This window comes from Phaethon aethereus (assembly GCF_964289735.1).
Source record: "Phaethon aethereus genome assembly, chromosome: 5".
NCBI classification, from domain to species: Eukaryota; Metazoa; Chordata; class Aves; order Phaethontiformes; family Phaethontidae; genus Phaethon; species Phaethon aethereus.
In genome coordinates, this window is record NC_138579.1 from 45,187,123 (window position 1) to 45,248,021 (window position 60,899).

Here is a 60,899-nt window from a genome sequence, read left to right on the forward strand (position 1 = left end):
CATTGGTTCCTTCTTGCATCATCCCTGCACCCGATGTCCATGGTCACTGTGCTTGGAGCTCAGTGTCTTCCTTCATGGGAGCCCTGGGACCCTGTCCTTTAATCTTCTTTTTGATTGCTCACTGCAGCTGGACCTTTCTCCTGTAGTTCAAGGACTGAAATTGGAAAAGGGCCAAGCCTTTAAAAAAAACATAGTTTTTCCTGCTAGTTTCTTCTGATCCCACTCACTCATGGAGTCAGGTGTGAGTATGGGGAGGGGATGCTTCATGAGGGAGGGGGGACAAGGGCAGCACAGCCCTTTTCAGCTGCAGTGAGCTCTTAGATTGGTTCCAACACCTTGAATTTTGTCTTGATAATATCAGGCCCCTTTCTATCTGGCTGTTACTTAATGCTTTGCTATCTTTATCACTTTCTTATCTTATAGGTAACTACAAACTGATCATTTAACTTGATCAAGAATCTTTCAGAGGATTGAAGTTACTGGTCTGTAACTTCTTAAGTCTTCTCCCACCTTTTTTTTTCTTTTTATAAAGGTAGGTGAGGCATGATGCTTCTCCAGCCTTCTGTGGCCTTCCCATATTCCTGTAAACTTTCAAAGATGGTCACTAATGCTTCAGGGATCACTGGTTTCTTACATGCTTTCAGGTGAATGCCATTATTCCCTCTCAATCTACAGCTGGTTTGTGAACATTTGTTAAGCCATTCTTTTCTAACCTGCTCTTTTCTCCCATTTCCAAATTAATTTTGCTTGTTACATTACTTTTTCTTCTGGAGACTAAAGGAGTATTTGTACTTCAGCTTTTGCATCATTTGCTTTCCTTTCCTGTTTGCCAATACGAGTGTAATTATCTTTATTTTTCTAACATGCCACCTTCTCTCCAGTTTTCTTGTGATTGAAGAGTTCTTAGTAACAGCTGTGCTGATTTTGACTAAGAAACCATCTAACCCAGTATCCTTCTAGGAAAAAGTAAAAATAGGACAAGTGTATATGATATTTTCTAACTACTTTTCCAGCCTCCATCTCCTTTCAGATAAGGGGATTTGCTGAGTCTAATGTGAGCTGTCTAACCATGAACAATCAATAGATTTGTCTTTCTAGTACTTGTCCTGTCTTTGTTGAATCCATGTAAAATTTTTCATTATTTTTGGAGAAGTACTCCCACGTAAGTTACCTGCTGGTGAAGAGTCACATTTGTTTGCTTTGTTTTGAAGCTGACCCTCACTGGCTTCATGTGGTGGCTATTAGCACTTACCTATGAAGAGATGGTCAATAATCTACCCCTGTTCACCATCTTTACACCACTCATGATTTTATGGACCTCCGTTATGTTGCCTGTCTTGTATCCTAATTTGTTACATGGATGCTGGTCCACAGCAAAGAGAAGACTTACCTGGACAGCATCTCTGGTCAATACCTTTCTGTGAAGCCTTGGGGCATTGAAAGGCAAGGACAAGGGTACTTGGAGTCCTTGTCCAGTCCACCTGAGGGGAGATGCTGAAAGCCAGACTCCTTCACAAGATGTCTCATGTGCAGTTTCATACACCTGATGATAAACAGCCTCTATGTCCTTCAGTGCTGTATTGAAACCAGGAAAAGTTTCAGATGTTCCTTACGGGGACACATACTTGTGCTAAGATGCTGAGGGAGGACCGAGGCCTTTCCTCTGGGATGGTGGGAGGGAGTCTTGGGCATCCTCTCAGAGCTGCTCTCCCCTGCTTTTTTCAGAGATCGGCCAGCCTGGCTGAGACCACTTAGCGATGACAAAACAAAAGCTTCTGCTTGATGGGACGCTGTCCTTGTTTCTGATCGTGGCCTGTGAAGCTCAGCAGCTCCCGAGGAGTCATGCTGCTGCTAGTTCTGGTCCTCTGTGCGAGAAGGAGGTAGAGTCCTGGGGAAACCTTTTCAGCAGTGAGCGGCTGGATGCCTGGATCTGTTCCCTCATCGGTTCATTCATGGTGGGGCTGAGTGGGGTCTTCCCCTTGCTGGTGATCCCACTTGAGACAGGAGCTGCTCTGCGGTCAGAAGGTAAGATAGGGAGTCCTCAGACAAGTGCAAGCCCTGGATGGAGCTTGTACAAAGAGTATTGTTTGTTCTGCACCCTCTTAGGTCCGGGACCCTCCCAAACTGCTATCCCAGCCAAGTGGTGCAGGGGCTTTTTCTTGCACTGCAGCTATTTGTTTTGTGCTCTCTCCTTTGAAAGCTTGCTTTGCAGATGCTTCCAATTTAGGTCTCTTTGTGCAAAATCTCAGCTGGAGATGTTTTGGCTCCCAGCTGAGTTGTGATCAGATTTTGTTTCTTTTTTTTTTTCAGCTGGATCACACCGTTTGAAGCAGTTGTTGAGTTTTGCAATTGGTGGACTACTGGGGAATGTGTTTCTGCACCTGCTGCCCGAAGCCTGGGCCTACACATGCAGTGCAACAACAGGTATGAAAGCTTTATGTGCCTAGAAGTAGTTCGTGCTATGCCTACTGCTACATTTTTTGAGTACGTTCCATCTTGAAAACACCAGACCAGCCAGGCTGAGTCAGCCCAAAAACTGGTCTAGGCTGGTATTCTCTTCCAAACAATGTGTAAAAGCAAATGCCTAGGGAAGTATATAGGAATAATAAAAACACATGTAATACTTCATCTTTGCACTCTGCAGTCCTCCAAAGATTTTGAGATTGGAGGCTTCCTGAGTTGGCCAAACTTTCTTTATGTTTAGTAACTTGCAATGGATTTCTTATCTATCAGCTTTTCCTATCTTGCCTTGGACTCCTGTAAATCTCTGTTCATTTTCCTTTGTCCTTTCTGTAAGGAAAGGGAATGCTTCTTTAACCTGATGGGAAGTTATGAATGTGTGTGTGGTCTAGTACATGAACATGTGCACCATCTCAGGTGGATATTCTGCCACATCAGGTGCATCTTGTCTATAAATCTGACCCTATAAGAGTGTTATTCCTAGAACTTCTTTCCTGGGACTAGCTGGGGCCCCTCCGCTGGCTACTTCGATCTGTGGGAGCCCAAATATGTTGCCCTCTCGATCTTTGCTCAAGGAGAAGTCATGGAAAATCATCCATAGAGCCACGACTAAGATGGGACAGGGGGAGAAAAAGGAGATGCAGGAAACCTGTGTTCGCCAGTGAACTAAATACTGTTTGGGCTGGGATAGAGCTTGTGCTATCGGTGTATCTCCTTCACCTCTCTGATAGCCAGGGTTGTTGAAACCTGTAGTGGTTGTATCTCTCTGCTTCAGCAAACCGATAGCATAGACGGTAAGTGCTGCTGCATCCCAGCTGTTGAGAAACCAAGAAACCATTTCCCCACTGCAAATGTGAGAGTGGTGGAAAAGGGTGTCCTAAGTTTTGAAAGCCCTGGGATTTCAAATCCACTGGGCCTTTGGTCCTCTTCTCCCTCATGGCTCTGGCACTGCCAGCAGAACCTGTTGTCCCTTTTTTCCCCTTTCTACAGTGGTTCACAGATGACTCTGTCTTCCTGCTCTAGCTTGTTTGCTTCTGCCAGACTGTCCTGAAGCATAAAGGTTTCCTTGACCCATGTAAGACCCATTACAGAGTCATTCTGTTCTTCCACTGCAATGCAATCACCATTCCTGCAGCCAGGCTGAAGAGGATTATCTCACAAGCTTGTCTGTAATTGAAAAGAAAGTTTATAGCTTTGGGCTTAATAACTTGCCCAGGTGTGGCAGAAAGGGGAAGGTGAGTCTGCAGCTTCACGAATGGCAGATTTCATGTCAGGGCTTGCTGCTCAGTAGATGCAGCTGCAGGATTTTTGATAATGTAATCTTCACTTGCCTATGGAGCTCAGGGAAATTCCCTGTGTTGTCAGGAAATATTTTGGATTGCACTATTGAAGGAAAAGGGGTGGAGGCTCTCAGTCTGAGTATCCTGAGATGAGGATATCTCTTAGATCAGGAATGAGCAAGTTAAACTAATTTGCTGTGAGATGTTTGCTCTTTATTCATCGCAAGAGGTGTTTTCGTTGCGGTTTCTTGTTTTGGAATTGCTGGTTAAACTGTCTGGGGTGGGTTCATTTGTGGGAAATACAGTTTACTTGATAGTGACATGAGGATTTCTCTCTTGTCCCTCAGGAGAAGGGCAGAGCTTTCACCAGCAGAAGCTTCTGGGTCTGTGGGTGATCATTGGTTTCCTGACCTTTCTGGTACTAGAGAAGATCTTCCTAGAGAAAGAAGAGGAGGAGTGCCCTGGTGTGGTAAGTTAGCAGCCAGAGGGGAGGGAGTGCTGTTATGTTTGGAGCACTGTTACTAAACACCTCATCTGCCCTATCTGACAGGCTCAGCAAATGATCCTGGAGCTGTGAGTAGCTTGTCAATGCCCCTTGGGAGCTTTTTGCCACTTCTTTGACACTGGGCTCTAGAAAAAGGTGTTTCATCTCCAGGCTTTGGTTTTGTGGTTTTAGCTGAGATTTCTCACCTCTGGGCTGGTTTTGTTCTTGATGTGATATATGTAAAAGAGAGCTCCCCTTTTATGGGCAGCGGGAGCTGGGGCACTCTGCAGATGACACTTTTGCTCAAGTAAGCTTTGAGGGATGACAGCTTGCTGATGCATGTTCCACTGAGCCATGGTGACTCACTCCTCTTCTGGGTCCTCAGTCAGGACAAAGACCAGCCCATTCTTCTTGGGTGTGGCCGGGACCAGCCATTTGTTTGGGTAACTTTGTGTGGTAGCAGGGGTTTTTGGTTGGCCAAGATAATACTAAGTAATGGTTCAGAGGAGAGTCAGCCAGCTGCAAAGGGGCAACGTAGGCAGAGGTACCAGGAGGTAGTTCTAAGACAGAGGAGAGCAGCTAGTCCTCAGACATCTGCACAACTTCTAGCAGCAACTCCTATACACTGTTCAGTCCTTGCTGTGCCATGACTTTTGAGAGGTGAAACTGCAGGTCAGGCAGTGTGTAAGAGTGATTAGGTGTTACTTTGACTCAACGGGAGACTTTAAAGTCTGAAAGGAACTTAATCTTCTCATTTACTGAGAGACTGAAGTCTGAGACGAACATTTTGTTGTTTGGAAGCTGACAGTCCCAGCTATAGAATAATTCTCTAGACTTAGTTATTCTGATGCACTGAGGAGAGCAAGACTCTTTTTTCCCCCATCCCCTGCCCAGATGGAGTTGTATTTCTCTGGGCAGCAGCTACCAGCAAGAGTGGCAGGCTCAGTCCCTCGTCTTTCTAGTGGAACCTGGCTCATGCCAACGGGGCATGACTCCAGTTCTTCCTCTCTCTTTCTGCTTTCCTTCTCTTGGTGATTGGGGAGGTCTTTGCTCTTGTTGTCTCAGAGTGCAGATGTCACAATGCTCTCTGAAATCCATTTCATTTCTGGCAGTTGTCATTATTACACTGGGGTACCAGAGCTGCTGATTTGCATTGTAAGTACAAAAGGATTAACGATGAAGGTTTGATTTCTGACCCTGATTCATGCTCATTCATCACTGACAAAAAGGCAGTGACAAGTTGTTTTCCCCTAATTTAGGGCTGTGATTCCAAACCACCAGCTGGAAAGATTCCCAATGGAGGTAGCTACCCCCTGCCAAAGGTGGCAGGCCAATCCCAAAGAGCAGGAACAGATTCAACTCGGTGTAATGGCTCCTCTCTCCAGTCTTGTCCAACAGACAAAAGAATCAAGGTAAGAGACCCACAAACTGACCTTTCTGTCTTATGTTTTCGGGGCACGTATTTTAAAAGTCAGTCAGGAGGATTTGTCAGTGGAAAGAATTGTGCCCGAGTGGGAAACTCAGTGTTTGAGTGAGGTGTGCTTAATTTTGCTCTGTCAAAGTGTCTGCCCAGGTCACAGGAGGGAGGAAATAGCAGACTTGGAGAAAATCTGCACTGCAGCTTAAGCGAAAGAGGCAAAGTCACTATTATGAAGGCATAAGTCTGATGATGTGTGTTTTGGCTGAATCCTGAGACCGAAGTACAGTACTTTCACATTTTGTTACTCTATATCTTATAGTCATTATATCTTTATTTCCTTAAATTTTTGTGCCATGATTTCTCTGTTCCCTGGTACCTGCATTGTACCTATTGTGAGCTGCACGTTTCCTTTGAAGGCACCTTTTGGAAGCATTTTGACAGTTGAAGCTCTCCACTGTAAAACTTAGAAAGTTCAGTTTCTCAGATTAGCAGTTTATCTGCTGCCAAAAAGGGCTTCTTGTCCAATTCTGCCTCCAAACTTGTTTTTCCCATCACCTCCTTTGCACTGGACCTCATCTGACCCCACAGTGAGCCTATTCAGGGAGCTAAAGAGGCAAAGAATTTTCCTTTTCTTTTTCTGTCTCTCTTCTTCTATTTTTTTTTTCTCCTTCCCCCACCCCCCATAGGTTTATTTGTCTCCTAACTTAACTTCTTGAATCAGCTTGGCATGACAGGCAGCCTGCAGTGCTGGGATAAGGGAGATCAGCAACCCTGTAAGATTGGAGGTGGAGGAGGGAAAAGGAGTACTGTACCATTGGGCAGTGGCTAACCTTTAGATTGGCCTTGCTTTCAGTTTTATGCTACTATCTTTGTACTGTGGAAACACTTGTCTGGGTGAATATTATGAGCAAGAGAGTAAACAACTGCTTTGGTGGAGGACCTATAGTTTGAGTTTGAAAGCCCATAAAAACGTGCAAGATCGTAGGAGAGTAACTATGAACAGAAAGTGTGGTTGCATGAACTAGCCCAAACCTGTATATGTGGTCAGTCAGAGGCTTTTCAGTCTTTCTATTTTAAATCTGTTTTGCTGTAACCTTAATAGCCCTTACTACACAATGTGAAAGATATGTTGAGGTCACTGGGTGTTTTTGATATGTCGCATTCACGTGATCTGTACAGAACACTGCGCAAACTGCAAGGTGCCACCTTAATGTTTCTAGAGGTGGTAGTGGTGAAGAAACCAATATTACTGGGTTATGAAATGTTGTGCCATTATCTTAGAAAGATTTATGTAAGGAACTACAGAATTAGAGGATGGTTAGTCTACCACTGATTTCAGGTAGAAGTGAAACACTGATGGGGGACACAATTGCTCAGAGCCTGGTCCTAATGTAAAAAATAATGATTAATGCTAATTGATACAATCTTATGGAAGATAAATTCTTGTGAACCAGACATTTGTTCCCTGCCTTTTATTCAGTCACAAGATTGTTTGATGAAGGTAATGACACTGACAAATGTATATAAAACACAACTTTCTCCCTCATTCTAATAAAACTAGTACTGCATGAAATGAACCTTGCTAATGTTAGCTATATTAAAAATCACTTACTCTAGATTATCAACAGGGACTGGATTAATGCAGCTCTTCTCAAATCTCTTCACTGGTGGTTGATGATTTTTCTAAGTGACTATTTATAAAACCAGTATATCTTCACATTTGCACATACTACTGTAATACTTAAATGGCACATTGTGACTGCATGAGTTCAGTGATATTGGCTAACCTGAGTAACTTCCTCAAAAGAGGTGAATTTTTAACATTTTTTGATACATGCAAATATTAAGGAATAGATTAAGAAAAAATGCAGATCATCTTCATCAGTGACATACAGTGGGATTGAGTGCACCCTCAGCAACTTTGCAGATGACACCAAGCCGAGTGGTGTGGTTGACATGCCTGAGGGACGAGATGCTATCCAGGAGGACCTGGACAAGCTCAAGAAATGGGCCCCTGTGAACCTCATGAGATTCAACAAGGCCAAGTGCAGGGTCCTGCATCTGGGTTGGGGTGACCCCCAGTATCAATACAGGCTGGGAGATGAAGGCTTCGAGAGCAGCCCCATGGAGAAAGACCTGGGGGTGCTGGTGGATGAAAAGTTGGACATGAGCCGGCAATGTGCCCTCACAGCCCAGAAGGCTAGCTGTATCCTGGGCCACATCAAAAGCAGCGTGGCCAGCAGGTCGAGGAAGGTGATTCTGCTCCTCTACTCTGCTTTGATGAGACCCCACCTGGAGTCCTGCGTCCAGCTTTGGAGCCCTCAGCACGGGAGAGACATGGACCTGTTGGAGCGGGTCCAGAGGGGGGTTACGAAAATGATCAGAGGGATGGAGCACCTCTCCTCTGAGTACAGGCTGAGGGAGTTGGGGTTGTTCAGCCTGGAGAAGAGAAGGCTGTGGGGACACCTTATTGCAGCCTTCCAGTACTTAAAGGGGACCTATCAGAAAGATGGGGACAGAAATTTTAGCAGGGCCTGTAGTGATAGGACAAGGGGTAATGGTTTTAAACTAAAAGAGGATAGATTTAGGCTAGATTTAAGGAAGAAATTTTTGACAGTGAGGGCGGTGAACCACTGGCACAGGTTGCCCAGAGAGATGGTAGATGCCTCATCCCTGGAAACATTCCAGGTCAGGTTGGACGGGGTTCTGAGCAACCTGGTCTAGTTGAAGATGTCCCTGCTCATTGCAGGGGGGTTGGACTAGATGGCCTTTAAAGGTCCCTTCCAACCTAAACTATCCTATGATTCTATGATATTTACAAGATAGAGACAGTTTATAGGAAGTCAATGCCTTGGAAAAAGGTATGAGAATCACAGTAGGAAATTGTTTAAACACATTCTTCCATTATGATGCTACAGCCAGGAGGATGGGTGAGTAGGAAATAGTATATGAGAGGCAAGTGTTCCTCTTTCTGTGTAGCTGTAATGAAACAGCTATCTTGCTTTTTCCAATAGTGTTATTCACAATGTCCAAAATACTACTGATAATTTGTAAAGGCATCAAGAGCTGAAATAATTATTTTAGGTTTGCAGTACATGATAAGAGGTGGTTTTCTTCAGTCTTTAGCTCTGTAGATGTGGCAGATTGGGAGTGACTTAAAGTATCCAAATACCCATGTAAGAGGCATGACTAAATTTGAATAGTTAAAGCTATACCAAACAGTAGCAGACAAGAAATCAAAGACAACTCTGTAACCGAAGGTAACTTGCCAGTGGACCAACTTACCTTAGAGACATACTAGATTTTGTCACTTGTGGGCTTTAAGCTGTGATTTAAGCCGCTTTCTACAATACACTATATCTTAAGAAACAATGAGCTTCATGCAGAAATTGAATGAGATTCTTTCAGTTGTGTTATGTAGAAGGTCTAGACAACTATGGAGAGCCCTTCTAGCTTTAAAATCCTACCATGTCTTTTCAGTCTTAGAGACTGTTGTCAATATACATGAAATAAAACTACACACGTTAACTCATTAGTTTCTAACTTTCTACCTTCTAAGCATATAATCTGAATATTTTAATAGTCTTTCTGGTAGGGAGGAAATTACCAAAACTACCAAGATATTCCTGCGTTGTTAGCCTGTTTCTGTAGGCAACAACATAAGCAGTCATTCCATCTGTCTGTCCATCTGTTCTGCCCTTCATTTTCAATAACTTTTGAACCTGTAATTAATTTTACTCGAGTTCAAGAGAGGATAGAAGTCTTGAGGGTAATCAATTTTCTGCAAGTTCCATAAAAATCAGCATGGTGGTAGAGGAGGAATGCAACCTAATGCCCTATGGAAAAACTGTGGTGGAGCTGAGGTGCTCGGCAGGTCCGCCTGGTTGGCAGATCAGCAGGTAAGTCTCACTGCCCCTGTCTGGGGGGAAGTGGCTGTCATGCAGTGCAGGGTGGGGAAGGGACATGCAGGGAAAGAGTGTTGCCAGAAGTGAGCAAAGTGGGTGCTTGCTAAGAAAAGAGAGAAAGCCATAGCAAGCCAGACTTCTTTGGTTCTACTATTCACTCAGTAACGCACTTTTTTTTCAGAAAACAAAAAGGGAAAGATACTATTTAAATAAAGTCACCTTTCAGGGCTTAATGATTAGTAAGCTGTAATCAGTCATCCTTTGTCCATATATATTAAAACTTCTGCTCTTTAGCTGCTGCTGTAGTAATTTGTCCTATCTTGAAAACTGCAGGTGGGCAGTTTCCTTTGCACCCAAATGTCTGTCCTGCATTGCAGCCTTTATTCCCTCAACAAGTGAAAACATTGTAGAGTAATTTTGTCTTGCTGCTTCTTTCTTTTTCCCTGTGACATATGGGGTCCTTGCTGATTTGTAGAAGTATGTTTTATTGCACAGTGACATTAATTCTGAAGCATGAACATAAACATTTCATCTGGCTGTGCTCTTTATGAGCAACGAGAACATCCTATTAGGAATTCGCAGAATGTAAATGTCAGAGGCTCATAACTGTCAAATCAACCTAATTTATTTCTGAGCACTCCAAGGCTTTGCTTCTTTCAGTGACAGCTTTTTCCCAAGCCAGTGACAAGAAAAAGTCATAATGTTTTAATCATGAAGTCTATTTTTTCCCCTATATGGTGGTATGGGAGAGCATTTTTGTGTAAAACTTATGTGAATAATTATTACTAGCCTGTGGGGAAAATGCAATCACATAAAATCCCAACATGAAAAGGAGAAATTTTACAGTCATATTTGACTGAAAATGAGGAATGAGAAGTAAAACTACTGTGTTCATGGGTCTGCCTGCATGCATCCCTTTGTATTCCTCTTCTTACAAAAACATGCAGGGACCTTCTGCATCCACTGTGGAGATGTTACTTAGATTATTACTTAAACGTGATCTGTAGTTAGGCTTTGCTTAATTCTTTATTTTCATATTCAATAATCAATGCACTTTTAAAAGTTTAAAGCCTATAAAGATGTCCTCAGAGTGTGCAGTAGAAGTGCCCTGCAGGAAGGTGGTGCTTTGGAGAGAGAGACTGAACAGAAAGCCCCACCTGGGCTGTGGCATATAGATGACATGAAGAAAAGATGCCCCAAGCAGGGCTTGATAGAAATAGGGAAGAGCAGAAGACCAAAAAGGTCTCATGAAACCCATCAGCACTTGTGTTTTTCCAGCTGAGCTTTGGCATGTGACACTATGGTGAAGTAAGAGTAATGCCTCACAGGTTCTAGACAGTGTCTGGATGCTGCCCTGTGTCTGGAGTTAATGTATGCCAGCTTAGTTCTTGCAGTCCAGAGGCAGCCTGATATATTGGCTAACACCTAGTTTGATAGTAATTTACACTGCAGTGCCATATAGTGAACTGCAGTGTCTCAGGACCCACGTGCAGTAGTTTTTGTTAAATCTGATGGGGAAAAAAGCAAAAACCTGTGAGCAAAAGAGCTGGGGTGGTACCCTCATAAATCACTTCAGGTCAAATACTCAGAATTTGTCTGGAGATGACCATAGTTAGTCTAGTGTGAAGATGGATTCGTGAGGAAGGAAGCCACTTTGTGCTTATAATTTTAAGAAATATGTTTATATGCAAATGTATATACATGCTATCCAGCCTTCTAGTAGGTGTTTTTTTTGTGACTGTCATCGCTATCTTCTCTTTTTATTCTTTGTTAAGGGAAAGCAAACCCACAAGCACAAGCTTTTTTAGTACAATGTTTGAAGATTTATTTAGTTATAAAAAGCAATTTCAGCAGCATTTGTTCTGTTGCATTGTTCTTGCCAGCTTTTGAAGAGGAGATATTTAACAGTTGGATATTAAAGTATGTAACTAGAAAACAAGGTCAGGTCATATTTGAAGCCAGTCACCTGTGTAAATTAGTCAGGTTTGATTGGTTCGATTTAGAACCAGATACATTCTTGCATTTTGCCTTTCTTCTTTTTCCTTTCTCTTTTTCTGTTTCTAGAACTCTTTGTCGTTTGCATAAGATGATCCTAATCTCAGACAATATTTGCCTACCCTAAAACTTAGTTTACTCTAAAACTGAACATAACATGAGTGAGCTCACCAGGGGAGGTGCCCTGCTTGACCTGCTCTTTACAAACAGAGAAGGACTGGTGGGAGATGTGGTGGTCGGAGGCCGTCTTGGGCTTAGTGACCATGACATGATAGAATTCTCAATTGTGAGCGAAGTAAGGAGCGGGGTCAGCAAAACTGCTATCATGGACTTCCAGAGGGCAGACTTTGGCCTGTTCAGGTCACTGGTTGAGAGAGTCCCTTGGGAGACAGTTCTGAAGGACAAAGGGGTCCAGGAAGGCTGGACAGTCTTCAAGAAGGAAATCTTAAAGGCGCAGGAGCAGGCGGTCCCCATGTGCCGTAAGAAGAGCTGGCGGGGAAGGCGACCAGCCTGGCTGAACAGGGAGATTTTGCTGGACTCAGGGAAAAGAGGAGAGTTTATCATCTCTGGAAGAAGTGTCAGGCAACTCACGAAGAGTACAAGGATCTCGTTAGGTCAAGCAGGGACAAAATTAGAAAGGCAAAAGCCCAGCTAGAGCTCAGTCTGGCCACAGTTGTAAAGGATAATAAAAAATGCTTCTAGAAATATATTAACAACAAAAAGAGAGGCAAGGAGAATTTCCATCCCTTACTGGATATGGCGGGGAACATTGTCTCCAAGGACGAGGACAAGGTTGAGGTACTTAATGCCGCCTTTGCCTCAGTCTTTAATGGCCAGTCCAGGTATCCTCAGGGTATTCAGCCCCCTGAGCTGGAAGACGGGGATGGAGAGCACAATAACTCGCCCATAATCCAGGAGGAAGCAGTTAAGGACCTGTTAAGCCACCTGGACACTCACAAGTCTGTGGGGCCTGATGGGATCCACCCGAGAGTACTGAGAGAGCTGGCGGAGCAGCTTACCAAGCCACTCTCCATCATTTATCAGCAGTCCTGATTAACAAGGGAGGTCCCAGAAGACTGGAGGCTTGCCAATGTGACGCCCATCTACAAGGAAGGCTGGAAGGAGGATCCTGGGAACTACAGGCCTGTCAGCCTGACCTCTGTACCGGGGAAGATCATGGAGCGGTTGGTCTTGAGAGTGCTCACAGGGCATGTGCAGGACAACCAAGGGATCAGGCCCAGCCAGCATGGGTTCATGAAAGGCAGGTCCTGCTTGACCAACCTGATCTCCTTCTATGATCAGGTGACCTGCCTAGTGGATGAGAGAAAGACTGTGGACGTTGTCTACCTGGACTTTAGTAAAGCCTTTGACAGCGTCTCCCACAGTATTCTCCTGGAGAAACTGGTGGCTCGTGCCTTGGACAGGTTTACTCTTCGCTGGGTAAACAACTGGATGCATGGCTGAGCCCAGAGAGTTGTAGTGAACGGCGTTAAATCCGGCTGGCGGCCGGTCACAAGCAGTGTTCCCCAGGGCTCGGTTCTGGGGCCGGTCTTATTCAATATCTTTATTGATGATCTGGATGAGGGGATCGAGTGCTCCCTCAGTAAGTTTGCAGATGACACCAAGCTGGGTGGGAGTGTTGATCTGCTGGAGGGTAGGAGGGCTCTGCAGAGGGATCTGGACAGACTGGATTGATGGGCCGAGGTCAACTGTATGAGGTTTAATAAGGCCAAGTGCCGGGTCCTGCACTTCGGCCACAACAACCCCATGCAACGCTACAGGCTTGGGGAGGAGTGGCTGGAGAGCTGCCCGGCGGAAAGGGACCTGGGGGTGCTGGTTGACAGCCGGCTGAGCATGAGCCAGCAGTGTGCCCAGGTGGCCAAGAAGGCCAACAGCGTCCTGGCCTGTATCAGGAATAGTGTGGCCAGCAGGAGTAGGGAAGTGATGGTGCCCCTGTACTCGGCACTGGTGAGGCCGCACCTCGAATACTGTGTTCAGTTTTGGGCCCCTCACCACAAGAAGGATACTGAGATGCTAGAGCGTGTCCAAAGAAGGGCAAGGAAGCTGGTGAGGGGTCTGGAGCACAAGTCTTAAGAGGAGCGGCTGAGGGAACTGAGGTTGTTTAGTCTGGAGAAGAGGAGGCTGAGGGGAGACCTTATCGCTCTCTACAACTACCTGAAAGGAAGTTGCGGTGAGGTGGGTGTTGGTCTCTTCTCCCAAGTAACCAGCAATAGGATGAGAGGAAATGGCCTCAAGTTGCACCAGGGAAGGTTTAGATTGGATATTAGGAAAAATTTCTTCACCGAAAAGGTGGTCAAGCATTGAAACAGGCTGCCCAGGGAGGTGGTGGAGTCGCCATCTCTGGAAGTCTTCAAAAAACCTGTGGATGTGGCGCTTCGGGACATGGTGGTGCTGGATTAATGGTTGGACTTGATGATCGTGAAGGTCCCTTCCAACCTTAGTGATTCTGTGATTCTGTGATTTAATTTGTACTGCAGCACCGACGTAGTTTAAGGTCTTCACCAGAAGTGCCAGTCCTGACCTTTCCCATCTCATCATGACTCTGTATAACCTGTGTCTAAGCCACGTACTTTCTTTTATCTTGTTATGTCTCTTCCTTTATCAGGGGCTCTTTCTTCTCTTTGCAGATTAGTGGATACCTCAACCTGCTGGCCAACACCATTGATAACTTTACACATGGCCTGGCGGTAGCAGCCAGCTTCCTGGTTAGCAGAAAGGTAAGGTTTCTGTCACCAGCTGTGCACTGAACTGGAGAGGCCTGTTCTCAAGTGTGATGCAACATGTGAAAAAAAAATCAAAGATGTGAGGAGTTTCTGAGAAAATGGAGACTACAGTAAAAAGCAACCCTATCCTGTTACTCTGATGCAGAGCTTCGTCAGCCTTGGGACATGTTAGTCATTTGTACTGGCATTAGGGGAAGGGTTAGCTCATCTACCCTCGTGTTGAATAGTTCTAAACTCTGAGTAACAAGTTTTAACTTGGAGAAAGGGGCCTTGACCTGCTGACAAAAGTCTCATCTCAGAGTTGGGGGACTGTTTCCTAATCACCTTGTCTCCTCTGTTACAGGTTGGGTTCCTAACCACAATGGCCATTCTGCTGCACGAAATCCCACATGAGGTGAGAGGGCTTTGTATCCTGCCATCATGAGGTATTACAAGGGTGCTTCATCTACTCAGAGGAGGGTTGGGTCTGGTTAACATTTTCTTGTCTCTTTGAAAGCTGCTCCCTCTGGGAGACTGGCTACATGGAAAAGTAGAAAAAGTCATGAAGCACTGGTTTTGTCATGGATAGCCTTTGTGACTGAGAGTGTTCCTATTCATTAACTGGCAGTTAATTGGTTTTCTTAGGTTGGAGACTTTGCAATCCTACTTCGGGCTGGCTTTGACCGCTGGAGTGCAGCCAAAATGCAGCTTTCCACAGCTCTGGGGGGGATTCTAGGAGCCTGCTTTGCAATATGTGCTCAGTCACCAAAAGGAGCAGGTAAGGCTCCCTAGGACCTCTGTAGGAATAGGAGGGAGGCCTATCGTCCCCATGTGTGTATCTTCTTTCCCTTCCCTATTCTCTCCCATGGCTTTGTCTCAGTAATAACAAAAGCTTTCTGTATTTGTGCAGGTGAAACAGTAGCCTGGATCCTCCCTTTCACTTCTGGAGGATTTCTGTATATTGCCTTGGTAAATGTTGTGCCTGATCTCTTGGAGGAAAAGAATCCGTGGTAAGTGCTCCTTCCTGTTGTGCTGCAGCAATTCCTGCTGCCAAGGAGCAGGGATATCACTCTTCCCTGTGCCTGTTCTGGGAGCACATGAATGACAGCTTTCCAAATCCCCTGGGCAAGGCTGGATAGACTGCTGCTATTGCATTTATGGGACTACAAAGACAGTATAAAACATGAGAACCTCCAACTGGGTCAGTCCCAAAGATTGTGCTAGCACAGTATGCAGCATGACCAGCTGGAGCAGGTTGCTCAGAAACATGTCCAGCAAGGTGACCCACTCCCTAGTCTGTCTTGTCAGCTTCTGGCATGTACTGGTTTAGGGACTGTCTGAATGAGGGCTCCACAGAGGTGTGTGTGTCTGATAATCATGCGTGAACCTATCCTTCACATGCTTCTCTCATCCCTTTTTGACACTGTCCATTACTTTGGGCTTCTGCGATCTCCCTTTGGCAGCAGGTTTGTATGGTTTGACTGCACTGTGTTAAATGATGCTTCTTATTGTTTGTTTTTTAGCCTCTTGCTTATTAATTTTGATTAGGTGTTGCCATGTGAGTAGAAAATAATAGTTTTCTTCTCTTTGCAATTCAGCATTTCATAGTCTGTTGCTGTCTCCCACCTCAGTCATCTCTTTTCTACACTGGTATATATATTCTGGTATATTTGGCCTCTCCTCATCTCTATTATTCTAGTTTCTTGCAGTTTGATTAAGGCTGTAGCAGGTCCAAACCCAGCTGTACCACAGTAAAGGCCCTCTCAAATCTGCTGGCAGAGCTGCCCCTGAATGTTCCCTCCTATTTCAGCTGTAATGAGACAAGTAACTTCAGTAGCTTAAGTAAGAGGCCTTGGCTCACCTAGTTAATTTTGACTGAAACAGTTGAGGAAGTGCTCAAAAAACAGCTCCACAGTTTATATCTGAGGAGGATATGTCTTAGGAGGAACTTCTGGTGGAGAAATGTTAATGATCAATTGGGAGCTTGCTTTTGGGTTGGTAACCTCTTGTGCTGGCAGAGCTGTTGGCAGAGTATGCAGAGGTGGTAGGTACATACTCACTTCAATCCAGTGTAAACGTGAGATGGTGCTGAAAAGAAGGCAAAAGTCATCAGCTTTTTTTTATTTTCATAACTGTAGTTGTTAGCTGGATTAGGTCCCTGAAGTATCCTTGAACACGCTGCAGAAGTGTTGGTTCTCTTATGAGAGAAAGGACAGGAATATATACTCGGGTAGCTGCATGACTGAATCAGCTTAAAATGATTTCGAAACCTGAAGTTGGGTCTTGCAGCTGAGTGGAACAAACACATGCCAGTTTATAGACAACTTCTTTGCTTGGGGTGCTGGGAAAGAGTCTTCTCAGCTGTGTTAGTGACTTCATACAGCTGTTGTGTTCTCCTTGTAGATTTGGAAGGGCAAAGAATAAAACATTTGTGAGCCTCTACACTGCTGCCTATTGGGATTGGTCCATGGCTCCTCCTAATTTTGCTGTTTCGTCCCCAGGAACTCCCTGCAGCAAATTCTGCTCCTGTGTACAGGCATTACAGTCATGGTGCTACTCTCCTTCACAACTGAGTGACCTCTGCGCAGACCTCATGATGCCTCCCAGAGCCACCACAGTGACTCTGAGCTGTTACAAAGCAATAAGGAACACTAATGTTACTTCCTATGTGTGTGTGTGCAGATCTGGCTGCTAGTATGAGAAGCAGGTGAGAAAGAGGTCTGGGTGTACAGGACTTCATTCCCTGGCTCTCCTATCCCTGTTCTGCTAAAATCCACACATCAGGGCTTCCGTGTTTTGTTTTGTTTTGTTTTTAATGGAGCAAAAGATACAGTGAGCAGAAATGAACTGAACAACTGCTCTACAGTGAATGGGCAATGTTTCGTTTGGTTCATTCTGATGGAACTGCACCTCCTAAGCTCTTGTGTGAAAACCCAGGTGATTCCTGTAGCTGATGAAGAGAAAGAACTTTTCCTACCACTCTAAGGGCTGGAGGCAGAACAGGGATGGCATAGCAACAATAAACTAACAGCTTTAGCCAGAACTCCCTACCCATGAGAAGTTAACGGTGCTATGAGATAAGACAGGAAAGGACCCTTTCCATTTTTTTCACTGACATCACTTGTTCCTAAAGGTAGTGTTAGCCTCAGCAGTACACTTCTTTGGTCTGTTTTGTATTTGTTTATGTTGAAATTGAGCCAAAAGCTTGAGGCACTTTAGGATATGTCACAACAATTAAATGGCTCAACTTGGAGATTACTTGCTGCAGCCCTAACCACTCCAATAGCCAGCACAGCCTAACTGTTAGTCTGAAAAATGGTCAGTAAATGTTTCTTCTATTGCCATACTACCAGCTCACCTACATCTGGAAGGAAAGCCTTGTAGCTGTTGCGACTGAGCTCCCTCTCCTCATAACCATTAGCTGAACGTGGCTCTGAGCCTGCTCTTGAGACCCGAATCACCCACCATCTGCCCCACACCATGTTTCAGAGCTCTCTTGAGGTGTAGCATGTTAGCCCTGCCTGGCATGCTACAGCAGCCCTAGACTGTCACGGCAGAGGTCTGGGCAGTTTGGACAGTAGTTGAACACTACAGCCTGGTCAGCAGCCGATAACGCCTGGTTAGCTTTTCCTCTGCTCAGTGTAGACTATTTAAGAGCATGCTATAACCAAAAATACAGATGGTAGCCTATTTCTGGCCTTCTTACCTCACAGTGGAGTTAGTGTCTTGGGGATAAATGGGTAAGAAATAATATTGACAGCCTTTAAAGGAGAGGGCACAACAGCAACGAATACTGGAAGGAAGGTAAAATGGGAAGGATGAAACTGCTGGTGAAAAGACTTTAAAAAAATGGGTCTAGAAACACTGTGTGCTAAGTAAGGAAAGAAAGGGATATAAAGGGTGACAATAAGTATGCTTGAGGAGGAGTTTTCTGTTCTGTGATGCTTGGGATAAAATTTCTGGCAATTTGAGACCAATAAAAATAAATTACATTTCTAGTGCTTTCCCACATCCCAGCTCACAGGGCTGACCAGGCCATCTTTCCACTGGGATGTTTTGTTGCCACAGAGATGTGCACAATTACTAGACCAACCCTTCCACAGAGCTTACCCTTGCTTTGCTTAAATCTCTTTAAAAACAGGTCTAATTGAACTAGCAGAGTCATTGGACACAAAATAGGTGCCACAATGTAAATTGAACCAACTCAGCTCTTTCTTTAAACAGCTTTTGTGAATCTACAGCTCTTTGGTCTGCACAGGGCCTTTATCAAGAGGGCTTGTCCCTTGAGAGGGCGATTTGGGTCAGAGCAATGAGGCAGGCGTGCTGTGCCCACAGCAGAGGTATTTACTTCCCTAGGAGATTCCTGAACTGTTGACACAGTTTTTATGACAGCTCCTGTCCTACTTTTCAGAGAGTGCTGGAGAGCTCATGCTTGCAGTTCTCTCTGCCCAGGAACTGCTGTCTAAAATTTTTTCATCTTTCCTCACCCCAGGCTTACATCAGTAACTAGTTTCACTGTAACAAGAAGTGCAATTTTTTTATTCCTCTTTACAAAGTTGCCTTCCTTTGCTAACTACTCCCTCTATCATTCAGTTGTCACAAAGTCTGAAGGTTGCATCCGCTTCCTGCTTTCCTGGAAGGAGGATTAATCTGATTAGCCTGCAGGGACTGGGGGAGTATGCTAACCCTCTAGTTCTGGCTTTGGGGGTTCTCCCTCTGCCCAGTGACTGCAGCTAAGTGGACCCTGTAGTAGGGCTCTGGAGGAAGCAATGCCTGCTGTTTCCCGAAGTGTCTTTCTGACAATGAGGCTGGCATTTAAGTTGAGGCATTGCCAGGTGAGTGCCCCTGAGTTGGTGGTGTTGCATCAGCACTGAGCCTTGCCAAGACTGAAAACCAGTCAGGAGTTTGTGCTCAGCGTTCAGGAATGTGAAGTGGATGACACTGAAGAAAGAATTTCTGAGTTGTTTTTCTTGGCTGCTACCACAGGCCTGGACGGTCTGCGGTTCTTGGGAAGATACCCTGGTAGGAGGTAGCATGGGGCTTGTGGGAGGGAGGGGTTCGTTATTTTTCCACTACATCAGCCCTGAGGCTGAGGATGGAGAGCCTTGGGAGGAAATGTAGCATCACTCCACCACATTTGTCACTTTTGGAAATGCAGAGAGAATCGTATTTTCTAGCTCTATTTTTTCAGCTGCTCTTATGCATTTTCCCCCTTCATCTGTATTGGTCTGCTCTGCATGGAGACAATAGAGATGAAATAAATAGTTTTCCATGTGGGTTTGGTTGGTTGTTTTTTGTTGGTTTTTTTTTTTCCCTTGAAGCTGTTACTTTTCTTTGAATTACAAATTCAATTCAAATTTCATTTGAATTACAGAGCAGTATCTCCGGGTTAGTCTAGAGAAGTCTGGGCTCTGTCTTGCCCTCCTTTCTACTCCTCAGACTTTTACAATTGAAAGAGAAGGTTCTAATCCAGTTTCCTGTTCCTGCAGCTGTGGCACTGTGGATCACCAGTGGTGTGATCTGATCATCATTCTTGGCTGCTGCTCTGGGTTCCCTTTAAAGCACCACCAAGTGAGTTGCTCCCCTTTGAGGGGGAGAGCTTGCATGGTAACTGGCTATCCAGCATCTTGCAACCATACTTCATTGTGGTCAATTATTTTTTTTTGATCTCAAAAACTCAAGGCCTATCCGGTATCAATTAACACTAAGCTGGTTACTTGCCATGTTGGACAAAGGTCCACTCATCAAACGTTGTTGTGCAGGAATTTCTCAGAAAAGACTAAAGGGATTTTCTCTACCCTTTAAAACCATGGGTTCAGAGCTTGTCTTAATCCCACTTGTCATTTGAAAGATTTTCAGTCTATAATACTTCAGTTGGAAATCTTCTTTAAGAAGAAGGAAAACCATAACCCAAGAGGTTGGAAGAAGATGGAGGCGGGTAGGTGATCAAGGGCATGATTTCACAATCAGGGGTCTTTGCCAGCAATATGCATTTTGGAATCTCTGTCCCTAGTTTCACCGTGCCACAGTCTTTGTCTGTGCTGTGAACCTCCCTCCCCATCCCTTTTTCCTTCTCAAAAGTAATCAAAAATAGCATGGATTAAATCAGCTGCCTGGTTCAGAGTCTCTACAAAGAGTGGCTCTGACACAACTGCAGTACCCCAGAGGGGAGAACAATTGGAAGGAGTCTTACGAGACTTTCTCAGGTGATAAAGGTGACTTCTTGCTGAAGCTCCTGTCCTCTGAAACTATAGCCTGAGGAACTGATGTAGAGACTGGAGTGACATAATAGGATTGCAGATTTAGGAAACGTGAATATTCAGATCTTTTCAGGAAAGAGCTGTTGCAATTGAAGTATTTTTCCTTGTTATCTAGAGCAGTGATTGTATTTAAAAATTATTTTTCATTCTTGATGTGGAAGACAATTTAGCTGGTATGTGTAATAAAATTCTTTTGACAGCAGCTCTTTCAATTTGTCTGCCTTGACGGCACTAATGTGCAGCTGCATGGATGGCAAGCCCATCTGTCCGGTGCAAACTGCTGAAGAGGATCATTTTGAAATGTGGTTAAAACAAGCTTTATCTGTGGTTGCTGCACGTTTCCACCAGGAATAGTGCTCAGGGGAGAGAAGTAGTGTTCTGTTCTGGGCAGGGGGCCTGTGAGAAGTGCTGGGGAGGTCATTTAGATTGGGCTTGGTATGGCTGAGAGAGCAAGAAGGGGTGGGCAGGGCGGAAAGGATCTGGATCTCCTACAGTCAAACAGTTGCTCCTGGGAAACAGTTTAAAGTACTTTCAACAAACAAGGCTAATGATTTTAAAACTGGACATTAAATTTGTAATTTAGACTTATCTGGAGGCAAGAACTGAAAATTGGCTTTGGGGATTGATAGCGTTGCAGCTGAAGTGTAAGTCCCATAGAACAAGCAGGATCAAAAGGGATTTTGTGCCCTTGGCAATGCTGCATTTAACTGATGGCTTGGATTTAGCTTGTTTCTCATTGCATGAAATAGATTGGCATTTTTCCAGCTCTTCAGGCCTTATTTTCTATTAACTGATAATGAAGGGTTGGAGAGAAACCAAAATGCCAACGAAGGCTGCTGCTAGTGGTGGTTGTATTTCATCCACGTTTTAAAAACTGCTTGGTCCTGTGGCACCTCAGTGGTAGCAGGACTGATCTCTGCCCTTCTGCCCGGCGAGCGGTTCTGGGGTTGGAGGGGCGAGTGCGAGGCGAGAGGAGGCCGCGGAAACGGTCGGGGACCCCGCTCACCCCTTTCCCCCCGGTCATCCCTGGTCGCCGCCGCTCCCGGCTGCCCGACGGCCGGCTCGCGGGAACCCCCGCACCCGCCTCGGGGCGAGAGTCGGACCGCCCCCAAGGCCGTTGCGCTGCGCGCGGCCGGGCCGTTGCTGGCCGTTAGCGCGGGCCATGAGGGACCTGGTGCCGCTGAGCAGCAGCCGGGGCTGGGCCCCCTCGCCGGGCGCTGGGGCGGCGGGAGGCGGCGAGCGGCCCCGGGACCTCCTTGAGACTGGGCCTGGAGTGCTCTGGCGGCTGCAGGACCGAGCTCGGACCGGGTCCCGAGCGGTGCCTGCTGCTGCCCCGTGTCGGGGAGCGGGGGGCGCTGGCCCCGTTTCCCTTCCGGGGGCGGCGCGGCGGGCGGAGGCCCCCAGCCGGGCTGCAGGGGAAGCGCCCGCCCCTGCCGCCCCCGGCGCGGTAAGATGGCGGCCGCGGCTCAGGCACTGAGCGGCTCTGGGCTGCTCCTGGCTGCCGCTGCCCTCGCCCTCCTGGCCGTGGCCATCGGCACCGACTCCTGGTACGAGACGGACGCGCGGCGGCACCGTGAGCGCTGCCGCGGCTTCGGCCACAAGCGCAGCGACCCGCCCGGCTCCATGTCTGCGCCCAGCTCGCACCTGCCGCTCCGCGCCCGGTCCCCGCGGGCCCTGCTGCCGGGGCGGCCCCCGGCCCCCGCCCCGGCCGCCGCCGCCGCCGCCGCTCTGGACTCTCACTGCGGCCGCCGCTTCAACTCCACCGTCTCGGGGCTCTGGAGGCGCTGCCACCGCGCGGGCTACGAGCCGGACAGCGAGGAGCTCATCCGGAAAGGTGCGGAGACCGGGAGGGTGGGGGCGGCCCCGGCGCCAGCCCCGGCCCGGCAGGCAGGCGGTGGGGGGCCGCCGCTGTCCGTGGTGCTGAGCGCGGCTGCCAGCGCGGCCCGGGGTCTGCGGGCGGGGCCGCGGCTGCCGCTGCTGCGGTGTGAACAGGCCGGCGGGAGGGCGCGGATGCAGTCCCGCACGGCCCCCGGGGCTCCAGGTGTCCCTGGCGTGCGGGAAGCGGTGAGCGTGGCCCTGATCCCATCTCGGGGTCTTGTATACCTCCCTGTCTGCTTAAAATGCTGCAGTGCTGGGTGGGACCGTGTCCTCGGAGAGCCCTTTCAGTGACCCAGTGCAGGGCCTGACACTCAAGCAAGGTCTCGGGGGGCATTCTCCTTGACCCTGATACCGTCTTGTTATTGAGCGCTGAGAAATGTACAGTACTGTTTATAGCTTGTGATGTTTGTAGCAAGGGGAAAGGGACCTGTTGTTCCTTTTCTAGCATGGGGAGGGTGGGAGTTCTCATTGCTGCAGTGGATTGCCAGGCCTTCATGGTGGCAGGTGTCACTCAGGGCTCCAGGGGTGACAGGAGAGAAAGCTGTGGATCTTCTACCGCTGAGGTACGTGGTACAAAGCCAAGCAGTTCACGAAGCATGAATAAAATTCCTGGACTGGATGGCACAAATAATGTAGAGGGCTGACCCATTAAATCAAAATCAATTACATATAAAACAAGCTTAGGATAAGAAATGTTGTGTATGGTTAATGATGAATAACAGGACTTATTGTTCCAGCAGGTACATATTAGCACAGGGAGAGTAGGAGTTGGAAGAAGTGCTTCCTTTGAGGCACAAGATGGAAATGCTATCTTAAGAAAGTGGGAGCAGTTCTTTAGCGTGGCTTCCAACTGTGACGCCAGTCCTGCACAGCAGAGGATGGATAGACTGGCACTGTGAAGCTCAGCTCATCTTTGTCTGTTCTTTCCAATGCACAGCAGTGGTGACTCTTACTTTTAGAAACTCTAGTGCTGTGTGATTAGCTGCTTTCTCTAATCTCCTAGGATCCATTTTATGCGTTTTCATTTTTATTTCCATGTTGATCTCATTTCACTAAAAGGCAGCTCATTAATTTCTTTCTATTAATTGTGCTTGTCATGTAAAATATTTATCTTTTTTTGCTTCACATCAAGCCAAATGCTTTCTGATCCTATTGAGATTAGCAAAGGTTGGGGGAAGGGATGGGGAAGAATAGTAGTTTGGTCCTCAATGCTTCTGTTTCTGAGGTATTTTTCCAACACTACAATAGTCAGACAGAGAGGCTAGAGTCTGTATTCTGCATGGATGAGGGCGTTAGAGGGTGGATGATCTTCCTCAGGGTCTGATGTGTAAAACTGGAGGGACTCTAAATCCAAAGGTTTTCCTTCTACTTTCTTTTTTTCTTCATCTGTTCTAATAAAAGACCTTGCCTTTCCCTACAAGCCTTGCTTCCCTCATATTCTTTGCCTATTACATCTGCAGTTGCTACTGTAAAGATTTATGTGTTATCTTATAGAGGGAAATTATTAATAATAGTTCTTATAGAGTTAGATCTTTAAATAGATATGACTCTTCTTATCTCCTGACCTGCTTTACTAGCAGCCTTTCCTCGTTCCCTCTGTGACTATCTTTTCTCTGACAGCTGTGATTAAGCAACCTTTTCCAGCTGATGCTCAGGTGTGGCTGTGGCTGAGCTGTTCTCTCAAGCATGATACTAGATCTGGGGCTCCCAAAGAGAAAAAAATGTGCATTTTTTTTCTAGTGTGACCTTAAGATCACTACTGTGCCCCTCTGCAAGTCCTACTTTCTCCTCGATTTGCAATAAGTTTTCAGTGAGCTCTTTTTAGTCTTGTGTGATGCCTTCTTATATTCCTAATATTTCTTAAACTAGAGATTTTTATAGGTTTTTAGTGACAGAGGAGTAAATTTTTTATTTCTTTTTTGTGGTAGTCCTGTGGTAATTTTGATTTGGGTTTATACTCTCCATTTTTCTACTACCTCTGGAAAAAGGTTTCTTTCCTTTCTGGGTCTTTCTTGAATTCTAAGCCAATGAGTCCATAAGTACACATCCATTTAGAAAATTCCATGGATTTCTTGTCCTGTATTTATCTACTGCTCTTAATACAAAGCAGTTCTGTGGAAACTTTCATACTTGAGCATTTTAGCTGATGATGCATATACATGCATGCATTTATATATCTAATATACATATATTTAAAAATGTAAAATATAGTCACTTCATATATTTAAAAGGAAAAAGCAGGAGTCAAAAAATGTAGCATAAAACTGAGAGGTGGGAAATGTTTAAATGCAAGAAGGGAATGATGTGTGGGATTTTTCTTAAAATGCAAAATTGCTGTTTTGGAACTGTGAAAAAATAGATAGATTAATTTAAAAAATACAATTAAGAAAGCAAAAGAAGAAATAATGTACAAACCAAATGGGGAAAATGGAGCTTTGCAATCAGTAAAAGATAGCAGCCAAAGAACTGAAAGACTTCATGGGGAAACTAAGAGGATCTGTGTGTGTGTAGGGAGGGACTCTGTGAGTATAAGAAGTTGAGCACTCTACATCGTCTTGTAGAGCCTGTGCTATGTGGATTACACAGTGGATAACTGATGCTGCAACAAAAACCTTTTGCATGGCGAATTCTTAAGTAGTGAGGTCCTGCAGGGATTTATTATGTGCTGTTTAGTGGAATGGTGACAGTAGAAAATGATTAGGAAAGATCCATTCTAACAGGGTGCTTTGGATAACTTGGTGGGTTCATTTGAACAACATACATTTTAACACCAGTAAATTGAAGGAATTAAAAAAGAAAAGGTTCATTACTGTTCACAAACTGGGGATTTTATTGCTTTTTAAGCTTGCTCTGAAAAGACTCTGGGGTAGGACTGGTACATCTCGCATATACTGGGCAGCAATGACTTCTTAGTACTATGATGTAGCTGAGAAAGTTAGAAGAACCACTGGATGCTTAGGCAGAGGAACACAACAGTTTGTGGCAGTAATGAGGCCCTTGAGAGAAAACTGCTCAGTCCTGGTGTCCGTACATCCCATCCTTTCCAACTGATGATAAATTGGAAGAGTTACAGGAATGACTGTGAGGTCTGTAGAGCATCTATTATAGTGGCCTATTTAATAGGCTCAATCCATTTGGTTACGGCTGCTGGTAAGTATGATCTGTCAGTAAATACAATCTGTAAGAGTTATCATGGTGTTTTAAAGGAGGATTGATTTACCAGATCTAGTGGCCTTTGGGTGGTGATGTAGACAGAGTGATCCCATCGCTGTGATACTCTCCACAATCCTGGGCAGAAATGGTAGGAATAGGCCAGAGGGCATCAGTGGCTGCTTGGTCCTGGGGCACGAGGGAGGGGAGGGCCAGACCCCACGTGGTAGCTCAGTGTTAACTGCCCAGGGCTGCTCCATGGCCTTGCTGATGGTGAGGAGAGGGTCTCTCCCAGTTGTGTGGGAGCCAAATTGCTCTAAGATAGGACTGGGCCAGGTAGCAGAACTAAAAATGAGAACCCCTCCATTTCCTCCTCATAACACTGGCACATAAGCAGTGTAGGGAAGAAAATCAGCATGTTTCAAAGTCAGAGACAAAAACTAAACTGAGAGGAAGTCAGGGTGTGCTGAGCCAAGATTACAAATTGAATGTGTCACAGCAGGCCTGGGCCTGGGTTTCCAGGTGTCTGTCAGCCCAGAGACAAGGAGCCTGTGCTCTGCCTGAGTATCTGGAGGTCCAGAAATTCTTTCTAGCCAGCATCCGCTGATCTTCCCCAACCTTCGTGCTCAGTCAGGAGAAAGGACTCGTCCAGGGACACTCACACGTAGTGTACCAAGCATTATCATAGGAATGTTTCCAGTGATGGGGCATCTACCACCTGTTCCAGTGTTTCACCACCCTCATTGTGAAATATTTCTTCCTTAGATCTAGTCTAAATCTGCCCTTTTTTAATTTAAAATCATTACCCCTTGTTCTATCGCTACAAGCCGTGCTAAAAAGTCTGTCCCTTTAAGTACTGGAAGGCTGCAATAAGGTCTCCCCACAGCCTTCTCTCCTCCAGGCTAAACAGCCCCAACTCCCTCAGCCTGTCCTCCTAGGGAGAGGTGTTCCATCCCTTTGATCATTTTTGTGGCCTCCTCTGGACCCTCTCCAACAGGTCCATGTCTTTCCTATGCTGGTTGTTAGAGGGTATGGGAGGGGAAGCTGTCTGCAGTTGCAATCCTGAGAAAAAAAACAAACATGTTGAGCACAAGGTGTGAGAAACAATGCTGGCCGTGGGAGGACACAGGCATGTAGCTCAGCCATAAAATGTCAATGTGACACTGCTGACCACAGTTTGTTGCTTCATATGTTTATTTTTTAATCAAGAAAATTGCACATGCAGTGCAACTTTCATAGTGCACTTTCCTAAAAAATGCTAGGATCAGGTTGTGTGTGTAACCTTTTTCTTGTACATGTGCTTTATGGTAAGCTAACGACATGAGCACCTGCCCCCTTCTGTCCTGTATTCTCAACTTACTCATGTGCCAAAAAAGACAACACTCACTTGTTCATCACATGACTCCATTCTACTCAAGCCCTTGCCTGAAGGCAAAGTTTTTAATTTTGGCAGGCTTCTTACGGTGCTTGTCTGAGTGTGTTATAAACAAAAGCAAAAACACTTTGCTAGCAGGTTTCTGAAGTGGAGGGCCTGATGCTGTCCCTATTTTATAGACAGCAATTTAAGGTATGTAAGGGCTTAGGACAAAGGACTTATTGGAGTACCTTTAAAATACCTTTGACTTCGTGATAACTTTGAGACTGCAAACCTGATTTTGAATTTTTTTTTCTTTTTTCTTGAGTACTTAGAGAACAAGGTGTTATATTACTGTAAATGCAGCACTGTGGAGTGCCTGGCTATATTTGAGGGCATAGCGTCTCTGCAAATCAGACTTAGAGATTCACTCAGAAAATGGGAAGCATGAGCTAGTGACTGCAGATGCAAAATCTGGCTACCGAGGATTGCCTGGGTGCAGGTTATAATTTTCTGGGAGAAAGCAGGTAGGTATTCAGCTGAGAGATCACCCTCACTGCTTCACTGATCCCCTGACTCTTTTGACTACCTGTTTCAGCTTTTCTAGCAGACCTACAGAGAGAGGCCTCCCTTGTTTTGCCTATGGTGGCTGTCATGGTTTAACCCCAGCCAGCAACCAAGCACCACACAGCCGCTCACTCACTCCCCCCAGGTGGGGTGGTGGAGAGAATCAGAAGAGTAAAAGTGAGAATACTCATGGGTTGAGATAAAGACAGTTTAATAGGTAAAGCAAAAGCCACATGCACAAGCAAAGAAAAACAAGGAATTCATTCACCACTTCCCACCGGCAGGCAGATGTTTAGCCATCTCCAGGAAAGCAGAGCTCCATCACATGTAACACTTGAGAAGACAAAACGCCATAACTCCCAACATACCTCACCCTGCCGCCTTCTTCCCCCCAGCTTTATATGCTGAGCATGATGTTGTATGGTATGGAATATCCCTTTGGTCAGTTGGAGTCAGCTGTCCTGGCTGTGTCCCCTCCCAGCTTCCCATGCACACCCAGCCTTCTTGCTGGCAGGCCAGAGCATGAGAAGCTGAACAGTCCTTGACTGCTTAGCAACTACTGAAGCAGTATGCTATCAAAATTATTTTCTTCCCAAATCCAAAACATAGCCTCATAGTAGCTTCTAGGAAGAAAATTAACTCTATCCTAGCCAAAACCAGCACATTCTCCACCCCTTACTCCGTATCACTTACATCATGCTCAGGTCCCACAGTATCCAATACAACCTCATTAACCACCCATCCCTTCCCATCCTTTGATATAATACACAGATATCATTCCCTTAGTCTGTGGACCACCTCTGTAAAATGTCTGTAGAATGCCCACAAAAGTCCACTGAGTTCATTTAGTCCATGACTTTGGGCTCCATCTGTTATGGTGATCACTCAGAACAGGAGAGGTGCTGTGTGGCGTGGAGTTACAAGGCACCAAAACCAGCTCAGGTCGGGTCACTGCTGCCCTTGCACTGCTTCTTGTAAGACTTCTCCTCCATTGGTTCAGGTGGTTCCTGCTATAGTATTTCCTATAACATGCAACTCAAGTTATGGGTTACAACAATTTAAAGGTATTTCCATTATACCAGAGCAGGTCCAGCCTGCGCTCTAAGAGAAATGGGAATTTTATTAGAAAAAAGGCTTGTGATAGTGTAATCAGAGGCTGTCACCAAGCCCATGGACTGAGCATACACCCTAAAATTTGGTAACTCCTGAGCTCTTTGTTTTGCAAATTTGCTGTTTTAATATAATTTTATGTGCTACCTACATAAAATTAGCACTTTGAATTCTGGGGAAGAAAGGATTAGAAGTAAAGTTTTTAAACAAGAGGCAGAATGAATTGGTATTTGAAAACTTCTAAATAACCATATTTGTATAAGAAAGTGGAGGTTTTACTTTTAGTCTATGTGTAAACTCTTGTAATAATACAGAGCAAAGATTCTCTCCGTGACATTTTAGCTGAGGATTCCATAGCTTTGATCGTAAGGGATGTACATCTCTAGACTTTGCTTTTTCTTTAATGAGCTATAAAAGTAGTAATCCTTGCTCTTATATAAAATATTGCTTCATATATAGTACTTTTATAATCATAATATGTAAGTGCATAGATCTCACTTTTAATGAATCCAGTGCATTGCAATCTAAAATCTGATGTCATTAGTTTGTACCACAGGCATATTTCTCAACAACACATGTAAATCATGCCAATATTGAAATTGAACTCAATCAACAGTTATAGGTGAAATTTAGTAAGATACTGTGATGTGCTGTATATGGCTTAAGTTCTTAATTCAGATGTTTACAGAGCTTTTGCAAATGAACTGGGATCCTCTGTTACTGGGTTGTCTTGCTGATCCATTTGCTCAGGCAGCACTGCAGACTTGTTCTGCAATAACCGCAGAGAGGGTGCACTGCTCCACAGGGTGAGGGCGAACGGCTGAAGGTGAAGGGCAGCAACTCTATGCGGTGTATCGGTGTACCGCAGCCAGCGCCCTGCGGTGTCGGGTTAGGTGGCAGGGAACCACAGCAGGGGAAGGGGGTGGTGGGAAGTACAGCCAAGGATGGGGGCCCACTTGAAATGCTTTGCTGCTCAGAGGCTTTTGGAACTCTAGCTTTGAGTTTTTCCCCTTTTGGTGGCATGTTCTTAATGTTTCTGCTTGTTCCACTCTAATAAATGTCACTGTCTTGTTAACGTGGGGAAATTCAGATCACCTTTCCCTCCCTGGCCTGATGGCTGGAATTGGCTGGGCCTCTTGTGTGCAACTCCCAATTTTGTGAAGTGGGGGCTTCCTTTTTGCAGGTCACTGAAGGAGCCAGGTCAGTACAGTCCCAGAGAATGTTGTTAGAGAACAAAATCATGCTTCCCATTGCTGGGGGAGCAGCACAAAGCCCATTTCTTCTCCTGGATTTTCTAGTGTCTTTTGCAAAGCTGATCACTGAGTCTGCAGCTCCCTGCTAGTGATTGCTCGCCACCTTAATTAGCTCACTGGCCAGCTGATTGTTTCTGAATGGTTCTTCTGCCCCAGCATTCAAATAGCAGTAATGACCCTGTAGCCATTGTTTAAGGGGAACTTTTTGTACTATTTAGCTCTTTTACTTTTCTGGCTGTTCTTTTCCACCCCACCATCCACATTTATTCTGCTCCCCAGCACCAGCTTTATTTATAACAGGGAGGGCAAGGCACCTTCCTCTCCCTCCACCCCCTAATAGCTTCTCTGTTACCAGTTGTTTTCTAAACCAAAAATCCCTTTCAAGAAGAGCGTACATGTAGGTTCACATTTGCACCTGGGGTACGCTTTTTCTTTAAGCTATAATGGAAACAAGCCTACTTGGGTACTATTGTTCATCAAAAGTAAAACAAAGAGCCAATGACTACTGGAGTGAATTAAAACTTTTCTCCCATGCAGTTCAGTTCCCAGCATTCATTCAAAATTTTCAAAAAGATTCAACTCTTGTCTTCTTAATAGACAAAGCAGTCCTGTTGGTAGTCGGCCATGCTCTTCTCTCCTCAGCAATCCCAAACAGATCATACCAGTTCCTCTAGGAAGTTTCTGGAGCTGTTTTTGGTGACTCTTGTTACTGTTTGCCTTCAGCTTTTCCTTCCTGGAGGCTGCCTGTGTCAGCACCTTGCTCCCTTTTTGCTGGTGTTTGTAGCAAGGCTCCCTCCCCTCCTAATCCCCAAAGCCTTTGAAGCAAAGAGGTCTTTTTTGCTTACATTTGCTCTGTTACTGAACTGAGGGTTCCCCTGTGTGAGCCCTGCTGGACCAGCCAACTCAGCAGCAAGTACAAGCACACGGGTTTCATTCTGTTTCATACTGATGTCTCTTTTACAGGAGTTATTCAGCGTTGCACTGCTGTGAAGTACCACTACACCTCCAGCTCTCTGCCTCGCAACTTACCCATCAACATCACAAACACCATCCGGCAGGATGAGTGGCATGCTCTCCGTAAGTAACCCAAAGCAGCGTACAAGACTGTATTACTTGAATGCCTTAATGCAATGCTGAGTGAGGGCTCTGAACCAGCTAAGCATAAATACATATTTGTTTGTGAGGAAGGGCAAGCAGCCGACAATATAATTGGCAGGGGACATGATATTTGGAAGGGCTTAAGTGGTGAATTCAGGAAGACAGGTATGTGTGTAGTGTATTGCAAGGTGTAATCATATTCTAGATCTGGGGACAAACAATTCTTATCTGGCTTACAGCAAAGGTGCTGCATCACCATATAGTCTGTATAGATCTTGTTGCATTTTTCTGTGTGCACACCAGTGACCTGGTGCAGCTCCCTGGCAACCAGCTCTTTTAGGGAACATCTCAGTTTGTCTTTGCAACCTCCTGTTACGAGCTCCTGGCCCACAAGCTGCCTCATGCCCAAGTCCTTCCCTCACAGATGACTGACCTGTCGCTGAGAATGAGTTAATCAGTTTTTTCTGCTCCTGCTTCTCCCTTTGTTTGTTTTCTGGTTCTGTTGCCTCACGTAATTCTGCCTAGCCCCTGTCATGTGAGGCCTCAGTACTGAGGAAATCCAGATAGAGACTGAACTAGGAGGAGACAAGAACAACACTCGTATTATGGATGAGAGAGTGCTCTTCATATCACTGGTGCCCAAGGTTTTTTTTTAGAGCTTGTTACTGGAGTTGTTCCCGTCATACGGTATTGATCTGCTTGTCTGCTTCTGTCCTCCCACTACTCCTTTTTTCAGTTCACACTGTCTGCCTTCCATGCACTAGTCCTTTACTTCTCTTCAGTGTCCCCTCTCTCTTCTTTTATTTCTTTTTTCAGCAGACACCCATCCAGCAAACTCCATCCCAAAGAAACACACCACACGCACACAAAAAAAAAGCCCTTGCAGTACTAACATTTACAAATCATTGCTGAATTCATAACGCATTCCTCCTGTCCCATGTTGGGGAATGTTTGGCCAGTATTCCTCTTGATCAGGACAGAAACGCTCTCTATTTGTACAGTGCCCAGCAGAAGGGAGTCAAGTTAGCTGGGTTCCCTTCATTTCAGTGTAATGGGCAAACTATCTACCTCAAAGAAGCTACAGGAGGAGTCATCCATGGATGAAGTATAAAATTTAGAACCAGCAAATCTAAATCTGTCTGGACTCTCCCCTGGCTGTCCTGTCTGGGTGCCGCCATCTTCATGTCTTCTTTCTTGCTTTTCTCCTTTCTCTTTCCTCAGATCTGCGGAGGATGACAGCTGGCTTCATTGGCATGGCCGTCTCCATCATCCTGTTTGGGTGGATCATTGGTGTTCTGGGCTGCTGCAAACAGCAGGAGCTCATGCAGTATGTGGCTGGGCTGCTCTTCCTAATGGGAGGTGAGGGCCTTTCACTTCTACTCCTGAAGTCACCACAGTCAGTGTTGCTGGCTGGGGAGGTGCTCTTAAAACTAAAGTCAGCCCACAGCAAACACATGAAGCAGTTCTTTAGTGCAGCAAACTATGAGCACAACACAGAGTTAGCACTTCCAGCACTGGGCAAGACCTGTGCTTGCATGGGTATTTGCATGTTTCTGAGTAGACACGGCTGTATGTACAAGAGCCTTCTGCTCTGGAGAGCTGGTGTGTAGCCACAGGGACCATGTCCATGAGCACAGTCCACTTGCCTGTTCTGGGTGTGTGGAGACTGTGGCTCCTGTCAGACAGCTCAGCTCAGTTTTCCCTAGGGAGTCTTAGCAAACAAAAAGAAAATCAATGTAATGTAGAACACCTTTCTGCTGCTCAAAAATGCTCACATCTTTGGGTAATAATGAAGTCCAAACCCAGCCAAGCCTGGAGAACATTGTCCCAGTGGTAAGAACAGGAGCTCAGGGCTTGCCAGGGGTGTTACATCCTGTTCCTCCTGGCTGGGAGCAGACTTTCTGCATGGCTAAAGGTTTTTCTGAACTTTGATTGTTCAGCTCAAAAACGGGCAGTGTTTCGTCTTTATCTGAAAGGAAGGGGCATAGTTGCAACAATTGCACCAAAAGGGTGAGCTACTGAGATGCTCCAAGGGTGTGGACTCTTAAATTGCAAGCAGTGAATAGGCAACTTGCAAGTATGAAAAATGAGGCTCTACTTAAAAGCCAGAGCTGCTACCTTAGAGGCCCCGGGTCAGCATCTATAATGGCTGCAAGCAAGGAACTTGGTGATATAACAGCATCTATATCAATTAAACAAGTAGGTGTGACACTGGTTTGGAGCCATTTTTGGTGTGTGGGGGAAGAATCTTCCCTTGCCATAAGCGAGCCTTCTCAAGGAGTGTTTTTGGGGAACTGCACAGAAAACCACCCTGCTGACATGGCATGATGCTAGAAAGGCTGGAAGTTAGGCTTGTGCTGTCCTTGATCATCTTACGTGCTGCTTAACTGCTGTTTCCTTTGGGAACATATTCATTTCTTTATTGCACAGCAGTGAGAAAATATTGTAAGTGGAACAGGTAGACTGGGTCCCCTTTGTGCGTCTGCACTTACTGTGATGGGCATGCTGTCAGCAATAAGAGTTTTCATTGGTATTTAGACATAGATGCAGAGCCAGAGAGAATAAAATGATCACCTCGACCTTGAGTCTAGTGTACTGGTGTATATTAGAAATACTAGAGTGCCTTGTTAGAAGTTTCTTCAGCTTTTATGCTCCCCTATATAGGTGCTTAGTGAATGTGTAGCAGATGACAAAAACCTGGGCACTTTCTCTGGGCCTAGGCTACAGCTGGGAGGAGCCCGGATGTTCCTAGTAGAAACCAAGCAGTGCTGCACTTTGCAGCCCTGGTCTTCAGCTATCTACCTTCCATAGGAGAGGCTGCCCAAGTACTGTCTGGAATCTGATGATATTTGTCATCAGAAATAAATACTCAGGAGAATCAAAGAATGGCTGAATTTGAAATAGCGACAGAGGGAGCTAAGGCAATATTGGTTATTGTGAAGTGAGGTATCCTGTAGTCCTACATATGTTGCCTTTTTTTTTTTACCTTTGTAAGAAGAGTGACTGGTGGGACTTGACTTAAAAAAAAAAAAAAAAAAAAGAGGAAATTCTTGATTTTGAAAATACCTAGGGAAAAAAAACCAGATCGTAATTAACCTGTCTTGAGGGCAGTGTAGAACCCTCTTGCTTTTCTCCTGCAGGTACATGCTGTATCATCTCACTCTGCACATGTGTAGCTGGAATCAATTTTGAGTTATCTCGCTATCCTCGCTACGTCTATGGGCTGCCAGAGGACATCAGTCATGGCTATGGCTGGTCCATGTTCTGTGCCTGGGGAGGCCTGGGCCTCACCCTGCTGGCTGGGTTCCTCTGCACATTGGCCCCGTCACTCAACACTTCTCGGGCATCTGTACAAAAACCCAGACAAGAAAATGGGGCCGTGTGACCTCAGAGGGATTGAGGAGAGACTCTGGAAAGCGCAGCCTGGGCAGAGCTGTGGGTTAACACCAGGAACAGGTGGCATGTCACCGTGGGGAGAGCAGCACCAGAGCTGTGGAAATACCAGCCCGTGGGATGCTGCAACAGCCTCCAGTCGTGGACAGAGACATTGCAAGTAACTCCAGGTTTGAATTATTGGCGATTGCTCATCGATGGTTTAAGGGGGACAGTTCTTTTGATTTGTTTTTCTTCTGTTTGCAAAGGATTAAGAGTCCAAGGCTGTGTCTTTTTTTGTGCTGTTTTTTGAACTGTACCTCCATGGTCCTGTTATTGTCCAGTTGTAAGGGATGTTTACGCACCAACTCTATTGCTGCAGGTCTGTGTAATTCAGACCCAAATTAGGGCAAGGAGCTACGTGAAGTTGGCTTGAACACTTTTGCAACAGGCGTGTCTAGTGTTGGCTCAGGCCATCATTTCCCAAAAGAACCTTGATCTAAGCTGAGGTTTAGGCCAAAGAAATTAGCCCATTTTTAGTATTAATTAATTTAAATCTGAAATCTGTGCTATTCCATGCTGTGGTTATCAGCTATTTACTCATTCCTAAAGCCGCTTCCAAAATGAGCCGGCTGTAACTGAGCAGCAAGACTCTAAAAAACCCTTTTACTGGCTTTAGGAAAGGAGGGGAAGGTTTTCCTCAGCTTCTTACACAGGTAAGGTTACTCATTTGGCTAACTAACATACCCTTGTTTTAATGGAGAGAGGTATGCAACATGCAGCTTAGAACTATTCCGCTAGAGGCCAGGGTGTATTTCAGAAAGGATGTCATAGTTTGAGCTGCCAGGATCAACTTTCACCCCCAAGCTAACTCCTGTGAAAGGAGATGAGTAATTCTCCCTGAGCTCCAAGAGCAGTACTGCTAGAAGAACACACAATGTACAGCCCTCTCTAATATTAATGTCCAAAGGAACCGCAGTGTATTTTCCTCAGGAACGCGTGGCTTCTGCTCACTTCACCACTCACCCACTTCTGATGTCAAATGCCCCCTGAGCACAGCGCATCAAGAACACGCATGCTCCGCTGGAACAAGCGCCCTCTCCAAAATGAGCAGTAAGGACCTGGAACTAGTGCAAGTACTAGGGCTAACTCAGGAACATCAGCCAAAGTACCCTGGGGTGCATTTTTTTTTTTTCATTCATCTATTCTTTCTTCCTTCACATCCCTGCCCTTCTCCCAAGTGTCCAAAAACTGCACAGGTAAAGATGAGATGGCCAGCATTTGGAGATGTTTACATTGTATTTAAAATACAATACAGTGGCATGTAAGATACTTAATTCTAAAGTCAGTGTATTTATGAAAAGTGTAATTTTTAAATGGAAGTTGTAATTCTCAACTGGCATTAAAAGTGCTAAAAGACTTGCTCAGTGGATGAAACCTTGAATTCTTTCTGACTAATTACTGGACTGATTCACTGGAGAGCTCACATACATATCAGCAATGGTGTTAAAGCTTCCAGAGTTAAGTTTAAATGACAAAGTTAAAATGTCATTCATGTGTGAATTGTGTTCACTCCTCCTTTGCAAAATAACTCTCTGAGTCAAAAGTTTCAAAGACTCTAGCACAGCTGTACAGTCTGTTCACTGGCCACACAGGTGAAGAGGGGATGCTGTCTGAGCTGCAGGTCATCAATTTCAGAGTACACTTACTGCAGTATAACCTGCTAGTCCTCATCCAGAAGTAGCAGAGCAGGATTTAATCCAGTTCTAGCAGGAGGAGGCTCCAAAGGCAGCATGATGGCCACTGTGGACAGGAGGTTCTCACCTTCCCTTTTGTAGATGTAGAACCACCAAACAAGGGTGACAGCCTCAACACATCACGGATTTGGTTTTAGAGGGAAAAAATGCTTTATTTTTTCCAGACAGAAAGTTAAGTGGTACAGTCCAGTCTGTCCTGTGCCAAGGCCACAACCTTGACTGGGCAGAGATCAGGCATAGTACTGCAGGTTGGCTTTTTTCTTTGCTTGAACCTCGAGAATTCCTTCCATGTAGTCCTCGTGGGTGAGCTCTGTAGCTCCACGGCGGAGGGCAATCATCCCCTGCCCAATGAGACAGTACTTAGAGAGGGCATGTGAGCACCACATCAGTTCAAAGTCATTACTCCATGCTAGCTTTCACATTTCCCTCCTATCAGTGCCAGGTGCTGTAGAGGAATACTTACCGCTTCAACGCACACAGCCTTGCACTGGGCTCCGTTGAAATCATCTGTGCAGCGAGCCAGTTCCTCGTAGTTCACGTCAGGGCTGGTATGAGCAGGAGAGGGGACAAAAATTGTCTGAGAACATGTACCAAATAGAAAAAGCAAGGTATGGAGCTTCCTTAAAACCCAACCGTAAGCTCTCAACAAAAGAGAGCGCCTACCACTCCACAGCCCTGAGGTACCATCATGAGTGACAAACACAGCCTCAGAAGGCCATGCCTCTTCCATACCTGACATTCATTTTGCGTGAATGGATCTGCATAATTCTGGCTCTGGCCTCCTCATTAGGCATTGGGAACTCAATTTTGCGATCTAATCGTCCAGAGCGGAGCAGAGCTGGGTCCAAGATATCAACCCGGTTGGTTGCAGCAATCACCTAAGTAGAAGTAGGGTCATCAGTCTGAGGCACCTGGAGGACAGGCCTCTCCTCCCCAAGGATCCACCAAGCTTCTTCCCTGGACATTGTTTTCCATCCCCTGCTAGAGAGCCCTGGACCTCAGTAGCACTCTACTACATCCCAACCTTGACTTGTGTGTTGGGCTGGAAACCATCAAGTTGATTAAGCAGCTCCAGCATGGTCCTCTGCACCTCCCGATCACCAGCCTTCTCACTATCAAACCTGAGGAGAAAAGGGTAAAACTATCAAGTGTGAACCTGACCACCCTGCCCTTATGTTTTTAATCACACAAAAGGACATCACACAAAAAGACAGAAAGACTGCAGTTCACACTCCTTGGCCAAGGTCTTCCAAATTCCTCCTTGAAACGACAGGAAGCCCTACCTTGACAAGGACTACAGCTAGAGTAACTGTCAGCAGCAGCTAAGTCTTATGTCCTTAGAACAGAATGGGGCTAATGTTGTCCAGGCCCAAGTAGTAAACGAGGGTGAACATCTCCGTGTGCCTGATGCAGTTATCAGAAAACAGTGTCATACAGCAGGAGACCATCAGATAGATCCCAAGTCTCATAACTTCGCTCGTGAGCCTAAGGCTTGTGGCAGCTGCCATCTGTCTGTGATTGGCTTTACACTCTGTTTCTGAATAGGCCATGCCTTAACCTAGGCTTCCCTCAGGAACACAGGCAAAGGGGGCTGCCAGGCAGCTCCCAAGAGCTTTACAACATGGCCTACACCTCACCTTTTAGTGCCAATGGCATCCAGTTCGTCAATAAAGATGATGGAAGGAGCTTTTTCCTTGGCTAGAGCGAAAGCATCACGTACCAGCTTAGCTCCATCGCCAATGAACATCTGCACAAGTTGTGGACCCGCAAGCTTCAGGAACGTAGCCTGGGAAGTCAAAGAGAATCCTGTGCCTCGTTTCTCAATGGGGTCAGTTCAGAGTACTACAAGAGGCCCTTAATTAAAACAACGAAGCAAGCAAACAAGAAAATCCCAGCCTTTGTAACACCAGTTTGTATGCATGACCCCTCTCCCCTTGGAGGCATTCTTACCCTTTTTCAGGTACTATTATACAGCACCACATGCTTCCAAAGGTTCCTTTTACCTTGGTCTGGGCAGCACATGCTCGAGCTAAAAGTGTCTTTCCTGTTCCTGGAGGCCCGTACATAAGGACTCCTTTGGGCGGCTGTATGCCCAAGTTTTCAAATTTCTCCTTGTGATTCATTGGCAGGACAATAGCCTCCACGAGCTACAGCAAAACAAAAATATTAAACCATCTCCACAGATCCAGGCTGCCTGCTTTGAGCTGAAGTTCAATGACCGTTTTCCTCAGTCACACCAGAAACTACACATAAAGTATCACCTCTTGGATTTGTTTATCCAGCCCCCCGATGTCACTGTACTGCTCTGTGGGCCTCTCATCCACCTCCATGGCTTTCACCCGTGAATCATATTCAGTAGGTAGAGTCTCCAGGATCAAGTAAGAGTCTTTGTTCACACCCTGCAAATACAGGTCCTTTGCTTTTATCAGGCCCTTCAGACAGCAATTCGTAAATATGCAATCAAAATGACTCACTAGAGATCAAGGATGCAGGAATAACCAGCTTTGATATTGGCACTCATCAAATCACCACAGCTTGGCACAGGGGACAATGCCACAGCTAACCTAGCACATTTTAAAAGAGGGGTCCAATTTACTTACGATACAAAAGACTGGTTTTATGAAGCTTACCAGGTGATATCTAAATTTTCAGCACCTTAATTGTATGTGTAAAGAACACACACTCCAAACTACTTTTCTATACTACAAATAAGACTAAACCCATAATATCTTTTTGTTAAAATTTTAGTACAGAAATGGTCTTGGGAGGAATCTGGACAGATTTGTCTCCTATCTAAAGGGCAAGACATAGACAATTTTCTGGCCAACATTGTATCTAACAGTCAACAGTCCGTCAACAGTCAACATATCAACAGCATCACTCACCACTAGATCTCCAGGCTTCAACTTCTCAGCATCAACCAACCCAATAACAGGCAGGAAATATGTCTGTAGGAAAGAAATCAAAGGAAGCAAAACCAGCCGTACTAGGAGAAGGTCCTTTTCAGCATCCCTCACACCTACCTGGGCACATGGGTCTTACCTGGCGCGTAGAGGTCTTGATCACAGCGCACTTGCCCTTTCTCTGGGAATCCAGGTCAATGTTTGCTCCATCCTCCTCCTGGTCATTGGGGTCAACATCCAGCAGCTGAAAACCAGAGCAAGAGATTTCATGACAATGTAGCTGGGCTAGCAGGATGACCCCAGCATTAATGCTTCTGAATTACATGCAGGAGGAGAAATAAAGCTTCCCATCATCTATCAGCAGTAGAATCCTGAAAGCATTAAAGCCCTCCTGTAAAAATCCATTTCTTCCTTTCCTCATGAAGCAGCACACAACAGTGCATAGAAAGACACTATAAAGCTCAGAACAAAGTAGTAGCTAAATGGCACCAATTTCTCCTCCCACCACAGCAGCTCACGTTAAGCCTTAAGTTCATGAAGTTTTAAAACATTAGTACAAACCAACCCGCTTTTTTAAAAAATAGACGACTATCAGCATTTTTTTGGCTGATGAGCAAAATTACTGAATTCCAAAAAGAATGCGCACTGCTTTTCATTTGCCATGTCACCAGTTTCAGAAAGCATGAACCAAATTTCACATGCCCAAGTCTACACTAAGCGAGGCTGTGCCACCCTCCAATGGCTGTGTCATGTACAAAAGAACAGCTGCCAGCACCTAAGGAATGACCCAGACAAGAAGTGGGCAAGCTATGTGCACTTCCAGGTCACAAACAAAACCAGCAGAAAAAACTGAATGTCCTGGCTCCGGGAGTGTCAGCAGTTTGAGAATAGGGTGTGTCTCAAATTACTAATGAGTTCCCCTGCTCTTCTCCCTCCAGATATATATTGCGCACACTTCTCACATTGCTGCAGAAGAGCGCACCGCTCTCACCTCAATAACGTTAGAGACAAGGTACGGCAGGGTTTTGTTCACTTTGATCTTCTCACTGTTCTCTTTGATCTTGTCTTTCATGGCCTGAAGCTCATGGGTCACTCTCAACACTTCACTCTTCATGATCTGGAATCAGTATGCAGAAGAAAGAGATAGGAATAATAGCATAAGACTAAGACAAGGTAAAGTTAATACATTATTCCAAAAGTAAAACAGTTATAAAAACCTAAGTCTGAGAAAACAGCGGGTATAAAGGGAAACGTAATATAAAAAGAGGAAAAGCCAGCAAATTAGCCAAAATTGGTTAGGAATCAAGGCTACGCAGTCATGCTGCTCTCTAACTAATCAATATCCCTAAGTATTTTCTTCCCAGTGCCACTGGATAACCTTAGCCTCATCAGCTTACAGGGTTGCAATATGACCTAGATAAAGATATGATCTAGACAAGGCAACTGTGATTTGGTTTGGTGTGGTGCAGTTGACATGCCTGAAGGATGGGATGCCATCCAGAGGGACCTAGACACGCTCAAGGAATGGGCCCCTGTGAACCTCATGAGATTCAACAAGGCCAAGTGCAGGGTCCTGTACATGGGTCAGGGCAACCCCCAGTATTGATACAGGCTCGAGGATGAAGGGATTGAGAGCAGCCCCACGGAGAACGACCGGGGGGTACTGGTGGATGAAAAGCTGGACGCGAGCTGGCAATGTGTGCTTGTAGCCCAGGCAGCCACCTGTATCCTGGGCCACATCAAAAGCAGCATGGCCAGCAGGTCGAGGGAGGGGATTCTGCCTCTCTACTCCACTCTGGTGAGACCCCAGCTGGCGTCCTGCGTCCAGCTCTGGAGCCCTCAGCACAGGAAAGACATGGACCTGTTGGAGAGGGTCCAGAGGAGGGCCACAGAAATGTCCAGAAGGATGGAGCACCTCTGCTATGAGGACAGGCTGAGAGAGTTGGGGTTGTTCAGCCTGGAGGAGAGAAGGCTCCAGGGAGACCTTATTGCAGCCTTCCAGTGCTTAAAGGGGACTTGTAAGATAGATAGGGACAGACTTTTTAGCAGGGCCTGTTGCAACACGACAAGGGGTAATGGTTTTAAACTAAAAGAGGGCAGGTTTTGACTGGATCTAAGGAGAAATATTTCACAATGAGGGTGGTGAAGTCCTGTCACAGGGAGATGGCAGATGCCCTATCCCTGGAAACATGCCAGGTCAGGTTGGACGGGGGTCTGAGCAACCCGGTCTAGTTGAAGATGTCCCTGCTCATGGCAGTGGGGTTGAACTAGATGGCCTTTAAAGGTCTCTTCCAACCCAAACTATTCCATGTTTCTACTAACTGTACGGGAAAACACCTGTAAGAAAAGAAGTTCTGTACTCACCATCCAACAGTAACTACATTTCTAACCCAGACTAAGGCACCCAATACGGGTGTTTCTCAGCACTGTCTGTCTGGTGCCCACACACGCTTTCCTCCCTTTCCTGGTTAGTCACACAGCTTGAAAACAGTCTGTGATCCCCACTGAAGCGAATGTAGCACCAAACGGTCTCAGGAGAACTGAATACACCTGAATTGGCATACGTGATTCTGCTTAATGGGGAAATTCACTCTTCTCTAAAAAGCTACTGTTTTAAAACTCCTGATGCCTAAGCATAATTTGTGCTTATTAACACATATTTATTCACAGGACAGAACTATTACAAGTGCCAATACAGAATCTATTACATAAAAATGCAAAAAATTTAGGAATTTTATTTACTAAACACAGTCTGAGAAACAGTCAAGGAAAACTGCATGAAGGGAAGGTGTCAATAAACATTGCTCAATTATGATATTGGTACTATAAAATAGAGAAGGCTGCTTTTACTCCTTACCGTATTCTGCAATTTAAAAATAAGACACACATTTATCTTTGCTGTCTTTAAAGATTAAGAAAGTATGTTAATAAGTCAGAATTATTTGTGTGGAGCCTGAAGCAGGAGGATCAAGTTACTTTGAATGAAATCATGTACCTCAATATTGCTAACATCAGGCAGTAGAGACAAGCTTATACTAAGGTTATTATGTGCTCATTTATGTGAAACGGGTCTATCTTGGGCCAGGTCTACCCAGGTCTGTCCTATTTAACAGCTTTATGAATGACCTAGACCAGAGGATGGAATGCATTCTCATCACGTTTGCAGATGACACCAAACTGGGGGCACTGCTCTGTGATCCAGGGCAGGGCTGCCACTCAGAAAAGACCTTGTGAGACTGGAGGAATAGACATACAGAAATGTTACAAAATTTCAGGACAAATGCAAAGTCCCGCAGCTGGGAAGGAAAAGCACCTTGCAATGACACAGGCTGGTGACTGGTTGGCTGGAGACCTCGGGGTCTCCATGGACAATAAACTGAACAGAAGTCAGCGATGTGCCCTGGCAGAAAGGGTGGCAAACAGCATCCTGGGCTGCACTGACAGAAGCGTAGCCAGTAGGTGGAGAAAAGTGATCAGCCCCCTTCACTCAACTCTTGTTAGATCCCATCTAGAGCACTCTGTCCAGTGCAAATACATTGATAAAATGGACTGAGTTCAGCACAGAGCCACCAAGATGGCCAGGGGGCTGGAGTACAGGCCCTGTGAGAAGCAGCTGAGGGAAGTGGGATTGTTCAGCTGGAGAAGAGAACTACTGGGGAAGGTATCAAGAAGACAGAACCTGACACTTCACAGCACTGCACGGTGAGTGGATGAGACAACAAAGACTGAAACAAGAGAGGTCCAGGCTATACGTAAAGCAAGTTTTTGTCTTCACGAGGACAGTCAAGCAGTGGCACAGAATGCTCAGAGAAGTGATGCAATCTCTGTCTTTAGAGGCTTTCAAGATCCAACCAGATAGAGCCCCGAGCAGCCTGGGTTACGGCTGACCCTGCTTTGAGCAGGAGGCTGAACTAGAGGTATTCTCAAGTCCCTTCCAATCTGAATTACCGGGTGACCCTACCTGACCCATGCCTGCAAGAGCTGGGAGGACTGTTGTACCTTTAGCTAAGGCATCCAAGGCTCCGTAGACCAACCGACCCCTCAGCTTCCTCGGACCCTTGCTCTTCAAGTATTTCTCCCCTACCTTCGAGGCTTGCTATTCCTCATCTCCCGCTCTCGGTCTTGTTAACTGCATCTTATTTTTCACCGCCCTTGTCTCTGCCTCCATGGCTGTGCGAAGCCCGTCCGCCCCCCCGGCAGTGCAGGGCTCCCAAGGGGCGGCCCCGCCGCAGGCAGACGGCCCGGTCCGGCCCCGCTCCGGGCCGATACCTTGATCTCGCTGTCGAGGAGGCGCGTGCGCTGCACGATCTCCTCCGTGGACATCTTCAGCACCTCCTCGCCGACGCCATCCTGCGGGGGCACAACGGTAGCGTCACCCTCGGCCCGGCCCGCGCCTGTCCCCAGCCCCGCTCCCCCCCGCCCCGGCCCGCGGCCCCGGGCCCCTCACCTCGGACTCATCCCACACCGACGCCATCTTTCAGCCAGCCACCGAGCGAGCGCAGAGCGCGGCGGATTCCGGGCGGCAGATTCCGCGCTCCTCGCCCCGGGAGCAGGGCGGGAGGCAGCAGGACAGGCGGCTTGGGGTCACCGCGCCCCGTCTTCTCCCTCGGTGCCCCGCCGCGGCCCCTCAGGCCCCGCCGCCCAGACACCGGCCCGACGGCTCTGCCAACTCTGCCGAATCTGCCGGTGGGGGAAACGGCCGCGCAAGTCACGTGCCGCCGGCCAAATCTGCTGAGTGATGGCCCCGCCGCCATCTTGGTGCGGGGCAGGGGCGGGGCCCGGCGGAGGCGGGACCGAGCGCTGCTGCCCACCCCACGGCCCCACGCGCGGAGCCTGGTCGCGGAGGCAGGCGGGCGCTCTCCCGGCAGAACGCTTTATTGCGGCCAGTCCCCGTACAGAGGAGCCCGAGCCGGCCGTGCGGAGGGGAGACGAGACGAGACGAGACCCCAGGCACAGCCTGAAGAGCCCTGGGAGCGGCGGGGTGGGAGGCCCGCAGCCCCAGCAGTCCACGGGCGGGTCAGACGTAGCCGGGCTTCACCGACAAGCGGCGGCAGTTGGGGCAGCCCCGGGTCCCGTTGGTCTGGAGGCACCTGCAAAGAGAGGAGGTCGTTTCGGTGGGGGCTCCGCGGCCTGCGGCTCCCCCCGGCCGCTCTCACTGCTATTCTATATGTCAACCACATCACTTAGCGAAAAGCGCCCTCCCGCCATGGGCAAGGGTTTGACCTCCTCTCCGTAGAGGCACTTTACCACGTCGTTCCTCTACAAAAGTTCCTGTCCTGCTGGAGACAAATCCACAGAGCTCAGGGGGCACCTCTTGCTGCCCCATCGCTTAATCCCACTGCTGATCCCAGCATTGTGAGGCTGTGTTTTCAAATTCTTAATTTTCAGAACTAAGTGTTTTGCCACACTGATGTTCCTTCTAAAAATAAAATAATGGTACAGCTAACTTCTTTCATAGCAGTAGCACAGTAACAGACTGAACGCCTTCTTCACACCTCAGTGTACCTCTAGACAAGAGAGGAAGTGGAGGACAGTCAGGAAAAACCCAAACTGCCCCCGGAAGTCAAGAATGGATTCCCCAACAGGAATTAAATAAGAATCTCTGAACTCAGCTAAGCACCTGCAGGGTGAGGACATCAGTGAACAATCATTTAAAGGACAGAAGCGGGAGCAGGATGGATGTTACGGCTAAATCTCACCCTTCAAGGCCATGAGATTCACGACACTGCAGTGGGATCCTGCAGGGCACAGGAAAGCAGGACAAAGGCCAGGGGAACAGCATGCATAGGACTGTCTGACTCTGGCCACAAACAGCTCTTTCCTATGACTAACGTCATGACAAGGATCTTTATTACTTCCAGCTCATTACTTTAAGTGGAAGAAATGGGAGCAAGGCAGTGCCTGGAGCTGGTTGTTCTTCTCCCCAATGGACTCTCCACACATGCCACAGTACAGCTCCATCTCCTCCACACATTCATGGAACTTCACTACGTGGTCACGCAATTCTCGCTGCTGCCCCTGTGTGCGATAGATCCTTTCACACAGACAGTGGAGCTTCAGCAGGCCAAGCTACATGTGAAAGGCAAAAACATAAGAAAAGTGAACAACAAAGTGAAGACAACAGACCAGTAACAGAAGGAATGGAAACCACTACGGCCCCATCAGCCAGCTAGAGAAAAACCAGCACAAAAAGCTGCCCAAGGATCAGTCATAAGGACATTTGGTCTCTCAGCACTTCCTGCCATTAACACTACTGCTTTGTATTACAAGACGGGACACCAGGTTTGAGGCACTCTCCATCTCTTATCAAGATGGTTTTCCTGAGCTGTCCATAATGTATACTGTATTTCTCTTCCCTTTGCCTCCAGCCAGCACACAGTTCAACTGCTGCTTTGGGCAATAGTATTTTTCAAGAAGAGACCCCTAATCCTCTAGCTCTCTGCTTGTTTCATACCCCATTTTTACTGCTTCCCACTTCCCTTTGTTTATCCCACTGTGACTCCTCCCTAACTTTTCAGACTTGCATACTGATGATCATCTGTGCAACTGCCCACAACTAAACACTTTACAACAAAGCAAGTCCGAAGCATCGACTGGTTAATACAGACATGTTAATAAGCAATAACAAACCTGGATACTTCAATGCTCGGCTTCTTAAGTTGCCCGACAGAAGACTATGTACAGTGCTGAAGAGAAGTTATAGGATCTTACCTTGTTCCCTAATCCCTCTGCCAGCTCCTGTGCCTTGTCAATGCTTTCCAGAGCCTGTGAATGGAGAGCATGCATCATCAGTTCTCAGTCTGATGTATCAAAACCAGACTTGTATGAATGCCCTCTGGAAGTTATTAAAAGAAAGAGGTAAAGAGGTACAGAGTAGAATTTGGATAAACAAGCAACTCTGGAGATGCAAGATAGCTGTCTGGCAGATTTCCCTTCCTTCCCAAAAGTTCATACTTAAGAAAAGCTTGGTTTCTGAAAGCCCACAAATAATCCAAGAGCTACATTTCTGTTCTAGCCACACGGCACAAAGTAGGGGTATGATGTCGGCAGAGGCTGGTGTTTCCAAGCAGAGAGAATACAGACTTACTTAAACTCAGTCACATGTGCTCGCTGAGGTTGGGATGAAGCAAAAGCAAAGCAAGCCTTTTTCCCATCCTACCCTACAGGCTCAATAATTGTTGGGAAACTCAAATTCCACTTGTACAAGAGGGGAAGAAAGGGATCAGCACCACCAACACACCACACACTTCCATTTTTTCCTGGCTGTTGATATATCCACTTTGTCCTACTTACACATGGTGTCATGTAGGAGTGTACTACTATCTGTCTTTTTCAATCTGGAGGAAAGTATTTAGCGTAGCAGCTGTTATACCAAATGAGTCCCTACTTTCCCCTAGATGACACAGTGTTCCTCACTGTTCTGATCATCAGTCTCTGTTTTCCAGAACTATTGAGATCTGCTTTAGATTTGTCCTAGGGGAAGAGGTCTCTCTTGTGATGGGGTGGTTTTCAGGAGGAACATTGTAAAATTTCTAGCCTATGATTTGGCATTACTGCTCTTCTAGGAGAAGAGGACCAGGTGAGATGAAAGAATGCACTCTGAATGCAGAGGAGATGGCATTAGACCTGTGGTGGCAGCAACAGCCTAGGATAAAGAACTGGTAGAAGAGGGAAGCAGAAACTCAAGGCTGGCAGGTGGAACATATCTGAGAGCTGTGCCTAGGAAGAGTGCCTGTGTACTGGAAAACCCTGAAATTAATGACCGGGACTAAGAAAGTGAAGCATGTGGAGTGGGGGAAGAGATGCTGAGAAGTCCAGGGGACAGTCTGTCTTGGACAGGAATATGAGACTGCACAGGAGTTTGGGCAAGGAGGCCATGACAGCAGCCTGGGAGGATCTGCAGCAGTATTGACTACATGTAAATTAAAGGAAATGGACTAACTGGCCGAGGAGATGGAGAAGATGGAGGAAGCTAGAAGAACAGGGAATCTGTAAGTGGAAAGTTAGTAAACTGCTTTATTAGGTAACTGATATTGGGATGAGTACCATGAGAAATAGAAACTGGGACTGGCAAGTTGAGGAACAGGCTTGTGTGAGTATTCAGGGCTGTGACATTTGAGGAGATCACATTTGGGGCAATGTGCATAAAGTCCCTGACCCACCAGCACAGACTTCCCTCTAATGCCTGGACCAGTATACAAGATTCAACTATTCATTCTCTTCTTTTGTGGGTTTTGGTAAGATTAGGACTCTGTGCAAAGCCCTTGCCAGGCTCTCACAGATGAGGACTGCTTGTGATATCAGAGGGTGGCAATGGCTGGAGGTAGTATCAGTGGACGTAGGGGTTTGATGAGTGCTCTGAATATTCTGTTATGTAGAGGCCTGCCTGCCGTGTCCTGTCCCATTCTTTTGAATGTGAGAGATGAGTCTGGGACTGGATTACACAGAGCAATGTTTTTAAGTCCACAGTTTCTTCTTCCAATGCAAATGTAGTGATCACTTACTGAGATTGCAAGGTGTATCTCACCCAACTGAATCCCTGCTGTAGGCAACTCAATGCTGACAGCACCTTGAACTTGTCTTTCCTGATAGGTACGCACTTCATTTCCTAGTATCTGAGATGCTTAGTTTGAGCTAAAATTCCTTGTGTCTTCACATGAGTTCTAAGAGTGAATCTTCATCACATCTACAGCCAAACCAGCATCCTGGCACTGTGCAGGCATTCCAGGTTCTTCAGCACTAGTTCAAGGCTAACTTTGAGCAGCCCAGTAATGTTCCTACAGTGCAATCTGCTGCATCTAGTGCAATCTGGATTTTAACACACAGACACTGCCTAAGTGTTTTCATAATAAGTAATGTCACTCCCTTGTACTATATTGACCGGTTGTCTATTCCCCAAGTGATTTTCTGCTCTTATTTCTCTGTTTCACATCACAGTGTATATACCCTCAAAGTTGCTCTAGGAATTTGATGCCACGTTTGTCTGCAAAGCACATGGTGGAGCTGTAGAGCTGTCTAAACATCATCACTAACACAACGATGAGCTTAGTCATATAGCTAAAAAGTAGTCAGTGGAATCTATTTCAGAGCATAAGCATAAGCTGACTACCTACAATGGCAGGAGGCAGCTTCCTTCCCTCAGTGCTGGTTTCTGAGTGTAGTGCTTAAAGTCATCAGGACTGACTAATGAGACAATTCTGTAAGTTAGCAGTCTGACTCAGAACAGATGTTCATACTGTTAGTAACACATTCCTGGCTAAGAGGGACCATTCGGAGAAATGTAACTGTACAAGCAACAGACCCTGTTGGTAGAACCAAGGGGTACAGGTCTCTGCTGCACTTTGATGGGCGTACGGTTCAGGAAAAGACTGCGTGCTCTAATCTTGTCTAACAAGCTTCTGTAGAAACAAGTTGTAACTGACCTTGTCTAGCTCCTTCTGGATCATCCAGCATTTAGTCACTCCTAGCAGCACCTGGATCAGGCCCAGGCGGTTTCCAATCTCTGTCATGATGCTCATAGACGAATCGTACCGAGGAAAGGCCGTCTGCAGAAGCAGGGAGGAAAACACGTTTAGCTATGGCCTGCTTTTCACACCCTCTTGTTATCCCCTCTGTGCTTCCTGGCAGGAAAGAGCTGTACCTGCACGTCTTTGCGACTGCGATGGATGTCTGCAAAGCACAGCAGACACAGCGCTTGCAGAGGCCGGTCACCGTGCTGCAGGGCAATCTTCATGGACTCCTGAAAGAAATTGTCTTTGGTCAGTAAAAGAGCTTGTTCCTGGTTCAAAACAGCAAGGCTGGGACTGTGCACTCCAGCCACTGAAAGGTCAGCTCCAAAGAAATGGCACTATAAATGCCAAATAAATAAAGTCTCATTCATGTGTTCCTGACTGAGAGCCATTCATAGACCCAAACTTCTGAGGCCCTCTGGGCTACTGAAACCACAGCTCTGAGATTGGGAGGCAGCAGGAACATCTAGAGTCATGTGTGAATGCCATGGTATCTTCCTCCCACTCCTGTAGGTGAAATCCCCTTGCAGAGACCTTTTGACCGCTCTGTGTGTGCCTGCACCCTGTACCTCGCAGCAGTCCATAGCATCTGCCAAGCGCCCCAGCTTCCGATAGGCCACTGCCATGTGGTACTGGCTCATTGCACGGTACTTCAAGCTCCAGCCTTTTCCATAATCGTTCACCAGCTCAGCTGCTTTGCATGGGAAGAACAAAGCTTTCTCATAGTCCTGTAAGGCAGACAAGCAGACAGGCAGCAGTTACAGCAAAAATAAAGCAAAGAAAAAAAGGAACCATTTTTTATTTACTAACACTGCAACAGCTAGATTTCTGTACACCTTTCAACTCCTGCTGCTCCTCTTCCACATGCCATACTTCACTAGATGTTTTCATTGGATATCAAACTGTGGAAAGTGGAATTGCCATATACTGAATTCATATTACTCTCTGGGTTCAGGACACTGGGGCAATGACACAGCAAATGAATTTTATATAGTATGCCATCAGCATTACTCTGCAGGAACCATTTAGCCTCCTCTATAACCAAAGGCTGAAAACCTTCTCTGTTCTTACATCATTTCTGCTTTCAACATCTAAATGAAGCCCCCATGTTCTTCATATGGCAAGTCAGGATTTCCAAGAGGCTGGTTATCCACCATTGCAGGAAACAGGAACAAAGAATCATGGCCTTACCAAATCCACAGTAACTAATAATATATTTTCATTTTTAAGCATCTTGCTGCATTAAAAGTATTTTCAAAAGAAATCTTATTTTACAATATATACATAAAACTATTATCTAAATATCTAAATCCATTCTACAGTAGGTTACATGATACTGCAGAAATGAAGAAGTCCTCATATTTTTTAATTCTCCAAGATGCACAAAGGAAACCACAATTTCTAAAATTTCCTTTCTCCTTTCTTATTTCATACCTTAAAAGTATCCAGCAGAATGTTCTTTTCTTTATTTTTGGTATTATGAGGGAAGTTTACTGTTAGGTTTCAACACTTCAGTTGGCGAGCCTTCCATTAGTGACAAAAAGTCAAGATTTTGTGAGGAAAACCTATTTGTTGCCGTTTGTAATACAAGTTAGAACAAACAGATCACCCCCATCCTCAGTTCCTGCCTGGTCTTGCTCATATAAATAGTTATTTGCCTGCAAAAGTGGTAGAAATAGAGAATCCATGAGTCCTGGCTGCCAGCCCTGTGTGCAGACAGTACCTCCTCTGATGTGATCTTCTTTGAAGCCAAGTTTGATGTTTCCAACACACAGCTGCTTCTGCTGTGCTATAAAACCATTACAATAATCCTCCCATCCTTATGGTGAAGGAAAGTAATCAGTGATGATTTTACAAAGAAGAGATATTAGTTACAACGCTCTCTTAGTACTTCATTTTCTATAGCAAATAAGCTGAAATTCACACAATTTCCGATTTTTCCTGAATCCAGACAATCACCCTTCCATCCCTTACGTTACCGCACCTTTATCTGGGCGTAGAAGTTCCCAAGGCTGCAGCAGACTCGACACTCCAGCATCTTGTCATCATTGTTGTGTGCGTAGCGTAAAGCTTTCTCAAAGCACTCCAAAGCCTTCTGGAAAATGCTGAGGCCCAAGAATGCATTGCCCATGCTGAGGCTCACCTGGCCATTCAGCTGCAGGCTCACAGTGGTACCCTGCATGTTCAGGCAGGTCTTACAGTAAGAGATTGTTTTCTGGAATTCACAGAGTTTCTCATTGCTGCGAGCCAGGTTTAGGTAGCTCTCTGTAAGGTAATCCGGGTCCTCCAGCTCCCGTGCTGTGTCAATCTGTACCACTGCAAACTTTAAGTAGAAAAGACATTGTTTATAAAAGTGTGTAGTTTATTTAAACACAGCTCAAACACCCACAGAGCAGCACCCTGTACTGGAGGAGCGGCTCATCTCTGAGCAGGGCAGAGAAGTCCAGCAGCACAGACTGAGAAGCATCGTATACACCGAACAGTTATCTGGTGGTTTAAAAGGCCTACGAGCAGTCTGAAGAAACCTCTCCCGCTCTCCACACAGTCTCTGGGGCAAGGAAGATGAAGTGGGCTGGTGGTTAGTGGAAAAAGCTGTTAAATGGCCCTAAAGAGAAGCAGGTGAAGCAGGAAACATCAGACACAATGCAGCTCAGTTTTCTTTCACTCAGTTTAATTTATTCCATTTTCTCTGGAATTCTTAAGATATTGAAGTACTCTATTAATAAAGTATGTAAGCTACTTCTTTCATCAATTTTTTACTAACAAATTGCAGTCTTGACAGTTTTTGTTCTAGAATCTTCAGGATTCTTTGCATACAGTTCTCAAATTATTTGAAGTCTCTTTCTTTTAAACTGCGAACTCTTCTTAGCAGTGACTCCTTTGTGTTTTGCAATGAACCAAGTACACTGCTTTCTTGAATTGATACCAGTAGCAATGGTAAATATTTGGCAATTTTCTCAGTATGTGTTTTCGTTAGAGATTATCAGTTAGGTTTATGGATAACAATTCCCAAGGGCATCAATTACTTCCTTTTTGTATAGTGGCAACACATAATAATTTAAGCTACTAGAACATTTTATGTTCTTCACAAAATAAATAAAAAAACCTCAACCATAAAATGCATATGTTTGGGAATACATGTTCGCAGATTTCTTAGCACTTCAGGAAAGCTGCTATGTGGACCCAGTAATGCGCATTAGCTCATGTTCCCCACATTCCCTTACCTTTGTACAAGTTCTTCATTATTTCCTGATTGCCACAGCCTCTTTCCTTGGTGTGAAGTAGTTTTTCTCTCCAAAAGAGGTTGAGCATCATAACCCTTCTTACATCACAGTTAATTTCATGCCTTTAATTCTGACCCTCTTTCTCCTGGTATCTCCTCTCTCAGTGGCTTATCGCTAAAGTTCTCCTTCCTCTATCTTTGCTCACTCGTGGTATAAAATCTTCAGTTTGCCTGAAGCCATTTTTCCTTCCTAATACTGGGAAGGACTAAAATTCACTTACTCTGATCCCACTTTCTGTTCTCTTCTCAGGTAACAAATCAAGGTTCAGGTATACTGAGCCCACTCTTTTGCCTGTTTCTTGTTTTCCACGAAGCTTTCAGTATTGCCTTCAGGCAGCCCCATCTTACCCCCCTCTTCCCTAATCAGTCTGTTGTTTTTGCTACCACCTAATTCCACATCACTTGTCAGAATTGTTTTTCTTCAAATGTTTTCCAAGTGTATTAATATCCCTCTTTTCTTCTTCATCCTAAGCATTTAGTTTTAAGATAGGGCTTTGACATGTGCATGGATTTAGTACTAAGATTTCTCCCCTTGCCCCCCTTCTAAACAGAGCTACCAAAAACTTTTCAATGAGATGTGGGCACCCCCTTCATGTTTTGTGCTAAATGCTGAATGATTACCAGTCTAGTAAGAGGCAACCAAAACCATCAGGACAAGAGTATCAAGGCTCTTTAGCAAGACCCTATTTCAGGCTGGGATAGTTTCTTAAGACTATTACAACATCCTCTTGCCTTGCCTTCCAGATTCTTGAGTCACCCTCCCAAAAGCTGCCTGTTGCTCTCTATATACGTCCTGTTACTTCTCATATCCACACATAGCTTCTTTCTGTTCATTTAATCAAACACATTTATCCTCATGTATGATTACATACTCTTGAAATGTAACTTCAGCTTCTTTTTACCACTCTTCCATCAAGCTCCATATCCTTTCTTCTATGCTGTCCTGACAACTGGGAGCCAGGACACCTTCTCTTACCTCAACTGCCCTCCTGGAATACCTCTCACCCCCCACACCCCCCAAGGAAGTATCCTCTTTCCCCTCTTCATCATCCCCCTTGCAAACAATAATTGTATAAAAAACAATGCAAGATCTACATTAGATATCAAACAGCAGTTGAACAACAAGGTAGTAGACACGTCTCCACATGACTGCTGCTTATTCTACAGAATCCACTTGAAGACCTCCTTTTACACTGACACCCACTGTAAACAGCTTTAAGTGGAGCAAAGGCCCTGTTTTCATACCTTTTTCTGAAGCTTGATAACACAGTGTGCCTGCATGTGGGGAATAAATCAAGAAAGGTCCCCGTGATTCACTGGAGAACCTCAATAACCTGGGAATCCTGAGGGACCAGACCAAATGAAAAGTAGTATTCTATGTATCCTGTGGGCTGGAGCTATTCGTCAACGCAGTGATTACAGCAGCCCACAATAAGCACTCAGTAGCTGGTATGTTCTACTATACACAAAATAGAATCCCCGATTTCACATTCTAATCTCCATCCACTCTCCATAGTGGGTGTGACACAATGGCATGCATTCATCTCCAGTTGCCTTACCTTCAGCATATCTTTGTATCTGCCCATCTCTGCATGAGCAGTGATGAGGCAACCCAAAACCCGAAACCTGCCAGCAGGATCCGCAGACTTCTCCAAAACCCTCATCCAGACTTGTAGGGCCTTTTCGGTCTGGTTAGACTGGTAAAGATGGAGTCCTTTCTCTATCTGATGCTTTGTCTGGTCCTGACCCATCTCCCATGCATTAAAAAGCCTCATACACTAGCCTCTAAGGACAGCAAAAAGGAATTGCATAGAAGAGAACACAACATAATACGCCCTAATAGAGGAGGGCGGGTTGTGCGCTCAGAAGGCTGGGAGCCATAAAAGACCAGCCATGTCAGGGAGCTGGAGTTGTGGTAGGCAATGGCAAGAAGTGGTTGCTCAGCACTGAAGGCAGAATTCCAAATCCACTAGGCAAACATCTTGCTCGCTAGGACTCCATCAGTGCATTCGTCTGTCCAATCCCATAAACAAAGAGGAAAAGCACAACAGGGAGAGAAAGAGAAAAATCTCAAGCGACAGGAGTGAAACTCAATCTGAGCAGCCAGTGCTGGTCTCCTCCCCATTGGCTACAGCTGCGCCTGCCAGTCTGGCTCACGTGGCTCCCAGGAATGCTAGTCAGGCTCCCCAGCTCCCAAGGTCACGGCGAGCCAACTGCCCACCCCTGCCTGCCAGTATGCGGCTTATAAATACCCCAGGGAGGGACAATCGGCTGCAGTCACAGGGATGTCTCGGTTGTCTCTTTCCTCTCTTTCTGGCCATCCCCTTTTACAAGCACTAGTGGTGGTGGGCTAGCCTGGGAGGTAGCAGCCTCAGGCTACCAGCTTTAGGAACAATACATGGCTTAAAAAGTAAGGTATGAACTAAGGGGCTCCAGCACATACACACGTGCAGTATTATACTTGCAACAGTGTGCCTGATACTTTGCCAGGCACAAAATTCAGCCTCCCTCGGCTGGAAATATGGACAGTTTCTGTGGACAAAGGTCAGCTCTGTTACAGATTTTGCTGCAACTATGGCACTGACTTCTTAATTTCAGGGATAACAGGAAGCTAACCGTCCTGAAGAACTTTGTTCATGACTGACTGTTGCTCACTGCCATTGGATACCTCTGACAGTCCTCCAAGAGTTTGCAACAGAAGTTGTCAAAGGCACTGCTGAAGGCACTGTATCCAGAACTTGCTGATCTTTTATGATGAATGACAATAATGACCCAAAGCAACATACTTCTGCACCTTCTGATTGCATAAGAGAATTGTTAGCCTAATTAGAAAATAGCTTTAACTCTCCTACACCTTCAAAAGAGTAAAAGTTAGACTGGTTCCTCTAGGAGTCAAGTTTCATACCCCCATTGATGTGTTGCATTTTTAATGGGTCCAGGCTTGGTTATCTATAGATTTACTCTGTCCTTTGTAAGAAGAGACACCAAACTTGCCGGGGGATGCTTCAGGGAAGTCTAATGTTTTGCAGACACAGAAGCCCCAGACACCTGTTTTGGGATCCTTTTATAGGCCAAAGAGAAGAAATGGCAATTCAGGGTTTTAGACCTGAATGCAGAAGAATGCAGAATGCAGACCCACATGCAGAAGCAGGCGTGTCTCCAGCTGTCTCCCTGCTTCTGTGTGAATTTGGTGGCAGCTCTTCCCCAGTCAAAGATAAATACCAACACAGTCATCCCACAGGCCACCAGTTGGACAATCCTGGCCTGTGTCATGGCTGCCTAAGGAGACACAAACCCAAGGGAGTCTTCCTGAGGTAATATCCCTAAGGAAAGCAGGACACAAAAGAATAAGGAACCACAGAGGCTTTACGTCATAGCAGTCATGATCTTAAGAGATTCCATCCATATCTTTGCCCAAAATTTCCTCAGAGAAGTATTTTAATAAGAAAAGCATTTTAAATGGTAGAAAAGTCTTGCTACAATCAGACTGATTCTCTTTCAGGAGGTTATATACTCTATGATTTTTGTGTTATTTAATTTAGTATTGTTTTTCAGAGCGGCAATGTGTGAGATGGTGTTTCAGCACAGGCTGTGTACTCTCAAACTTTAGAATTAGAAACTTTGGAAAAATCTACAGAAGGCTGAGGCACAGCTGGTTAATGTGCAAAAATCACTTCAGCAGTACTGTTAAAATTAGTATCTAGGCACTTTATAGATTTTAGGGCTTCCATAAAAGTCTGATTTTGGAATTAAAAAACAAGTATCTCCTCCCTGCAGTAATTCTTCTATGTCTCTCTGGAGGTGGCTGGTGGGATGGACACAAGATGCAGAAGACTGACCCCCATGGAAAGCACTGGTAATGGTGAGGCCACCAGATTTCTGGACTTGGAGAATTTAAGAGGCCAGGGACAGCAACCATGGGAGTCTGCTACATTAAAGAGTCCACCCAAGACTCAAGAAGGTGGAGAACAAAAATCGCATAATTTTTTGCTGGAGCTGACTACTTTGCAAAATTAACCTTCCACAAGTAACCCGCCTGTAACTCAGACTCATCCTGATGCTTTTGGACCACTTCACCAACTGCTCCCCTCAGCGTTCACTCTCACATGCCACAAAGAATAGGCGAAGTGAGAAGAGGATGCCTTGCAGTCTGACAAAACCCATCTAACAAGAGGGAAATACCTGTCCTGCATTTTGTTTATCACACTGTACTTCCTTGCTGTTGAGGTCTCCTATGAAACAGTGCTTAGTCTCTCAAGAATCAACTCACAACTCAGCTACTGAGATAAAAACTTATCCTAGTTAAATAAGGGCTAGGACTATCAAGCTCAAATTGGTCATTTTCATAAAACAGAAACATACTCTGACATGGAAAACATAACCACTTTGAGCCCAATGTGGCTGTCTTAAGTAAGGAGGGCTAAATAGGTAGAATCATCAAGACACTGACTACCTGTGCTGCTTCGAGAAGGTAATGGCAGAGTGATCATCAGTCCGTGGCTCAAGACAGCTCTAGTTCATACAAGATTCAGGTATGGATTCTATAGTAAATGATCCACGGTTTCCTCTCAGGAACTGCAAATAAGTAAGCCTGCAAGGTGCATGGAAACACCAAATCAGGGAATCTCACCTGTCATGCAGTGGAGCTATACACACAGTGTAGCTAATCACACAGTCACTTCTTCGGAGTGACCACACTGAGCTGCTTGTCCTCCTCTGCATTCCTCTTCATAAGGTATCCCCAGTGACTCCTGGCCATATGAAGACAGCAAAGCATGGCTGGTAAAGTCAGCAAGATTGGAGACTGGAGTCAAAACAAGTAGTGAAAGGTGGAGGCGGATGTGAGAGGAAAAAAATTTCTCCTAAAACATTCAACATCAGGACTTAATCCACAGGTTTGTGTATTTCCTACTGATGTTGATAAACAAGTAACAACTCATGTGAAATGCTGATTATTTTCAGAGATTAATATACTGGCTCTTATTTGTAGTTTAACTGTCTACTGATTGGTGGCGCCTTTTAAATTAAAAAAACCTTCAAAAAATAAAAAAGCCACCTACCAAGATGGATCTAAGATCAGTTCTGTAAGATGCAACTGACAGGGCTTTGATTGCATAAGATGAGGCTAGCCAACCTTCTGCACAAGCAGGAATCTTCCATGCCACCTAAACAGACCCTTTTTCTGATTCAATTGTTTCTCTCCATCCTTCATCTCGGACATATCTGCACTGGAATCTCTCCAGCCTCCCTTCTCAACAGCTGCAAATTAACTACAGAGATCCCAGCAGACTCTGCAACAGGTGGCTCAGTGCCTCGCTTCACAATTGGTGCACTGCAGGGAAAGGAATGCTGCACTGAATCCTGATGCTTGCAAGTGCTCTCAGATTTACAGTCATGTAGGAAGTAATGGGGTGAAAAAGAGTATGCCAGATAACAGAGCAAAAGGACACAGAGGAGAAACATAGCTGCCCTGAAAATGCCTGCAGTCTCCGAGATGCAAGACAGTAGAAGGAAGGAGTAATGTTACTGAATGTTAGGAGCTTTCAGAAATGCGGCCATTGTGGTACTTTCCTTCTGAGAGGCAACATTAATGTCAAACCCATGGCAAGTCTCTAAATGACTTATACTTTGCCTACACCAATTTTTTTTTTTTTTTTTTTTTTACAACTAATTTCAAATGATTAATGTATCTTAGTTCTAAAAGCAAAGCAGGTAACTTATCACAAAACCTGAGCTCATAAGTAATCCCAACCCACTCGGGGTTTCCCTGTGTAGTATTTCCAGGACCAGGAGCACTGAGGACTGCAGATACCTTCATGTTGCAGAACAAGGGTAGGTTCAGCAAGCCTGGCTGTGTTCCTGGAAGGGGTAAGGAGGCAGTGGCGGATATGGGGCTTGTAGGAACAGCATGAGCTGGCGCCTATCTAATCCCACACACTACCACACACACATGCTGTACCTATATAGCTGAATCTGGTGTTATGCTGAAGTTATTTAGCCCTCAAAACACCATGAAGCACCATGCATGGGCAGGCAAGTGGCTATGCAGCACCAATTCTGTGAGGCTGGATATGCCTACACACTGCTCCCCAGTGTTTTGCGTATTTGTATTATCCAAGATTCTCAGCTTTTCTCTATCTAATGTCTAATGGGGACCTGACTGCCAAATGATACAAAACAGAGGCTAAACAACCAAAAAACCTTTCCCATTTCTACTCAAAGTAGCTCAACTACATAGAGGTAAAAATCCAGGGCTATATTGTACATCCAGAACAAGTGGTAATGGGCCATGAAAATTTTTGTGGCTCACAGCTAAGAAACTGGAAGATAGTTCTCTCATTTCTCTTCTCAGTTTCCCACACTTGGACCCAAAAAAGAACCTCAAGTTTAAGACACAAATACAACACACAAGGACTCTTCTCAAACAGTTTAATAGCAAATAAACAAAGGAAGGTACCACACTTGGCATATACAAAATGACTTGTTGTCGGTGTGTCTGTGCAATTAAAACAGCTTTAAGTTGCCCTTTGGGACAAGAAGAAAAAAAAAACAACACACACACAAAAGGAAGAAAATTCCTTTAACACATACTCACTTGTTCCAAACTTGTAACAAATCTTTTCATTTTTAAATCCACTACACAAACTCTGCGATCAGATCAGAAAAGCAACACGTGCTCCTCTGCTTTTTAAACCATTAAAGTAAAATCCGTAATTCTCTACAGAGTACAACACAATTTCACACAAAAAGACATTTTGTTTTGCAAATCAAAACAAGAAAAAAAGGAACAGCTCAAACAAGGTAAAGAAAAGCATTTCTACGACTGAACCACGACTTCGAGTTGATTAAATCCCATTACTGCAGAACAGACTCTACATTTGGTCATAGTGGCAATTTGTTTTCTCATCACATTGTGAATCACTTTACATTGTTTTCTAGTAGAAAAGGCAAAAAACTGTACAAAACCCCTAGTGTTAAATACAACGTTTGTACCAATAAAAAAGCCCACAGGTTTGTCTCCAAAATGTAAATTTTCTTTTTAAATTATTCACAAAAAGCAGCCAAAAATCAGAAAGGCAGCTGCTGCTCCACTGTCTCAAATCCATTAAAACCACCACAGAACAATTAAAACAACCAAAGGAAGAAAAGGAAAGAAGAAAGGAAAGAAACATCCAATGTTTGGCATTTTGGTTTTCTTCAGATATTTTTCCACAGGTTTCCCCAAAGTTCCTTATGGAACCCAATGCGCATGTACAGAAACGTGTTGGCAGTTACTCAATACACTGCAGGGTATCAGTGCCCCCCACTGACACACAGCCCTGTGCATTCAGACTGTGGGACTAACAGCAGCCAGCCCACAACCCTACCTCCCAAATAAACAAATCTCTATCCTTTTTTCATCCAGCTTCATGCTTCACTCCCAGGTATATGTACGACATCCAAACATGTTCTGTCTCATAAGCAGATTAAGGACTGTCTACACAAGTCAGGCCAGTATCTATTGAGAATATAGTATCCTCAGCCAACGCAGGAGTAGCATAGAAGAAAAAAAAAAATCCTTTTGCATCTTTGCATTATCCCGGTCAAACACAACTTGTTTTCTCAGCAAAACCCCTTCTCCTGGGATTTGATTTCACATTATTTTCTACTGTTAAGATACCTACACTAGCTTCTCCTTCTGACTGAAACTTCATCACAGCACACACTCTTCAGGTGCCTTCATCTAGAAGCTACATCCCAGTTTCTACCTGTGCAGATGGTAGTAGGGTAGGGGGAAGCCTGCTGCCCAGAAAGCAGTAACCTGTTCATCCTGCAAGCCAGAAAAACTGCTTAGCTCATTACCCAATTAAAAACTAAACAAAAACTAAAAAATCTCCGTAGAGATTCCCCAGCTAAGGCCCTTGAGAAGAGAGCTGGGGATGGTACCCTGTTCAGGTAACAGCTTCAGAGGCTGTTGTATTGTGCTTGTCACTTGGGAAAAGAGCCAGCAGTTGTAGGAACAGGTTTACAAATGCTTTCTCTAGGATATTTCAAACACTTTATTTCAAGAGCTACCCTAGATCCTTCCAGGATCCTGCCACCAAGGTCTAACTGATGGTATTAAACTGGGGCTGGACTTCACAAAAATATGCCCTGAATTATACAAAATGCTCATAAAGAGTGTTTCAAAGGAGCCCTAGCTTCAGATCAGTTTGGAAACAGAAATACTGTGAAGTTCCCCGACCTTCCTGCTTCCCAGCTATTCCCTTCCACCACAACTTTGACTACATGAACAGTGCAAGCAAGACCCCTGGGAGCCTCTGACAGCTCCCAGGAGATGGAACAAGGTCCAGGTGCTCTGTCAGGCAGACAGTCTAAGTGCACAGGCAGATGGCCTCAGGTGGCTTCTGATCAGATATTTGTCATACCAAAACCACCAATTTAAAGGATACCTTTGAAACCCATTAAATTGCTCAGTTTTTGCACAAACTATAGAAAACAGAGAGGTGAAGGTGATATATACGAGGGTGTGAAGAAAACAGCAGGAAACATGCAAAACATTTCTGGGCACTATCTTAGTTTGAAAGATTAAAACAAAAACATCACATTTTGCTGAAAAGATTGTAGTTACAAAAAAACCAAGCATGCTGGGGCTTAACAAAATACATCAACTTTAATCAAATTTTCACTGCAGACTGATAATCACACAGAGAAGCAGGGGAAAAAATAAAAATAATAATTAAAAAAATAATCAATAAATGCCAGGGCAAAAATGTAGCTACAATCAGAAGAAAATGTAGTTCAAGTGTTTTCTGCTGATGCCACTCAAGTCACAAGTTTGAACTCATAAAAACACATGCTGTCTCCTCAAGCACAGAAACCAGATCAGCAAAATGTGACTAGGAAGTCTCCTGAAAGATTGAGTCACACCATATAATTGACTTTTTCTTCAAAACTGTGTTTTTAAAACTAAGCACACAGAAAAAACTAAGCCTAGAAAGTGATTTGCTGTATGTTCACAGAAATACAAATACTCCACAAGGTATGCTAGCAAGGCTGCTCTGAAGACAATTACAAAGAATCAGATTCACAAAATCAAGTGGTTATCTTACGAAGGTCTAGAAAAATAGAAATTCTTTTATATTCAAATGCAAGTTT

At 45.4% G+C, this 60,899-nt stretch overlaps 4 protein-coding genes across 7 annotated transcripts; 2 read left to right on the forward strand and 2 right to left on the reverse strand.

Moving 5' to 3' along the window:
* Positions 1 to 1,693: 1,693 nt before the first annotated feature.
* SLC39A13 (solute carrier family 39 member 13) lies at positions 1,694 to 16,844 on the forward strand (the record flags this gene model as incomplete). The annotated part of the gene is made up of 9 exons (XM_082001090.1): positions 1,694 to 2,025; positions 2,311 to 2,424; positions 4,088 to 4,209; positions 5,484 to 5,636; positions 14,193 to 14,282; positions 14,632 to 14,682; positions 14,913 to 15,045; positions 15,178 to 15,277; positions 16,769 to 16,844. The coding sequence occupies exons 1-9, from the start codon at positions 1,758 to 1,760 to the stop codon at positions 16,842 to 16,844; spliced, it is 1,107 nt and encodes a 368-aa protein (XP_081857216.1). The 5' UTR covers positions 1,694 to 1,757.
* Positions 16,845 to 21,973: 5,129 nt separating this feature from the next.
* Positions 21,974 to 34,576, forward strand: LOC309405346 (transmembrane protein 178B-like). The gene is made up of 4 exons (XM_082000114.1): positions 21,974 to 22,361; positions 30,803 to 30,916; positions 32,159 to 32,296; positions 34,078 to 34,576. Exons 1-4 carry the CDS (start codon positions 21,980 to 21,982, stop codon positions 34,320 to 34,322), a joined length of 879 nt encoding a protein of 292 aa, XP_081856240.1. The 5' UTR covers positions 21,974 to 21,979; the 3' UTR covers positions 34,323 to 34,576.
* A 1,629-nt stretch (positions 34,577 to 36,205) lies between these two features.
* On the reverse strand, positions 36,206 to 43,443 carry PSMC3 (proteasome 26S subunit, ATPase 3; the record flags this gene model as incomplete). Its single annotated transcript, XM_082000453.1, has 12 exons — positions 36,206 to 36,407; positions 36,530 to 36,611; positions 36,799 to 36,944; positions 37,091 to 37,187; positions 37,704 to 37,852; positions 38,070 to 38,213; positions 38,328 to 38,465; positions 38,952 to 39,014; positions 39,109 to 39,213; positions 39,961 to 40,086; positions 43,239 to 43,319; positions 43,417 to 43,443. 12 exons carry the CDS (start codon positions 43,441 to 43,443, stop codon positions 36,297 to 36,299), a joined length of 1,269 nt encoding a protein of 422 aa, XP_081856579.1. The 3' UTR covers positions 36,206 to 36,296.
* A 543-nt stretch (positions 43,444 to 43,986) lies between these two features.
* On the reverse strand, positions 43,987 to 53,536 carry RAPSN (receptor associated protein of the synapse; the record flags this gene model as incomplete). Of its 4 annotated transcripts, none has more annotated exons than XM_082000619.1 (8): positions 43,987 to 44,059; positions 44,839 to 45,038; positions 45,681 to 45,734; positions 48,392 to 48,514; positions 48,610 to 48,708; positions 49,048 to 49,206; positions 50,463 to 50,801; positions 53,321 to 53,536. In XM_082000619.1, the coding sequence occupies 8 exons, from the start codon at positions 53,534 to 53,536 to the stop codon at positions 43,987 to 43,989; spliced, it is 1,263 nt and encodes a 420-aa protein (XP_081856745.1). The 4 variants fall into 4 exon arrangements, with proteins under 4 accessions (XP_081856745.1, XP_081856746.1, XP_081856747.1 ...); XM_082000620.1 differs by having other exon boundaries at positions 50,463 to 50,654; positions 53,321 to 53,512; XM_082000621.1 differs by having other exon boundaries at positions 50,622 to 50,801; positions 53,321 to 53,512.
* Positions 53,537 to 60,899: the final 7,363 nt, after the last annotated feature.

Excerpts from the sequence above, each read along its gene's own strand:
- LOC309405346 (XM_082000114.1), top strand. The coding sequence starts at position 21,980 with ATGGCGGCCGCGGCTCAGGCACTGAGCGGCTCTGGGCTGCTCCTGGCT. Across the intron at positions 30,917-32,158 it reads GGATGAGTGGCATGCTCTCC|ATCTGCGGAGGATGACAGCT; the intron begins GTAAGTAACCCA and ends CTCTTTCCTCAG. Across the intron at positions 32,297-34,077 it reads GCTGCTCTTCCTAATGGGAG|GTACATGCTGTATCATCTCA; the intron begins GTGAGGGCCTTT and ends TTTCTCCTGCAG.